The sequence below is a fragment of the Lagenorhynchus albirostris genome, chromosome 17 (assembly GCF_949774975.1).
Source record: "Lagenorhynchus albirostris chromosome 17, mLagAlb1.1, whole genome shotgun sequence".
NCBI classification, from domain to species: domain Eukaryota; kingdom Metazoa; phylum Chordata; class Mammalia; order Artiodactyla; family Delphinidae; genus Lagenorhynchus; species Lagenorhynchus albirostris.
Genome location: NC_083111.1, coordinates 560359 through 632447, shown reverse-complemented (window position 1 = coordinate 632447; position 72089 = coordinate 560359). Strand labels below are relative to the sequence as shown.

The following is a 72089-nucleotide window of genomic DNA, read 5'->3' as shown; positions in this document are numbered from 1 at the left end:
AAAATCAATTGATGTAATTTACCACATCAGCCAATAACAGAATGGTATATGATCATCTCTACAAATGCTGGGGAAACTTTCGTAAAAACAACATCTATTCATGATTTTAAAACAAAATAAAATTCTGAACATGCTAGAAACTTCTTGATCCAATAAAGGGTCTCTTCAAAAAACCTACAGCATACAAGACACTTAATTGATACTTAATTGAAGATGGGAAATAAGATCTGCCCGCTCTACCACACCAAACTAGAAATCTTAGCACAGCACAGCTGGAAAAAGAGAAAGGTAAGAGAAGTAGAAAGGAAGGACAAAACGATGATTATTCATATGTACAAATGATAAGAGTTGTCTACATAGAAAATTCCAAAGAATCTACAGGTAAATAATCATAATTAATTGCAGAGATTAGTAAGACTTTTGGGTACAAATTCAGTTTTTAAAAATCCTTTTCTAAGACTTCCTCTTTCAGAAAGAAGGAGTAGACATACTTTTTCCTATCCCTCCCATTAAGGAAAGCCCCAAATCCTGGGCGTTATCTGTAAAACAAACAAAAGACTCTGAAAGGTGTAGAAAGGAAGCAACTCCCTGGGACACCTGGACCCACACAACAGTGGTTCGGGTTCTTTCTCAGCCTCCTTCCCCAGGCTGGGTGCTGGGGAAGATGGTGGGCACAGAGCAGAAAGCACCCAGAAGGGCCTGCTGCCCCCGGTGAGGGGACCAGGAATGGGGCAGCACCCCGAGACAGAACACGTCGGGTGAGGACCACCCTCCTCCGGTGCCCTCCACCGCTGTGGGCAGCTGACCGCGAGGCTCCATCTCCAGCCCCCCCACTGGCTCTTCGCCAGCTCGAGGGGCTGGAGGTGACAAGGCTGCAGCGGGGAAGAGGCCTACAGTTAGTTTACGGCCCAGAAGTCTGTTTCTGGTCACCCCCCACTGCCCCCCACCTCACTCTTCGCTGCCGGGCCTTTCCCAGCTGAGGGCGGGGGACCCCCCCGGGGCTGTGGGTCCTAAAGCCTTGCCCTCCTAACGGCCCGGCTGCGTCTCCAACGGGAAAGTTCCCCTCTTAGGTCCGGGCCCCCCCAGGCCTCCCTGATCTGCTCTGCGTGGGCACAGGGGTCCGGGGTCTGTCAGGTGGCCTTTCTCAGCCATTTGCCCTCCGACCTCTCGTGAAAGTAGCTGCTGGCGCCTCTCCTGTCTGGTGGGGACCGCAGGCAGCACGTAAACAGACAGGCTGTGAATTCGCTGTGCGTCCGGGCCAGACCCTCATAGCGCCTGGCAGCAGCCCTGGAAAAGAAGGAGCCCAGTACCTTCTCAGGACAGCAGCCCCGGGTCCTCGAGTCTTCCTCTCTCCTCTCCCACTTCTCTCTTAAGAGAAGAACGGAGGACGGGACCGAGTAAATCCGCCAGTACGAGTGCATCCGAGAGGTTCCAATTCTCTCCCAAGAAACAATCGTCCGTAAATATGTGAAAGAGCGTCTGTAACAGTTGTTTCTATTCTGCCTTGGTGGCCTCCAAGCTGACCAAACAGGAAACCAAGGGAGCTTCTGAAACTTGAAACTCAGTGTCCGAATAGTCACCAGATTTGTTGAGCCACCTTTTTTTTCATTGCTTAGAAGAACAATAAGGTCAAGTTACCAGAAGAAAGCAAGACAGGGTGTCCAAAGCTTGGAGGGACTGAGGTCTGTGTGCCCAACACTCTGGCCAGAGTAACTTAGGTGGTGTCACTGTCTTTAAACAGTTCCGAACGAGACTAGAAATGTGAGGCATTTGGGGGAAATACATCAGCTAAGAGGAGCGCTTCTACAAGACAGCAAATTTGGTAACTGGAAACACAAAAGGATCCTTCCAGGAAGGACCAATGAAGTAGTGAGACCGAGGCAGATGGATTAAAGAGCGCGCACCAAGCAAGTGGAGAAGGGCGTGTCCTGCGCTGGGCGACGCACCCGGCAAAATGGGCAGGTGCCTCCCTCAAGGGACTCACTGGCAAACTGCAGTTCCGATGCCCCCAAAGAACTGGAAACGGGCAGACACTCCTGTGCACACGTGTTCACAGCAGCACTCTCAGTAATCCAAAGATGGAAGCAGCCCAGATGCCCCTCGATGGACGGACGGATAACAAACGTGGTCCGTCCATACGGTGGAGTATCACTCAGCCACAAAGGGAATAACGGGCTGACACAGCACAGCACGGATGAACCCTGAACATGGTGCCAGGGGAAGGAAGTCAGACACAGAAGGCCTCATACAGCATGACCCCAGTTATACGGAACATCCAGAGCCGGTGAAGGAAGGCACAGGGGCAGAAAGTGCTCGGGTGGTTGCCAGGGCAACGGACAGTGCCTGCAGGTGGGCCGGGTTTTCTCTGGGGTGATTGAAGTATTTGGGGACTAAGTAGGGGTGGTGGCTACACAACACTGTGAATGTACTAAATGCCGCTGAATGTCCATTTTTAAATGGTTAATGATGTGGTACAGAACTTCACCTCAGTTTTTTAAGAAAGCATTTTAATTGCATGTTGATACAATGTCAGAAACCACCTAGTCACTTTCCTTCCTCCAGGGAAACATCTTGGATGCTCAAGTGTGAAGAGGCAAACGCGGGATTTCTCTGGGCCCTGGGCGCTCAGCCCTGCTCCCCACAGCCCTTCCAGGGAGGTACTGAACCCCTGGGTCCCGAGAAGATCTGAGGCCCATCTCCTCACTTTGCACATAAAAGCACGGAGGCCCAAAGTGTGTGTCAGTTGCTTAAGCAGCTCGGGCATTTTTGAAAGATCGGAGACAAATTCATTATTTTTTCTATGTGAAAAGATACCAATGAAAACCTCGCTCCGTGCTCAGCAGGCAGTGTGGACGACACGCAGAGGTGTGCGGACAGCTGTGGGGGGAGGCTGGGCGCCTGGGGCCGTGTCACCCGGGCGGGGCTGCGCCCTGCCTGTCGCGTCTGGGAACTGAATTAACACAGGGGAGCGTGTGCAGGAGACGGAGGGAACTAGTCCGGTTTATAAAATGCTGTGAGAGCCTCGGGCACACTTGGGCTTCAGATAAAAAGACATAAACGTCCTCTCAGGGAAAAACCAGATACGTCCGTGTCCATGTGGGTGACTGATGATGTCACACGACTGGCTGACTCTCGGCCTCGCGGCGTGTCCGCCACGTGGGAAGCCAGGCCTGTCCCCATGGGCGGTGCTCAGCCCGGCTCAGGGGCAGGGACACAGCAGGCAGGGCGGCTCCCAGACCCCGGAGCCACTCCCGATGGGGAACGCGGTGCGGCCAGGCTGGTACCCGAAGGGCTCCCGCGAGGCCCACCCGAGCGCTGGCCATTCAGACCTGCGGGCCGGGCCCCTGCAGCGCGGCTAAAGGGGCAGGAAGGCAGTGCCCCCGGTTTCCACGCCGACGACAGCTCAGTTGCAGAGCTGAGATGCCCAGCGGGTCAGGGACCCTCCCCTCCCCCCGCTCTGGGCCTCTTTCACACGTGGAAGGAAGAGAACTGAGAGCCAGGTGAGACGTGTTACTGGAACGGAGGCGAGGGTGAAGGCCGACGGGTCAGGGCCCCCATGGGCGGTCCTGTCCCCTCCCAGCCACCGGGACCAGCGTCCGGACAGGAGGGCACGCGTCGTCCTAAGCGTGGAGAAGGCAGAGCGACCGGCACATTGCCTGCTTAGTCCCCATGGCGGCTGGTGTCCCCCCATCACCCCAGCCGATCCCACTCCGACCTCAGAGCCTGGCCACCAGCAGGCTGGGCGGGCGGCCCCCGGGTCTCTACTTGTCTGAGCCACCCTTTAGAGAGAGTCAGAGTCTTCACTTACCAGGACCCTCCTGCTGCACCTCAGGACCACCTTCAGCCACCCTGGTGTGATCCCTCTGCGCTTCACCCATGTTTCTATGTGGAGACACTGCGGCGTCCCTCCAGAGCTGCAGACAGGGTTAGCGAGGAGAGGCCCACGTCCGCAGGTTAGCGTAGTGAGTGTAACCGCACGGTGTTTTCTGAGCAGGTGAGACCAGCAACACCCCAGCTCCATCTGGATGCATCTGTCCACGTGGAATGGGCGGCCTTTCCTGCAGAACTGGGTCCTTCATTCTTTACGAGGGTAGGTACTGCCCTCTGCTGATGACTCAAAGCCAGGGGAGGACAGCGGCCTGGTGCAGGCAGTGCAGACGTCTCCCTCCAACTTGCTCCCGGGGCGGGGCGGGGGGGGGCAGGCAGGCCCACAAGGTGGAGTCCAGCCTGCAACACCCCTGACAAACCAGACCTTGGTCCCTGCAAAGTTTAGGGTCACGAGGGAGGCACCTAATCACAGATGCGTCGGGGACCCGAGTCCTCAAAGGGAACGGGGAGTCCAGGGGCAAACCACCCCCCAAGGTCACGGCCACGCACATGGTCCCCCTGCAAGCGCTGCTGGCACCGGAGAGGAACCCGTCCCACACGGGGGAGCTCGCCACCCGACTCCTCTACAGGAGTGAGAGCCCTCTCCACGGCCCGAGGAGGGGCAGGGCTGCCAGCTCCGAGCCCCCCCAACGTGGCCTTGTGCCGAGGGACTCCCACCCAAGAGCTACACCGACAGGACCGGAGCTTAAACCGAACAGCTATTCCTGGGCAGAAACAGCTCAATAAACTTTACAGGGTGACTTCTGTAAAAAGATGACAAAGCAGAGAAAAGGTCCCTGATTTCACTGTAGTGACAGCATTCGCTGAAATCTCCCTTTGACTCAAGTAAGCACCTTGAAGCTTTCTAAAAACACAACCGAGAACACGTGACTCTGAACACTGAAATCAGCCAACCGCGTAAACAAACACAGAACTCAACCCCCTTTCGACGCCTGGTTCTGTTTCCACCAGGTCCTGTGGGCTGACAGCCCCACCCAGGACAGGGTGGCGGTTCTCCAGGGGCAGAGACTCCATAGCAAAACTGAAAACGACAAACACTTTCCCGGAACCACCCACGGGCCTCCCATGTGTTCACTCGATGCAACACGCTCGGTCAGCGTCCCTGCACGGGAAAGGGGTCCATCCCGGAGCCTGAGCATAACTGCCAGGGAGACGCTCCTGTGGGCAGAAGTGCCGCGGCTGGTTAGTCCGGAGGCTCTGTCCCCCGGCGGCCTCAGAGCCCTCCGCAGACGCCGTGTGCGCCACGCTGCTTCCACAGGGCGGGCCTGAGGGCGTCGCCCGGGGTCACCGCTCTCAGACCCGACTGCCAACGCTAAACGACCACCCAGCCCCTCAGGCCAACGGGCGTCCGGGGGTGGCGTCGGCCCGGGCCTCCACGGGTGGCCTGACCCCCACTGGCCCTGCCTGGGGGTCACTGCCCGTGGGCCCACCCCGGGGCTGGTGGCTGCACAGCCCAGGGCACCGCAAGCTGCCAGCAGAAGCCCTGGAGCCCAGGCTGTGCTGGGAAGCAGAGACCACGATGGGAGTGTGTCTGATACAGTGAGTATCTTGGAGGAATACCCACTCCAGCAACAGCAAAATACGTCAGGGCTGAGGCAAACACCCAAGGCATCTTCCCGAACCCTCTGGTCTTGGGCGAGGTTGAGCCCAGGTCCTAAGAATGCTTCCTGGGGACTGAAAGTTGGGACTTAGAGAAGAATCGAAAGTTCTCTAACGTGGCTCTGGACTCTTTCCCAGTCTCAATCCAGGGCACAGAACTGGGCCTACGAGGGGTCCCCGGGGGTCGTGGGCACTTCCCAGCGGTGCCTGCAGCCTTGGGGACCAAGTCCACAGACTAGAACTGCTCACAGGACCCTTGGTGTCCAGAGGACGCTTGCTCTGTGAGAACTCGACTGTCAACACCCTGCTGTTCTAGAAAAGCTGTCTCCCTAGACGGAGGGTCGGAATCCAGACGCAGAGGCCTTCGCAAGGAGAGGAGCCGGACAGGGAGGCCTGTTCCTTGAGGCCCGGGGGTGAGGAGGGCGGGGTGTCGGCAGAGGGGCCCATGGCCTTGTTTAAGGGCAAAGGGCTCCAGTCACCCGACATTCCCCTAAAAGGGAATAATTCATTTAAAACACTGTTATCTGCGAAACGCAGGACTGTCCTTCCTCATCCGAGAAACGGGAGTGCTGTTCGCGATGTCTAAGCTGCTCCCCCTTCACGTGACCCAGTGAAGGATGAAGAGGATCCCAACTCCTGCGCTGTCGCTGCTGCTGCCGCTGACGTGTAGACACGCTTTCCTGGCGGACAGTCTCCATCATTTTTACCCAGGAATTTAACACTCAACCTCAGAATCTTCAGACAGACAAAGACTAGCTTCTATTCCACTTACATCGAGGCCATAGGGGAGCCTCCTTCAGCCAAGGGCACTGGTGGGCGGAAAGGGCTGCAGAGTCTGAGGGTCCACATCGCCCCCACTGCCCAGCAGTGCTCTGCGTGTCCCCGCTTTCTTTCCTGGTCCAGTGGACACAGGACAGAGCTGGACGTGCGTCCAGGCACAGGATTCTATCCTGCACTGACTCCCAGACAGCCCTGTGGAGCCAGGGAGGCTGTAGGTATCACAGAGAAAAGCCTCACGTTCAGGAATAAAACAATGAAGAAAATCATTCCTCGATATAAAATGTCCTCTGCTCATCCCCTCCCACGTATTCGCATGCTGGGAAGTGGGAACATTCTGGTAAAACCCTTTGGGGAAATTGGGTGTTTGCAGAGGATGGATAACTTTACAATGTATGAGTTTGTCAAATACAGTAAAATATTTCAAAGAAATGTCCACGTCAACAAAACACAAATACCTCTCCTCCAACTCAAAAAAAGTTCCTGAAATCCAAGCATTGACTGACTGAGTCCGATCACAAAGTGTTCTTTCCTGTGGTAATTTGGAAAATAATGAGTTCGATTTTTAAAATCATATATAAAGTATTTTAAAAGCACATCAATACTGTCACTTTTCTGATACAAAAATGAATCTGTCAGTTAACACAATGTCATACAAGCCTTAAGGCCATCATCAAAAAATCTAGAAACAATAAATGCTGGAGAGGGTGTGGAGAAAAGGGAACCCTCTTACACTGTTGGTGGGAATGTAAATTGATACAGCCACTGTGGAGAACAGTATGGAGGTTCCTTAAAAAGCTACAAATAGAACTACCATATGACCCAGCAATCCCACTACTGGGCATATACCCTGAGAAAACCATAATTCAAAAAGAGTCATGTACCAAAATGTTCATTGCAGCTCTATTTACAATAGCCCGGAGATGGAAACAACCTAAGTGTCCATCATCGGATGAATGGATAAAGAAGATGTGGCACATATGTACAATGGAATATTACTCAGCCATAAAAAGAGACGAAATTGAGCTATTTGTAATGAGGTGGATAGACCTAGAGTGAAGTAAGTCAGAAAGAGAGAGACAAATACCGTATGCTAACACATATATATGGAATTTAAAAAAAAATGTCATGAAAAACCTAGGGGTGAAACAGGAATAAAGACAGACTTACTAGAGAATGGACTTGAGGCTATGGGGAGGGGGAAGGGTAAACGGTGACAAAGCGATAAAGAGGCATGGACATATATACACTACCAAAAGTAAGGTAGTTAGCTAGTGGGAAGCAGCCGCATAGCACAGGGAGATCAGCTCGGTGCTTTGTGACCGCCTGGAGGGGTGGGATAGGGAGGGTGGGAGGGAGGGAGACGCAAGCGGGAAGAGATATGGGAATATATGTATATACATAACTGATTCATTTTGTTGTGAAGCTGAAACTAACATACAATTGTAAAGCAATTATACTCCAATAAAGATGTTAAAAAAAAAAAAAAAAAAGAAAAGGGTTAGGGGCTTCCCTGGTGGCGCAGTGGTTGAGAATCTGCCTGCTGATGCAGGGGACACGGGTTCAAGCCCTGGTCTGGGAGGATCCCACATGCCGCGTAGCAACTTGGCCCGTGAGGCACAACTACTGAGCCTGCGCGTCTGGAGCCTGTGCTCCGCAACAAGAGAGGCCGCGATAGTGAGGCCCGCGCACCGCAATGAAGAGTGGCCCCCGCTTGCCACAACTAGAGAAACAAACACAGAAACGAAGACCCAACAAAGCAAAAATAAATAAATATCCTTCTTTAAAAAAAGAAAAAAGGGTTAAATTATTGCTGAAAATCCTACCCCCTCTATGGAATACATTCCAGTACAGCACAACTTCATATTAAGAGACAAACAGAACTTAACAAACATTAATACTAAATGTAACCTGAGAGAAAAAGTCTCAAGGTACTTGTTATGCGATGAAAGTGACATTTTTCTATTTAGATATATTTTGTTAAGTATTAAATAAAAATGTTACAGATGATGTGGAGCATGGGGGTTAGGGAGACTATGGGGGATGATCTACATTCTCACCTGATACAGCCAAGACAAAGCGCTTGCCTTTAAAACAGAAGAAAAACGCAATTTCTCAAGCCGTCAGTCTTATTAGTCCTGCCCTAATAAAACCAACATGAATGACAGTAACTTTCAACTCACCATCCCACCACTCCAGCAGATCACCTTTCTCCTCCACATTCTCAAAGTAGCTTGATCCTAAGAGCCCCCTAACACACAGAAGAAATCCGCTTCCAGATGTGATGAAACTCAGTTTGAAAAAAGTTCCCTCAAGTATTTACAATGACAAGAACTAAGAGAGTTGTTAAAACAAGGCATGTTTCATTCACGTCATACTTTGAAGCCTGTTCCTGAGACCTCGTGTTTCTGTCGGCTCCACACAAGCCTGAGAGTAAACGCAGAAACAGTCTGGATGTGCGAACAGGTGCCCTGAGAGCTTCGGAAACCCTCGCCCCCATTGCAGCTGGTTCCTAGTCACCGCCCTCCCCGCGGGGCCATCCTCGTGACCTCGGCCCGACCTTCAGCCCAGGGACCGGTCACCAGGACGGGAAATCTGGGCCCAAGACCTCCCCCAGCTCAGATTCCAACTCCTGAGCCCCAGGGGCGGTGGTGAAGACAGCGTGACCTTGCCGTGTCCTTGCTCCTCCCCGGGACGCCGGGGGATGAGTCAGGCTCTCCAAGTCACAGCACTAAACGGGACCCCCTGCCCGAGAGCTGTCACCCCCCGGGCTCAGGTGGCAGGTGCGTGAGCGGGAAGGCCCCTCCCGGTCCCCAGGGCCCAGTGTCCACAGGGACCGGGATCCCTGCGCCAGGCCTAACCCTGCGGCACTCCCAGCTTTACGCCATATTTCTTGTAACCCCCATTAAAAAGCAAAAAGAGACCAAAATGGTGTTTATGAATTCTAAAAAGGACAACATTTTCCTCAGAAGGTACAGTGTGGGGCCGGGGGGGGGGGGGGGTCTCGGGCCTCAGGCGGCGGCATCACCGGTGCCCCAGGCGCCCAGCGGGCGGGGACAGGTGTCTGCGGAGAGCACGGGCATGCGGGTTAATCCTGAACTCAGAGGCTGCGTGGAGAGGGAGAAAGGGCCGCTGGTGAGTCTGTGGATCCACCCTCGACGGCCCGAGTCCTGCTCTGCTTCCAGGCCCAGGGACCCTGGTCCTCAAGGAGATGAAACCCGATCCTGGACAGAGTTCAGGGGCTGGGGTTCCTCCTGGACGGGACCCCCGCGGAAAGCGAAGACAACACGCATCACCTGACCCATCTTCCCCGGCTCGCGGAGCCTGAGACACGTCAGACACAGGCCTCCCACAAAGGAGTCCGCATTCAAGTCAAAGCAGGATTTATTCCTCACCCCAACATTTAGCCACAATGTGACCAAACTAACCGTGTGAGAACAGAGCTCCTTGGCTGGAAGGGCCAGCCCTGGGAAGTGGGAACCGGAGAGCTACCACCCGCTCCATCCTCCGTGTGAGGGGAAACCTGGGCGACAGTGGGACCAAGAGGTCAGAGAAAAATGCTGGGCTGGACAGACAGCTAAGGTCTGGTGGACAACCAGATGCCAGCAGAGGGAGGGCCGTCAAACCAGTGGATTAGCAGCCATACGTTTATAAACAGTTCCTACAAATCACTATGAAAAAAAGACACACACACAAGCAAAGGATTAAAAAAGAAAAACACAGGGGAATACCCAGAAGAAACCCCCAAGGTGACGGCCATGAAGAGGAGCCCAAAGCCCCCACTCGTGAGGGACTCAGGTCCATCCTGAGACATGAACTTCCACGGGAGCCCCTTCCACAGCCACACACGCGTGTGAAGGTACCTGCACGGATTTACTCTTTACAGCTTTGCCAGCAATGGACAGAATGAAAACTCGACCTGAATGTGTGTTGAGAGCATCGAGCCCCTTACATTTACAGAACGGGCTGCACCAGTACGGTCTGACATGGAAAAGCAAATAACGCACGATAGTAGGCTTTTAAATACACTTATGTGGCTTTAAAGTATGTAAACACAACAAGAAAGGATCTTCTCTGCGTCTCTAAGGAGCCCGTGTTTTGTTTTTATTTTCTAAGTATAGAATGGTGTTTAGAAACCACGTACTAATATTTAATAAATGGATCTGTTAAAATGAGTTTGATGTCTGATGAGTGGGCTCAAATTAACATTTCAGAACATGATTAAATTACTACAAATTCTTTCCTTGGAAGAACAGTACCAAAAAACCCTTTTATTTCTTGAGCTCCCCTTAAGCCGTGGCAGTTAATCCACGTAGCGATCCCTGTTTTGCATTTAATTATCTGTGTCCTCCTTACCCCCATACCCAAAAGCACTGACTTCACTTCGTGTTTGTCCCTATTTGGAAGAAATAAAACTTCTCGGCAGGCCACCTGACTGCAAAGCATCTGCGGAAGCAGCTCAAGACCTTTAGGTCGCACAAGCCTGGAGAACACCGGCAGAGCCGGCTCTCAGCACGACGCTTCCTCTAGGCCCTGGTCTAAGCCACGGGGAGTCACCCTGATCAGCGTCCCCTCAATCAAACTTCAGGTCACGGGCACCGGAGCAGCCGGCCCCCACCTCCTGGCCACTCTTCTGGAGCATCGGCTGGGCCTGGACCCGACGTGTACCTCCCCTCCCAGCCTGGGCTGCGCTGAGGCACAGCGGCCGACCCGGCCGGGGACAGGGTCAGGAAATGCCCAAAACCCTCTGCCGCACCTGCCCGCCCCTCGCTCGGCGCCACGGCACCATCTGTATCCGCAGCCTCTCGTGAACACCTGCTGAATACATGCAGGCGGCAGTGAGGGCTCGGCCTCGCACCTGCACGCCCTCGAGCTCCCAGCGACGACCCCTGCTCAGCCTCCGTGGCCTCCTAGGGAAAACCGTCCCATGACAGTGACCACACACCATCCCTCGCCCACCAGGACAGGTGGCACGCTTGCCGTCGCAGACGCAGCACTCAACTACGTTTGCACCTGTGCAGAATTAAGTAAATTCTTAATTGAGTAAAACCCTTTGGAGGCTTTTTCAAAAAGGCTTTTCTATCGTGAAACATCAAAATCATAGAAAGTACACAGAACAAACATTACAGCTCAGTGAATTATCACTTCTCCGTTCACAATGACCGTCTCTTGACCTACATGACAACCAGATTCATGCTTTTCTTTAGAGTTTTACCACATAATCACGAGTCAAACAATACAGGTCAGCTTTGGTTTTGTTTTTTTTTTTTGAACAACATAAATAGAATCACACAGTATGTGAACTCCTGGCCTGCTTCTCTCATTCGACACTTTTGTATCTTCATCCACGTTCTTGTGTGTGCCGAGCACAGTTTGGAGGAAAGCACCACAGGGTGTTTTCTGCCCAGGGCTCAGCCGCCATGCACGCCTCCCCCCCTTCCTGTTCCCCGGCTGTTGGGTTTATATTTAGGAATGAGTGACTGGGACTTGGGGTAGGTGTAGCCTTGACTTCAACAGATGATGCCAAGCAGTTTCCAGTGGGACTGTTCACGCTTCTGCCCTCAGCGGGTTCCCGCCCTCAGCAGGTAAGACTTCTGGGAGCTTTGCAACCTCACCCTTTTTAATTCTGACCACTCTGGAAGTATCAGTGATAACTCGTTAAGCACATTTTCATAACTCTCTTGGCCATTTGGATGTCCTCATTTGTGACTTATTGATTAATACCCATTTTTCTATTGGGTTGTCTTTTTCTTACTGATTTGATAGGATTTTTACTTATAGATTTGAGTTCTTTTTCTAAGTATTTGCAATGCAAACATCTACTCAGTTTGCCTTTTTTTTTTAATTGAAGTATAGTTCATTTACAATATTGTGTTTCAGGTGTACAACACAGTACACTCGGTTATATATATATTTTTTGATTCTTTTCCATTACAGGCTATTAAAAGATACTGAATATAGTTCCCTGCTATACGGTAAATCCTTTTTATCTATTTTATATAGTAGTGTGTATCTGTTGATCCCAAACTCCTAATTTATCCCTCTCCTGCCCTTCTCCTTTGGTAACCATAAATTTGATTTTTATGTCTGTGAGTCTGTTTCTGTTTTGTAAATAAATTCATTTGTATTGTTTTTTAGATTCCACATATATTTGTCTTTCTCTGACTTCACTTGGTATGATAATCTCTAGGTCCATCCATGTTGCCGCAAATGGCAATAATTCATTCTTTTTTATGGCAGTTATATTCTATTTATTTATTTAGCTACATCTCCTTTGTCCGTTCATCTGTCGAAGGACACCTGGGTTGCTTCAATGTCTTGGCTATTTATTTAGTGCTGCTATGAACACTGGGGTGCCTGTATCTTTTCAAATTAGCATTTTCGTCTTTTCTAGATATATGCCCAGGAGTGGGGACTGCTGGTTCATATGGTAGTTCTGTTTTTAGTTTTTGAGGAACCTCCATGGTGTTTTCCATAGTGGCATTTACATTCCCACCAACATTGTAGGAGGGTTCCCGTTACTCCACACCCCCTCCAGCATTTATTATTTGTGGACTTTTTGATGATGGCCAGGCTTTTCATTTTCTTAATGGTATCTTTTAATAAACCAGAATCATAATAGATAAAATTTATCAATCTCTTACCTTAAGGATGGTGTTTTTTTGTGTAACGTTTAAGAAATCATTTCCTATCCCAAGATTTGCGTGGCTTTCATATTTAAATCTTCCGTAATGTGAGGTAGATATCAAGGTTTTTTTAAAGAAATTTTTTGTTTTCAAATTTCTTGGCATAAAGTTGTTCATAAATCCCTTATCATCTTCTTTATCCACATGATCTCTGGTGATTTCTTCTTTTTGATTTCTAATATTATTTGTGCCTTCCCTTTTATGTCTTTATGAGGACTTGCCAATTTTAGACATCTTAACAATGAACCAAACTTAGATTTGTTGGTTCTATTTTCTCATTTATTGACATCTATTTTATCTTTATTTCCTCCCTTCTGCTTTCCTTGAGTTTAATTTTGCTTTCTATGACTTCTTGAGATGAATGCTGAGATGATCAAATTTCACCTGTTCATAATTTACATGTTTTAAATCTATATTTTCTTCTTAGCAATGTTTTGCTTCATCCCTCAGATTTTAACTTGTAGTATTTTAGTCATCACTCAACTCAAAATATTTCCACTTTCCATTGTGATTTTTCCATTCACCCATCAGTTATTTACACAAGTGTTACCTAGTGTCTAATCTCATCATTCTCTGGCTATCATTCTGTTATGATTTCCACGGTGCTCGAAGAGCACACTCAGTGGCAAAGAGGTGCTTCCAAGGAGTGTTTATCCTGCAGTTGGTGGGTGCACTTTTCTACATTTGCCCTTTAGGTCATTTGCTAGTCATGTTCAAATCTTCCATAAACTTAATGGCCTGTGCTATCGGTTGCAGGGAGAGATATATGTTAGCGTGAATGTCTTTTGTTTTCGTAAAGAGCTATAATTTTCTGTAATTTTTTTCTGTGCCTATTTCAAGGCTATGCTTAACTGGGTATAAACGTAGGATGTTGATGTTTCCCAGTGATCAGGTTGCTTTACCTTCAGCAAGTTGTCTTTGTATACTGTTTGCATTGTCTTCCTCCTTTTATTTTCAACCTTTCTGCATCTTTTCACAGCTTTATTGAGGATAAAGTTAAACAGCACACATCTGAGTTGTTCGAGTTGGTAAATCTCACATGTACGTACATGAAACCACCCCACAATCAAGACAATATGTCTATTATCCCCAAGTTCCTTCATGCTCCCGTCACGAGGCAACCGTCGGTCTGTAGTCAAGATAGATTAGTGCATTTTCTAGAACCTCATATAATAAAATCATATGATATGTACTCTGTCTTCTTTCACTCAGCCTAATTATTTTGAAATTCCTTTTTATTGCTGAATAGCATTCCACCATATGGGTGTTACACACAGTTGGTTCACCCATTCACTTGATGATACACATTTGGGTGTTTCCAGCTTTTGACTCTTACAAATATTCTGAGTATTCATGTCTTTGTACGGACATATGCTTTTCATTGTCTTGAGTACATACCTAGGGATGGGAACGCTAGGTCAGATAGCAGATGTGTGTTTAACTTTTAAAGAAACCGCCAAGCTATTTTCAGAAGTAGATGCACCATTTTAGACCCACCAGCAACGTATGAGAACTCCAGTTCACTGACGTCTGCCCCAACACCTGGGGCATCTTAATTCAAGACGTTCACAGGTGTACAGCGGTATCTCAATTTGGTTTTTATTTGCATTTCCCTAATGATTAATGATGTTGACCATCTTATCATGTGCTTATTTTCCATCTGTATTTCTTTGTTACTGAAGTGTCTGTTCAGTTTTTGCCTTTTTATTGGGTTGTTTGTTTTCTTACTGGCAAGTTTTGAGTTCTATATATTTTCTGGACTAACGTCTTATATGTGTATTAGTTCCCAATTGTTGTCAAAACCACCACAAACTTAGGGGCTTAAAACAACACAAATTTATTACCTTACAGTTCTGAAGGTCAGAAGCCTGAAATGTCTCACTGTTTGGCTAAAATTAAGGTTTCGGGAGGGCTTGATCAAGGTTTCCTGCAGGCTCTAAGGGAGCCGTCTTCTTACTTTTTCCAGCTTCTAGAGGCCGCTCGCTCTCCTTGGCCTCGGGCCCCTTCTCCATCCTCAAAGCCAGCCTCTCCTGTCACAGGGACTGTGTTGCCTCCCTCACCCACGTTTCAGTACCTTTGTGATCATAATGGGCCCACCAGGATAACCTCATCTCACAGTCAGCTGATGAGCAACCTTCATCCCGTCTTCAACCTGACTCCCCTTTGCCTTGTAACATTACATCTTCACAAGTTTGGGGGATGAGGACAGACATCTTTGGGGGACCACAATTAGATGTGTGACTTGCAAATATTTTCTTCTAGTCTATGGCTGGTCTTTTCATTCTCTAACAGAGTCTTCCAAAAAGCATAAGTTATTCATTTCAGTGAAGTTCAGTTCTTAACTTCTGTTCTATGGATCCTGCTTTTGGTTTGTTATCTAAGAAAACTTTGCCTAGTCCACCCAAAAGTTAAAGATTTTCTCCTACTTTTTCTTCTGAAAGTTTGATAGGTTTCACGTTCTATGATCCATTTTGAATTAACTTTCTTCTAGGTGTGAGGTATGGGTTGAAGTTTTGCATAAGGGTAACCAATCGTTCCAGAATCTTCTGTTGAAAAGATTATGGGAAGTGACAAAGGGCCCCGCTGGCCGGTGACGAGCCTGGCAGGAGCACAACGGGAGGTCACAGACAAGGGGTCAGGAGAGGCGTGTAGATGGACCTCTGGGAGCGGGCACAAGGCGTGAAGATCACTGATCACAGGTTAATGCCCAGCAGAGAACATTGCCCAAACACCCAAGCAGACAGAATGGTCAGCTAGCCTGCCATCACCACCTCAGTGCAGACAGTGGGTGTGTGCAGGCAGCATCCACTGTAGTGGGTGAGGACTGTACGTGGGCCCAGCAACGTGGGCTTCTGCTCAGCAAGGTCAGTCTTCCAGCTGCAACACCACCCTTGACAAGGTCAACCAGACACTTTGGGCGCCCACTGGGCCCATTCCACTCTGGAGAAGGCTGGCTTCACCTTTCATATTCCCACCCCGCTCCCCTGTTGAATCCACCTCGATCTTCCGCCAGCAAACTTAGAGCTAGGAAGGAAGTGAGCCGGGCTCTAGGTACCTAGGTTGGTACCCGTGCTCCTTCAGAGTCAAAAAGGGAATGCCTCTAAATGCTCTGAGGATGTGAATTTGGCCTGTAATTAATCTTTCAGGACACTTGTTTCTTACACACACACTGGCTTTGCCCAGTCTGGACTCCCTTCCCTGGTTTCTACTGTGCTACATGACGACAGACAATTGTAATAAAACACGTCTGCACATTTTTACAACTATAAAGTATCTGATACGAAACAACTTTGCTGTTTGCAAATTGTCAGCTTTTATTTAGCTAAACTAACAGTAAAACAAATAAACAAATGTCCTATTTCTCTTAGAAAACTGCCTACTAGCAAAACTCCTCTGGTCAAGTGAACGAATTTTTGCTCCCAGAGGGCCAAGATAGCACATGTGCCTGTAAACAGCAGAGCAGCTTTTCTGGAAAGTAACACATGAAGATGGGTTATGTCAAGATGATTTCTCTCTGGGAGCCTTGCGTCAGCCTTATTGTCAAGTCAGTGTGGTCACTGTCAGCTGTTACAAACTCCACCAGGACAGAGAAAACAGGTTTTCTCTAAGTGGCCCTTCACCCTGAGCACTGCCAATTCACTCCCCACTAAGGTCAACAGTACACAGTGCCCAGGCTATTAACCGTGACAAGCAGTATAGCGTGCTATCTGCCTCTATATTCTTACTGTCTCTGCCACTTCCCGATTCCAGAACCCAGTCAGCTCTGGCTTCAGCAGTAACCTCACGCCTTCCTCTGCAGCCTGACACCCAAGGGGCAGGGTTCGTACAGGACTCCTGCCTTGGGCTCTGGGGACATGCAGCTGGGGGACCCCACACCCCTGGCTGTGGCCTCGGACTGTGCGAGCCTGACTGGCTCCCTGCCAAGGAGCTACTGTGGTGGCCAAGGGTGCAGCTCTGCTGCACTCGGTGACTCAGAAAATCCACACCTTCACATACAAATTAAAACACACCCACAAAATACGTATGTCTCTACCACTGCTGACTTCACCTGCGAAGTTCCCAGACATCAATCTCACGTACATTACAAGGATCTCAAAAAATTACTCTCTAAAAGTTTGGTTTTATTATTTATATCTTGCTATAATAAACACTTGATATTTTTCCCTGCAATCTCTCTTCTCTAATTTTAGGACTTTTATGTACAGACAATACCCATGTACTTCCTCTCTCCCTGCAGTTTCTCCTTTTTTTTTTTTTTTTTTTTTTTTTTTTTTTTGTGATACGCAGGCCTCTCCCATTGCGGAGCACAGGCTCTGGATGTGCAGGCTCAGTGGCCATGGCTCACGGGCCCAGCCGCTCCACGGCATGCGGGATCTTCCCGGACTGGGGCACGACCCCGCGTCCCCTGCATCGGCAGATGGACTCTCAACCACTGCGCCACCAGGGAAGCCCAGTTTCTCCTATTACTAGCATCTTGCCTTAGGTAGTGTGGCACATCTGCTACAACTGATGAACCACTCCTAATTATTACTTACTAAAGTCCAAAGTTTACATGAGGGTTCACTCTGTGTTGTACATTTCATGGCCTGTGACAAACACACAATGACGTGGCTCCACCATTACGGACAGTATGACTGCCGTAAAAACCTCCTGTGCTCCGCCTAGGCGTCCCTCTACCACCCCGCCACTCCCCAGTCCCTTGGCAACCACTCACCTTTTTACTGTTTGCCTTTACCAGAAAGCCATACAGTTGGGATCATACAGTATGTAGCTTTTTCAGACTGACTGGACTCTTAGAAACAACTGGATCTCCACAGTTTATTAGCTCCACCAAGTTCATGGAAAGTTAGTATGCACTGCTCAGAAGTATACTGAGGACTGAAGGAACAAAATCCCATGGACCAGTTCTGGATAACACAGCATTTCAAGAATATTCCCCCTTGGATTAGTTAAAACATAAATACAAACTGGTCTTTTATCCAATTCTTAATGAATTGTTACTGCTAGAAATAATTGGTACAAAACCTGACAATCGCTATAACTGCTCACAGTAAAATCTAGATCTCCAAAAAAATATTTTTTTTAATAAGAAAAGGAAGAGAGACTTCCCTGGTGGTCCAGTGGTTCAGAATCCACCTTACAATGCAGGGGACATGGGTTCCATCCCTGGTCCGGGAACTAAGATCCCACATGCTGCAGGGCAACTAAGCCCAAGCGCCACAACTAGAGGGAAGCCCGTGCGCCGCAACAAAAGATTTCGCATGCCACGATGAAGATCCCGCGTGCCGCGGCTAAGACCTGACCCAGCCAAATAAATAAAATTAAATAAAAATTTTTAAAAAAAGGATGAAAATGGGAATGTAAGTTGATACAGCCACTATGGAGAACAGTATGGAGGTTCCTTCAAAAACTCAAAATAGAACTACCATACGACCCAGCCATCCCACTACTGGGCATATAACCAAAGAAAACCATACATAATTCAAAGACACATGCAACCCCAATGTTTACTGCAGCACTATTTACAATAGCCAGGACAGCAACCTAAATGTCCATCAACAGAGGAATGGATAAAGATGTGGTACATACATACAATGGAATATTAACCAGCCACAAAAAGAAATGAAATTGGGCCATTTGCAGAGACGTGGATGGACCTACAGACTGTCATACAGAGTGAAGTAAGTCAGAAAGAGAAAGACAAATACCGTATGCTAACACATATATATGGAATTTAAGAAAAAAAAATGTCATGAAGAACCTAGGGGTAAAACAGGAATAAAGACACAGACTTACTGGAGAATGGACTTGAGGATATGGGGAAGGGGAAGGATGAGCTGTGACAAAGCGAGAGAGAGGCATGGACATATATACACTAACAAACATAAGGTAGGTAGATAGTGGGAAGCGGCTGCATAGCACAGGGATATCAGCTCGGTGCTTTGTGACCGCCTGGAGGGGTGGGATAGGGAGGGTGGGAGGGAGGGAGATGCAACAGGAAAGAGATATGGGAACATATGTATAACTGATTTCACTTAGTTATAAAGCAGAAACTAACACACCATTGTAAAGCAATTATACCCCAATAAAGATGTTAAAAAAAAAACCCATATATAAATATGGTCAACTGATTTTTGACAAGCATACAAGACCATTCAACAAATGGTGCTGAGATGACTGGATATATATACGTGCAAAATTTATACATACAAAAATACAAAAATTAACTCAAAACAGATCAAAGGCCTAAATGTAAAAGCTAAAAGTATAAATTCTTAGAAGAAAACACAGATGTAAATTTTTGTCACTGTATCAGAACGAACCAACAGGAGATCATAGATAAATGATAGGCAGATAAAGAAAGAATAGGACACAGAGATAGATATTTATTTTAAGGAATTGGCTTAAGTAATTGTGGGGACAGGCCAGCAGGCGGGAAATTCAGGCAGGACTTGACTGCAGTCTTGAAGCAGGACTTGACTGCAGTCTTGAAGCAGAACTTACTTTCCTCCAGGAAACCTCAGTTTTTGCTCTTGAGGCCTTCAATTGACTGGATCAGGTCTCGTCACATTATTGAGGGCAAGCTCCTCTACTTAACGTCAACGATCGTAGATGTTAATCACATCTACAAAATATCTTGAAAGGACCCAGATTAGTATTTGATTTAGTAACTGGTTACTACAGCCTAGCCCAGCTAACACAACTAACCATCACAATGACCTTGGACAAGGCAATGATTTCTTAGACATAATATCAAAATTACAAGTAACCAAAGAAAAAAACAGAAAAATTACGTTGCATAAAAATTTAAAAATCTGTGCATCAAAGAAATAGTATCAAAAAAAGTGAAAAGAGGGGCTTCCCCAGTGGCGCAGTGGTTAAGAATCCGCCTGCCAAACGCAGGGGACACGGGTTCGAGCCCTGGTCTGGGAAGATCCCACATGCCATGGAGCAGCTAAGCCCGTGTGCCACAACTACTGAGTCTGCACTCTAGAGGCCACGAGGCACAACTACTGAGCCCGTGCGCCACAACTACTGAGCCTGCGCTCTGGAGCCCGTGAGCCACAACTACTGAAGCCTGCGAGCCTAGAGCCCGTGCTCCGCAACAAGAGAAGCCACCGCAACGAGAAGCCCGCGCACTGCAACAAAGAGTAACCCCCACTCGCTGCAACAAGAGAAAGGCCGCGCGCAGCAACGAAGACCAAAAATGCAGCCAAAAGTAAGTAAATAAATAAATTTTTTAAAAACGTGAAAAGACAGACCAGAGAACAGGAGAAAATATTTGCAAACCATATATCTGATACAGGTCTAATATCCAGAATATATAAGACCTCTTACAACTCAACAATAAAACTACAAATAAACCAATTTTTTATATGGGCAAAGGACCTGAGTAGACATTTCTCTAAATACACAAATAGCCAGTGATCTTGGAAAAAGATGCTCAGCATCATTAGTGACTGGGGAAAACCGCAGCGAAATACCACTTTACACCTACTAGGATGGCTAGAATCACAGCCAAACAACAATGTGCTGGTGAGGATGTGGAGAACTGCTGGTAGAGATGTAAAATGGCACAACTACTTTGGAAAACAGCCAGGTAGCTCCTCAAATGACTAAACACAGCTACCTTATGACTTGGCAATTCCAAGAGAAATGAAAACATATGTCCTCATAAAAACATATACAAATGTTTGTAACAGCATTACTTATCACAGCCAAAATACGGAAACAGCCCAAATAGCCATCATTCTGGAATGTTCTAGAATTAGTGGTGATGTTTGCACAATCTTGTGGATATGGTAAAAACCACTGGGCTGAACAGTTTAAAAGGTGAATTTTATGGTATGTCATTTACATCTCGACTTAACAAGGAACGTGTAGGTATGACAGAACCTCCTCTCCTGGCTCTGCTGGCCTTGGGCCCCACACCTCCAGGCTAGGATACAGCGGGCCACTGGGAGCAGCAGAGCTTCGGCTCCAGGAAGCACCCTCCCCGGGGGCACGAGAGGATGCAACTGAGGTGTTGGTCACCACCTCCCCCGTAAGGAGCCCGGCAGCGTTTCACACCAAGTCAGCTCAAAGGGGGACTGTCCAGCCTCCGCAGGGCTACTCTGAGATTCAGGTCAAGGTGTGTGTTTCTGGTGGGCCAGCGAGGTGTATGCCCCACCTGTGTGAGATGAGTGCGTGAATGAACTACACCAACACCACCTCCAGGACCACCTGTAACGTGCACTGGTCAGAACAACAATGCAAACAATCGTAAATGCACTGATAACACTCATGACTGTGGGAGGGCAGGAGTGGTGCCCATCCAGGGGTGGATCCACCAGGGCCACTGCACCCAGCTGGACAGGGGAGGGATGACAGGCATGCCAGGTCTCACTAGCACCCAGAAGCCCATCTGTCTGCCTTCAACCAGGAGCAGAAATTAATTTCGTCCAGAAAGCACAAGCGGCTTAATGAAGCCTCCTATATGACCTCACGTAACCTCTTGGAAAGTTAGCCCACCCTTTACACAGGAGGACAGACCTGATGCAAATGCATATCTTGACATAATTTAAGTGAATGTTCTTCGATTAATAACATTTTTAAAAGCTACCACTTACTGATTAATCATTCTGATTGTGATTAAAACCATTCATATTGTTTCATGACACCACAACTCTATGGGGTAAGCATGACCTTCTCAGAAGGAACTGAAGGGTACAGGGCTAAGTGGTCCAAAGCCACGGGGTGGAGGGCCCTAGGATTTCCATCAGCTTCCTCCCTGCTGCTCTTTGTTGATCAATTTACAGACCCGGTTCGGCTTAGAACCTCATTGCTAACGGCGCTTGGGTTCTGCCAGTGAGGAGCCCCAGAGGAGGACCACAGACTCTGTCACCCACTCGATCACCAAGGCTGACAGAACTGGCGCCTACCTATCACCTCCATGGTATTGTCTACCTTTATGTCCTAAAGCAGCAGTCTCACAAGGACTTAACACAGGGAGGGTTGAAAAAAACACTCCAACCTGCCTGCTGAGCAGAACTCAGTAGATTCTGCATCGCATAAAAAGTCACCTAGTTTCTGGCAGTCATTTTAACAATTTTTAATACAAATAAATGATTCTAACACTTCTTCGTAGACAAATACATTGTTTTCAAAAATGGTATTTCTCATAATCTTAAATATCTCAAATAAGAAAACATCCAAATTCTGATGTTTAGCTTCAAAAAATATACTCTGGGGATATTTTTAAATTCAAAGAATATTAAATGCTTAGAATACATTTATAAATAATATTAAAATTTTATTACTGTGATGGGCAGCTTGGACATCAACTCTCAGAGGCAAATGAAGCAAAAATATCACACACAAGGACACTGTGTCAAGGAGGACAACGGTGACAGGTGAGGAGAAGATCTGCAAATCAGGCATAGAGAAGGTTGGAGAGGACCCAGGTAGTGAGGGCACAGGTGGTAAACAAAGGGCACAGGCAGGAAGGAGCCAGAGCACAGCAAACGGGCGAGCTACCTCTCATAAGCAGTCTTCAAATTCATGGTTGCGGCTGATGTGAGGGGACCACATCCAGAATGATGGGGAAAAGGGGTTTAAAGGGATCCACTCAAAGAGCAACAGAACGCAAGAACAGCAGTGGCCATAGGCTGATAGAAGGGAGCTAGAGAGATGACAGGTGCGGGAGATTCACCAGGGGACGATGGACAGTACAGAGGCACAAACAGAGAAAGGAGCCACTTTCAACCGCAGTTTATTTTCTAAACCAATAAATGTATCCAGCACCTCTTAGCACTAAGCTTTAAAACCTAACGGATTAAAATGTGTCACCCAAATTTAAAATGATCTTACTATATCAGTTTACCTACCATCACCAATCATAAATCATTTTTATTTCTATACAGGGCCACAAACACAGCAAAGTGAGTAGCACAGTAATTCTCAAGAATCAAGGGTTTAAGACAACTGTGGTCTCAAAGTTGAATCAAGACTCAGGAATTTTAGTTCTCTGGTGAACAGAACAGAGGGGGACCTAATGCGGGAACTGTATTTATACCAAATGAAGGTCAGATAACACAACAAAGGTTTTTTGTACCAGTTTGTCAAGAGAGAAAAGGTAAGAAAAATCTGAGGTCCAGCCGCACACTCTAATATAGACATGGCAACAACAAAAAGCCAAGAAGAGACGAAAATATTTACATTGCAAGTAGAGAGTAATTCAATAAAACATCCTCAATATTAAAGTCTTTTACATTTTAATTACTATGTAATTGTGTTAATTTGCTTTATAATTTTATAGGACTAAGAAGTTTATACATTTGCATTGATACAATTTTATGCATTAAACAATGTTTTAACAAAAATAATTCAAGACAATACTGAGTCCAAAAGAATTACTGTTCTCCTTAAAGAAGTCCGTATGTTACTCAAGATTAAGAAACCCAGGCAATTAGATATTTTACTTTTCTTGTGAACTCAATTACTTTTACTTGAGTATTAAGATGATTTTTTAAATTACAGCAATAAAAAGATAATTTATGATAGTGGATATAATCTGGACATCTGGCAATCACTACTTATTTGGACAATGTGGCTTGAGAAGCAGTAAAACAATACATTTCTCTTTGTCAGTTATCCACTGTGGAGAAAATCTACCTTTTTCCCTCAAATTAAGGGCTGACAAACTACAAAGGCTATAAAGTCTCACCCTGTGTAATAAGCACTCACAATTACCATGCTTGTTGATTGGAAGAGTCTTTGGACCCAAAAAACATGACATTAAGTATTATAACTAATCTTACTACATTTTAATGTACGTGTCCTGTCGAAACCTCACTTTACATTACACTGTTAATTTTCCAGATTACTCTGTAAAATTATCTATTGTTAAAAGCCTGTTTAAAAAAAAAAAGCTATTATATCAGATGAAGGAAGAATACACACACTCCATTGTTTAATGTTTCCCCATAATCTCTGAACAATATTTTAATTACTCAACTGCACTGAACAAACAAGGAACAGTTTTCACTCTCAATGAATTCAAAGATTTGCTTCTTTACTGACCACGGGGTTTCTCACTTCATTGGTTTCTCAGTGCCAGAGATTAGTCTTCCTTTGGAGGTGGAATATTACCTTTACTTTTGTATAATCTTTTGGCTGCCAAAATCTCAGACAGATGTAAGCAGCTGCTCAGTACTCAACTAAGACAAGATAAAAGAATTCACATGGTAAGTCTACATCTGGAGCAGAGGGGCCACTGCACAATCCTTACATGGTATCTGGTCAGCTACCCACTGGAGAAAGGATGATTCCTGGAATGTTTCTAAGTTAAGAAAGTGAAATCTATCTGGATTTTATCACTGATTTCATAAATGAAGTTGCAGAAAAAATTCTGTACTGATCTTTAGATTACATGTAAAAATGAAATGCAGAGGACCTTTAGGAATTTTTTAGGTGAGAATGTCCCATTAGAGATGTACGTAAACACAATGGGCAACCTCTTCACATCCAGTGATTCTTTAAAATCACGTACTCACTCCATGATTCCCTCAAACTCCCTTATTTCACAGGATGACAGTTTTGACTTGTCATTTATTTTCTGTGTCAGCAAATACGTCGATAATTTTCCCTTCAGAAAATACTTATGGTGTATCTTTTCAGTATTCCACTATACTTTTAAAATAGCCAACATTTTCAGTATGACCTATGATAAGATTTCCATCTACTGTTTAGTAACTTCAAAGAGGCATATTAATTTTAGCATAAAAGATATTCTATTTCCATACATTTTGCTTGTCAATAAACACAGTACTGGGTAGGAATTAACTGCTAACGCTCCTATCAAGCCTGTAATACGCTGCATCCACTGCTTTTCATAACGTTTCTGTTTTATATACAAAATACAAATGCTTTCCAAAATCTTCGGAGCTGCAATCTTTTTGTGAACACAACCAAAAGCCAATCAAGTTGTTACTGGAAAATCATACTGTTACTTCTCAGAAAAGTGAAATCAGTGCCTTTTAGATCCTTCCCAGCAATTAATTATACTATAATGCTTCACATATATGTCTAAAAAATATACTTACCGAGAAAATCTGGGGGAAAAAATTCCTTAAATAACTCCCCAAATTGTTATTCATGACACTAGACAGCATCATCTGCATTTACACTCTTTAACGTGTACATGCAAGCACGGCTGTGTACCCATGAGAAGAGTGAGCACAGCTTTGGCCGAAGTCTATACCTCACGATGCGTCTTCCAGAGCCGCCCACATGGTCTCACACCAAATCCAGGGTGGGAAACACATTGATATTTTCCAGCCATGTACTCTAAATTTTCAAAACAATATGAATTTCATGCATATTCATCAATAACAATATATACTTAGTGGGAAGAAGCTAAATTAATGAATTGGTATTAAGTAATCCAGACTAATAAACCATATGCAAGTCAAACTAATTCACTCCCCAGGCACTTACTCAAATTTGAAGTGTGATAAATTATTTTAAAAAGATAATTTAAAATTATAATTTTTAAAAAAATTTTACACCCAAAAAACTCAAATACCATTGACCACCTCTTATAAATGTTTATGTTCCAAAATCCTGAAAAGTCACACATAAACCTGTAACAACAAATGCCATTACTTTAAAATACTAGAAAAAATATTTTTAAATGAGGGATTCTGAAAATTAGTAATTAAAACCATTAAAGCATAACACTGACCTAACAGGACAAATATTTTACTTTGCAATCTTTATTAACACATGATCATCCCCTACAGTCTCACCTGCTAGCCTTTCAACCAAATTTCGAAGGCAACACACACCTGTGGGGGGGAGTCCTTCACAACAGCGGGTGCGGGGAAAGGAGAGTGGACCAGAGGTCAAGGTGTCCAGGCTCTCAGCCCACCACTGTAGAAACAATGTACAGCACTCAGATGGTTATCAGCGCCCACATATGACAGGACACGCTCTCCCAGTGGGGAAGGGGTCACTAGAGACCGATTTAGACTGTCAGGAACCACCACTCTCACATAGGATATCAGTGTAATTCCACTTAATCTCAACCACTTAAAATTTTTAAGAATGTATGCCAAGGTAATAGTTCATTTCAAACCTATTTTAATAAATTACACATGCACTAATTTGTATGTATACATTCTCTATGTGTCACTTTAAACATCTTTGATAATTAAAGCCATATTGAGGGCTTCCCTGGTGGCGCAGTGGTTGAGAGTCCGCCTGCCGGTGCAGGGGACACGGGTTCGTGCCCCGGTCCGGAAGGATCCCACATGCCGCAGAGCGGCTAGGCCCGTGAGCCATGGCCGCTGAGCCTGCACATCCAGAGCCTGTGCTCCGCGACGGGAGAGGCCACAACAGTGAGAGGCCCGCATACCGCCAAAAAAAAAAAAAAGCCATATTGAAATTAGCAAATTTAGATAAACTGCCACTGACTTTAAAGTATTACTGGCCAAGAAAAGGTAGCTCAGAGCTTTAACTTTGAATGCACTTGATAAAAACATGTCAGGGTTGAGAAATCTGTCCTTGTTACATGACCACCTTACTATTTTCTTCAGAAAACAGAACCCATAAGAGAGAAGTATTTTCAACAAAGTAGTACGCCCCAGCGCTGTGAGATGAAAAACGGCATCCGAAAGCCTCGTCACTCTGGTAAAGCAGAGCACAGGTGGACTTTCAATTCAGAATTATGTAGCTGCCAAGGCAAAGGATAAGTGAACAAAACTAACCCCAGTTAGTGCGAAGAGCACTGGGGGCAGATATTATGAAGAAAAACTGGAACGTATGTTTGGATAATTTGCGATCTCTAATTCTATAAAAACTGCTAGAACTCAAACATCTTTCTTAACAATATTTCTGGTGAAATCAACTTCAAAACATAATACCTGGGATTCCTCCTTCTCCTAACAAGAAATTAAACTTATTAGGTAATCTGTACTGTTAAATACTCCACAAATTCCAATTTGCAAGAAGTATACAATATAGGATAAATAATAAAAGGTGTGTATAGGGGAAGGCTACAATAATTCCGATTTCTGCTACCTCAGCAAGTTACTGTATACATACCACATCAATATAACAGAAATGGCACAGTTTCTGAGGACACATTCCACATTTTATTTACAATTTAAGACTAACGTTAATCTCAAAATCACATATCCATATATCTATTTCCTTTTCGTTGATTTCATTTAAATGTAAATGCATGGTTTGTCCAACAAAGACTGTAAACAACTCTTCACCGCGTCTGGTACATGGAACACCCAGGAACAGCTTGTAACGGAAATCCGTCCACCTCCCCACAACAATTTTATTATAAATACAGGTATCAAAACAATCCTGAACGTATTTTTGATACTACTAGTAGTCAGCACCTATACCGCTTCGAAAATGAACACGTTTTGTGACAATATTCATTGTACCTGCCACTTTAGACCATTTCAACGGAAGCTCTTTCACTAAGCGAGAGCACGCCATTCTGGGTTTTCCTTCTTGGGCTTTCTCTTCAGAAACACATCTGCTTGCACAGCCATCTGACACTTCTTGCTGTTCTTCCACCTGGAAACCTGAGTTCCACTCTGAGTACTCCAGGTTCATGCTTAAATGACGGTGCCTTAACAAGAAAAAAAACTGTGCTGAATTTTCCTCCTGTTACCTGAAAACATAATGGGTGTACATATATTAAATATACTCTTACAGATGTCCAGGTCATGTTTACCAGCTGGAATTATCTTACTTAATGTGTGGGTATTTTGCATTGTGATATTTAATCAAGACATTAACATGAATAGAAGGTTGTTGATTTAAGACAAGTTTTAAATCCACTAAAATTAATTGTTGTATGTTTGTCCTTCTGGTGGCTGTGGAAGCTTCATATTTTCTTTGGACATCATTAGACGTCTTAGCTCTTGAAGTACAACTTTAATGCTGTATGAGTTCTGCCATTTTGCTAACACTGGTATGCTCCGTGCATCCACCTGAAAGGAGGGGAAGAAGAGGAAAGTCAGCTGCCGAGTGTAGCGGGGTCGGCCACCAACTCACTAGACGCACTTTGATAAGAAGTACTTCTAAAAATTCATAGCTTGGCTCTATTTTCACAAAGCGAACATTATGAAACTACTGGTTCATATAATACTTAGGGAAAATATTCCTTCTTCAACAGGTGTTTCCTAAAAAATTGTGTCCTTTTCGTGTGGAGCTTTTCTGTAAACGTGTAGGGAACTTCGGTCATCAGAAATAAACAAATGTTATATAAAATAGCTACACGTAAACATATTTACCAATTCCTTCTTGATAAGGTCTTGATAAGGTTTCTCTCCATTCCCAATGCCACGACCCAAAGTCTGGGCAATGACCTCCACCAGGATTAAGGAAAGAACTGCGAACCCTGACCTCTGCTTTCAGAGCTCTCTCTCCCGTGTGTTCTCCACACTGTGCTAAATTCATCTTCCACTGCAGGAAACTGGCAGGATGGGGCTGGAGCTCCTTCAAAGCCTCACCCCCAGGTACCTGCCATCTCTCGGCCTGCCTGAAAGTTCCCTGGAAAACCCCTCCCATGGGGTTTCTCTTTGTCTGACCTCAGAACTCACCCACGGAGGACCACCTAGTCCCCGGCCCACCCCTCCACCTGGTGTTTGCCAAAAATAACCAGTGTCAATTGTGTGACACCTCGGAGACACAAGCTACTATGTACAAAGTAGGCAACAAGGATGTACTGTACAACACAGGGAAAGAGAACCATTATATTGTAATAACTTTAAATGTAGTATAATTTATAAATACACTGAATCACTATGTTATACATCTGAAACAAATATAATACTGTAAATCAACTATATACTTCAATAAAAAATAAAAAATTTTTTAAATTAAAGAAATTGCTTAAACTGTTTACACCTCTGCTGGGCGAGGAGGTGGTAAGAGGAAAGCAGGAAGGTGACCAAATACTTCACAGGAAAGCTGGGAAATGAGATGTCCAGTGAGGCTTTGAAAAGTTCCAACACACACCTGTGAATCTAGAAGACACACATGTGCAGGGCTGTACAGGCTCAAAAGACCTGAGAAGGCCATAAACTCTCACCTATGGCTGACCTTGAGCAACATATAAAGAATTTGATTATGCACCACAACCAAGTGGGATTTATCCCAGTAGGGCAAGGTTGGTTCAATATATAAAAATCAATCAATGTAATACACCATATTAACAGAACAGAGAGCAAAAACCATGATTATCTCAACAGACACAAAATAGCTTTGACAAAATCCAACAACCTTTCATGATAAAAACACTCAACAAACTAGGTATATCAACCCAATACAGAGCACCTACAAAAAATATACAGCTAACAGCACACTCAATGGTGAAGGACTGAAAGCTTTCCTCCTGAGATAAGACAAGACAAGGACATCTGCTGCCATCACTGCTACTCAACACTGAACTGGAGGCTCTGGCCAGGCAACTAGGCAAGAAGATGAAATTAAAGGTTTTGAAAAGAAAGAAGTGAAACCATCTCTATGCGCAGATGCCGTGGCCTTGTACACAGATCCTAAGGCAGCCATTAAAGGAACTGCAACTGCTGGAGGGAATAAACGAGTAGAGCAAGGCTGCAGGGTACAGGATCCACAAACAAAACCTCATCTGTGTGCTTGCAATGAATGATCTGAAAAGCAACTCAAGGAAACAATGCCATTTACAACAGGATAAGAAACAGAAGTGTAGGCCATGTACACTGAATACTGTAAAAAAAACTGTTGACAAAAATATCCCATGTACATGGATCAGAACGCTTAAAGTCGTTGACAATCCTCCTCAAATTGATCTACAGATTTCACACAATCCCTATCAAAATTTCAACTGCCCTTTCTTTTCTTTTCTTTTTTGCAGAGCTGGACAAGCTGATCCTTTAATTCATATGGAAATGCAAGGAACCCAGAATAGCCGAAACAATATGAAAAAGAACACTTACTACAAAGCTACAGTAATCAAGAAGGGTGTGGGACTTCCCTGGCGGTCCAGTGGTTAAGACACTGCACTTCCATTGCAGGGGGCACGGGTTCGATCCCTGGTCAGTGAACTAAGATCCCGCATGCCGCGCAGGTGGCCAAAACAAACAAACAAACCAAACCAAACAAAAACAAAGGGTGGTGTTCACACAAGGATGGACATACAGATCAATGGAATGGAAAACGACTGAGAATGCAGATCAATGGAATGGAATACAACTGAGAACCCAGAAGTAAATCCATGCACGTACAGTCAAAAGATCTCTGACAAGTGTGTCAACCATGGGGAAAGGACAGTCCCTTCAATAGATGGTGTTGGGACAACTGGACATTCACATGCAAAGGAATGAAGCTGGACCCTTAACTCAAAATGGATCAAAGGCCTAAATTAACAGCTGAAACAATAAAACTCTTAGAAAAAAACAGGAGTAAATCTCTGTGATGTTGGATTTGACAATGGTTTCTTAGATATAACAACTAAATACTTTCAATGAAAGAAAAAGTAGACAAATTGGCTATATAAATTTTTTAATTTTTGTGTTGAAAACATCAAGAAAACAAAGAGACAACCCACAGAATGAAACAAAATTCATGCAAATCATATACCTGACAAGGGGCTCTTGTTCAGTACACTAAGAACTCTTAGAACTTAATAATAAAGGCTCAATATCTCAATTAAAATGTGGGCAAAGTAGATCGTGGTAGACAGCTGTTATGGACTGCATGTTTGTGTCCCCCAAAACTCATGCGCTGAAACCCTAACCACCACGGGAAGGTACCAGGAGCTGAGGACCTTGGGAAGTAATTATCAATAGGTTTAGGTGAGGACCCAAGGGTGGAGCCACCACGATGGGATTAGGAGAGAACGAGACTGGAACTTGCTCTGTCCTCCCCGTGAAGACCCAGCAAGAAGTCAGTCATCTGCAGCCCAGAATGAGGGTCCTCACCAGAACCCAACCACGTGGGAACCCTGATCTCAGACTTCCCAGCCTCCAGCTTGTGAGAAATAATCTCTGCTGTCCAAACTAGCCCCAGTTTATGGTCTTTTTGTGACAGCAGTCAAACTAAGACAGCAGCTTTTGTGATGGTTCCCGAAGATCTTCAACTCCTGACATTCACGTCCTATGTGACCCCTCCCTGGAGTGTGGGCTGGACAGAACGCTGGGATATGACTTCTGACGTTAAGCTACAAAAATACTCCAGCTTCCATCCTGCTCTTTCTTGCTTTCACTCCCCTGCTTTGCAGACAGAAACCAGCTGCTGTGCTGTGAACTGCTCTGTGGCCTCTGGCTATAGTGTATAAGGAACTGAAGGCTGACTGAGAACCTGACTACTGCCAACACCTACGTGAGTGAGGCCGGAGCTGCATCCTTCCTCAGTCGAGCTTTCAGCAGAGACCACAGCACAGGCTGGCATGTGGGCTGCAGCCCTGTGAAAGGCCCTGGGCCACAGTCCCAGCCCACAAAGACTGTGAGACAATAAATCCTTGTCGTTTTAGACGGTTCTGAATAGACATTTCTCCAAAGAGGGTAAAAAAAAATGGCCAATAAGCAGGTGAAAAGGTGCCTAACTAGGGGAATGCAAATCAAACCACAATGAATATCAATCAAAAGAAAACCTGATGCCTAATCCAGTCACTCTATACAAACACCTACGCTCCAATAATTAAACCAGGACTTAATTTCTCTGCTTCCAGGTCCCCACTCCAGCCTGACTATATGAAGCGTTGGTAGGGATGGACAGTCCTGGCACTTACACACAGTGAGCATGACAGACATGGACAACCCTGGAAGAGCCCGGGCGGAAGTCAGTCAAGCTGAAGACAAGCCTCACCCAGACCCCACCTCAGCAGACATCCTACTTGTACGTGAACGTCCTAGAGCAGGGCCACTGAAATCACCTTTCACGGAACAGCCCAAGGCCTTGCACTGATTTTTACTGGTCCACCACAAGATAAACACAGAAATTCAGAGTAGCCTTTAGAGAGTTCTACAGCAATTTAACGGAGAAACTTTTATCTTAAAAAATCTGAGCTTGGGCCTCCCTGGTGGCGCAGTGGTTGAGGGTCCGCCTGCCGATGCAGGGGACGCGGGTTCGTGCCCCAGTCCGGGAAGATTCCACATGCCGCGGAATGGCTGGGCCCGTGAGCCGCGGCCGCTGAGCCTGCACGTCCGGAGCCTGTGCTCCGCAGCGGGAGAGGCCACAACGGTGAGAGGCCCGCGTACCGCAAAAAAAAAAAAAAAAAAAAAAAAAGTCACTGACATATGAGTGCACACAAAAGGGGTACAACATAGAAGCATACACAAACGTGCACAGTAAAAGTACAACCATGCATGAAACGATAAATGCCAAATCTGAGATGGAACCACCTCTGAGGAAAGAGAAAGGGGAAACCGGGAAAGGCACAAAGTTAACTCTGTATAATGCAGTCTTTCTTTAAAAAAAGACCTGTTACAAATAAGACAAAAAGGTTAAGATTTGAGGAGGGTAAGTGGAGGATGTTGGTTACATCATTCTCTAAAACCTGCCTGTGTGTTAGAAACAATTCTTTTAAAAACGCCAAAAATAAAAACAAAGAGAAAAATGATAATTTATAGTAACTGCTACAAAGGGGAAGAATAAAAGAGTGACTGTAGCAGAGTAACAAAACAGACACAGTTCAGACTGGGAGTCAGGACAGAACTCTCTGAGAGTGACACTTACACAGCGAAGTGAAGAAAGAGTCCGTAAGGATGTCCACCCTGGAAGCACAGAAAGTGCAACGGTCTTGAGGCGAAAGGAAAGGTGTGCAGGGCCGCGAGCACCGTGAGCCCCCAGGGAGCCAGGGCAGAGAGGGTGCACGTGTGGCTGAAGCCACTGCAGGATTTTAAAGCACAGAAGCGACAGGACACAACCTGTGCCTCAGAAAGATCCCTCTGCTGCTTTCTTTGTAAAGACTGGGGGAGGTAAAGCAGGAGAATCAGAGAGGCTGTGCAGGGCCCAGACAAGAGATGATGGCTAACATTTACTCGGTGGCAACGTAAGGAGAAAAGTAAAATCGGACTCGAGTTACATTTTCAACAAAGACTAACAGACCTTAATGCTAGAGGGTTTAAGGAGGAGAGGCAGAGAAGGACGCATAATGTCCAAAATGAGATCAGATGAGCTCGTAAGGCAGGTCTGAAATTTAATCCTGAATTTCCTAGTTCCCACAACAATGTAGAACTCACTATGAATTACCTAATTTGCAGAGTCTATAATATGAAAACAAACCAGCAGTTGTGAAGAACAGCTATTCCTGGTAAAGAAATTTCACAAAAATGTCTTCCTCATAAAGGCAAAGTTGTATGTCATAAAAGAAATTCCCTAAACAATATCCCTTCTGTAAATTCAAACTGTTTCGTAATCCTCCTTCCATCACATCTCCTAATATTACTGACACAGAAATAGTTAAGCATGCATGGTGTAATTTCTAGAATAACCACTGGAAGAACAGAAACAATGAAAAGAATCGAGAATGGCCATTTCAAAAGTAGGCAAGAAACAAGAAACACGTGTAAAGATAGAAACCACAAGATAAGATGATTATACACCTGAACACATCAACACATTGTACAATGTCCATGGACTGATGCCCTAGCAGGCAGGGCAGGGAGGACTCTCAGGGCCCAGCACCGGCTGGCGCACCGCACGCAGGGAGGTATGGGAGTGGCCCAGCAGGTCCAGGGCTGAGATGCCCAATAGCGCTCCTCCAGTCAGGGTCATGCTTTTGTCCGGTGCACCCAGCAGGGAGGAGCCAGCCCACCTGGAGCCCTGGGGTGCGGTGAGGGCCGGACGGCCAGCTGTGTGTCCAGGACCCAGCCTGCTGCTGGAAGTGTGCTTTCACACAGGGGGACTGAGCACATGCAGGTAAACACACTGGGCAACAGAAAGCAGGTTTCTCACTGCTGAAGGCAAGAACTACAAGCATAGAAAGGATGAAATCTGAAAAACACCCTGCAGTGTTGGAACAGAACTGGAGATGATGGTATAAACTCATGGTGTGGGATGGATGATGGACGGAAGAGAAGGAAAGAGGGAGAGAGGAAGGAAGGCTAGCTGTACAGATGTGACACCTGGGCTAAAACTATAAAGAAAAAGTGATAGAACACAAAAGAAATGCTCCAGGTGTTAATTACCATTGCTGGGGAAAGGGAACACAGGGACGGGATGAGTAGGCGCACACAGAAGTTAAGGTAGCGTTTTGTTCCTATGACAGATGATGTTCATGCTACTATCATCACGTTATCATGCTTCCTAACACGTATTCTGCATGTGAGGGTGCTCTCAACACAGCACCTCAAGAGCCTTCGCTTCAAGTTCTAGTACTCGTATGAACCTAAGACTCGTACTGGAAATTATTTCCGCTCACTTCCTTCTGTGAGTCAGGCAGAGCACATCATTTTGATTTATTTGCTTTAAACAACCATGCTCAACCACGACTGTCTGTTCCCGTACAGACATACTTGTTCCTCAAAGAAAAACCTCCTCTTCATGAATATCCATCCTTTTAATCTCACCAATGTACCTTAACCCTAAAGAAAAATGTTAATTCAAACAGAAATAATGACTTTCTTATCACCAAACAAGGATTCAGCTGAAATATGACTACTGAAGCAATTAATAAAACCCTCACCTCTATCTAGGCTAGTACATAAAGGTTCTTAAGGAAAGGTCCATTCAAAAGAGAAAAACAACATGAGATAAACTGTTTTAGACTTTCCGCTAAACAAAGGTCCTTTTGTTGTTGTTGTTTTAACATTCTCCTGACTATATATTTATAGGTTATGTAAGAATAAAATGACTACTTTAACTTACCATTCCACTGGAATTATTTACTCCATTCATATTAATTTTGGTTACAAATCTAACTGATGGAGGTGCTTCTGGGTATTTAGGTCCACATTCTACTTTCAGGCTATATATTCTGTTTTCATAATTTGTCTGGAAGGCAAAAATAATAATAATAATATTGAAGTGCTAATCAAGAGGGAAAGTACAATATAAATGTACTTAATATTACCACTTGTATGATCAAGAATTTACTTTTCTACGCATTTATTTGATCTATATGGCTAGAAAAAAGGCAGCAAGCACACTTAAAAGTAGAGATTTTACAAAATTAAGTAATTCTACAAAGTAATATCAAAATGATCAGAACTTGCTTTTGTGGCACAGACAATGCCTATAACAAATTAAAAGGAAAAAACAGACCACTTAAATTCAGATTTTACTAAAAAGTCCATATTGTGGCTTGACCTGGGTCACACATATATAAAGGTTCCCATTTTTCCAGGACAATTCTGTTTATTCTTACTGCTCCTGTATTAATTATTAATAATACTTCATTTCATTCTCAAAAGGGTCTGGCTGGACAATAAATTATATGGTTACCCCATTTATACAGCAATCAATATATCTTCTGGTATAAACACCATATTATACCATTGTCCAGCACTAGAACAATTAATTCATGCCTCTTGTTAGTTACATTTACATTACTACTTCATTAATTTTGTTGTCCATTAAATTCCATTATCTAAATTCAGAGATACAATACCCAACTTTTATTTTTCCACATCATTTAAAAACAGGGTTTCTTAATCGAGAAGTTGAACATTACCATATTATAAAACAGCCATTTTAAAGCTACCAGACTTAATGCTTTTAGATTTTTCAAGGCTTACTTTCATGCCTATAATTAACTCTTCTTTATCCTTATGGCTTCTGTTCACTAGGTAAACTTATTAGCGTTCAATTAAAACAAGAAAGTAAAAAAATAAATGGAAGTGACAAATTTCATACCTGTTGATTCCTGTATAAACATGGGAAAAAAGAAGTTAACCATCTATAGATTTCACTTACCCCAACTGATCCACAGCTTCCTCTCCCTTAAGTAAGAGTTCTCCCAAGTGGAGGTCAGGTCTGGGTTATTAAACTACCGTAATTTAAAATGTATACAACAATCTTATACATATATTATTATATATTTCAATATTTTAAAAAAGAAACAGCTGGATAAAACTCATCCAAGTTTAACAGCAAACATATATTAATAATATGCCCAGGACCTGGAGAGGTTTAAACAGGACTAAAGGTCAAGGAAATCATCTGGTCTGTCGTTCTCCAATCACATGCACAGCAGCCTCTCTAGAAAACTTGCGTTAAAAATAATTTTTTTAAATGATACAAAACAGAAACAGACTCACAGACATAAAAAGCAAACTTATGGTCACCAAAGGGGAAAGTGGCAGGGGGAGGGGTAAATTAGGAGTTTGGGGTTAACAGATACACACTACTATACATAAAATAGATAACCAACAAGGACCTACTGTAGAGCACAGGGAAAACGATACTCAATATTTTGTAATAACCTACCAGGGAAAAGAATCTGAAAAAAAATAGATATGTATGTATAACTGAATCACTTTGCTGTGCACCTGAAACTAACACAACATTGTAAATAAACTATACTTCAATAAAAAAAGAAATAAAAGGAAAAAAAATTTTTCTTAAATAGCCCCTGAGAAATTCCATACTGTTAAAAATACTCAAAGTACATGGAAACAACTAGAACTCTCATACTTTGCTGGTTGTAGGGAATGGTACAATCATTTTGGAAACAATATGGCATTTTCTTATAAAGATAAATAAGCACACACCTCCCCTACCAAGTAGGCATGCCATTCCTAGGCATTTTATCCAAGAGAAATGGAAACAAACCTATGTTCACAAGAAGACTTGTAATCACAGCAGCTTTACTTGTAATGGGCAGGGAGTACTGTGATCAGGAGAAGCGATAAGCACACTGTGGCATCTCTGTGAAACACACCACTACCCACTTCTTGGAACAACACAGCTGATCCCGAGACATTATATGCCAAGTCAAAAGAAGCGGGCCTCTAAGCACACACACTGCACGACTCCACTGGCACGAAGTCCTACGCACACAAGACTACTCTAGGTAGGGAGTAGAGACTGGGGCAGGGCGGGGAGGGGCACAGGGAATTGCTGGCGGCACAGACATGTTCTGTATCTTGACATGGGTGCGGGTAACAGGCTCCATTTGTCGAAAATCATGCTAATATCTATGCATTTCACTATATGCAAATTATACCTCAATCTAAGCTAGCCTACAATGATTAAACATCCTAACTTTTGGTACCTTTGATTAATTTCATCACCCTTGAATTTTAAATTAACAGCCAAGTCTTTCTGTTGTCTAAGAAAAGAGTGACAGAAAAGAGAGTAGTAAAAGGAACTAATGTTTATTAATTATGTACTACACATACTCTCTTATTGTCTAATTATTAATTCATTTAATTCTCAAAACTTCTAAAGTAAGTATACATATAAGGAAACTTGGAAATGTTACTAAACATCTAATGCTAAAAAATACTGCTTAGAAAATTTAATACACAAACATATATGGAAAAACAAAATCGCTAATTATATAAATCCAAATAAATAGTGGAAAAACATAAAAAACCAGGGATCTTAGTAACATATAAAAACCATATACAAAACCGAGAAACAACTAACCAAGTAACAGAATGCTGAGGCAGGAATTCTCCTGTTACCCTAAAGCTGGGGACAAAATTGTTCTGAATCTGGCACCTTCCAAAGAAAAACCAACTAAGCCGAGATGCCGCCCCTGCAGGTTTTATTAAAAGGCAGCTGAGCAGCTGAATGAGTGCTGGGACCGCCCACTCTCACCCAGCCCCCCAGGCCTCAGCAGGCGGGGAAGCCTGGCTGGAAAGCCTGGCTGGAAGGACAGGGCCTCTCAGGGGTGCCTCCCGCTCCACAGAAAGGGGAAGGGGCTCCAAGACAACCCCCACCAGCAGAAAGCGGCAGGGGGCAGCATCCTGTCTCTGCGCCCCCTGCAAGCAGGCCTAGCCCCATCCGACCCTACAGCAGCCTTGGCTCCCACTGGGCACAGCAACCCAGCGAGCTTCCTGTGGTTCAGTGACACCAGGAAACAGCTAGTTCGGGGGTCCTGCTGATGACCCCAACCGGGTGAGAGAGACTTGTGAACTAGGTTACAGGGCAGCCCACAGAATCATGGGGGGTCTTATGCACAAACTCCAAAACACTCTTAAAGTCTCTTAGAAGTAGCGACTGGAGAAAAACCAAATGTAAATCATTTCGAATGTATACTCCACCCAGTTCAGACTGTCCAATCTTCAAGCTGTTCATTAGATAAGAATGCTCATTATTATAAGCACTTACTTTTACCAAAAAGACCATATGGTGATACTGTTCACAGGCAGTGAAAATCAAGGTTTTCATTACAAATACCAAGTTATAAAACATCAAGAATTCTAACCATCAGGATTTTATTTCCTTCCTCACATGTCTTATGGAAAAATCAGAGCACTGGAGGGAAGAGGGAACTTGTTAGTTTAGCAGAGTGCACAAATTCTGCAAAGGAATACCAGAAAATGCAAAACATACATTAATTCATTCTCTAAAGTTAACATTGCTAATTACCTGACCATTTTCCTTTTAGAAAAAATAAAGAGGAAATCTAAACTCTACCTAACAGCAAAACAGTTGAAATGCTCCCATCACAGGCAGCAAACAATATACAAAACCAAAGACTAAGAAAACCTTCATATTTGTGTTCTTTCCAACAAGTCAAAAAACATACAATACATATTTCCAAGAGTCACTGCAGGGTGCGCAGTAAATGGGGCCTTTGAGTAAGGAATGCAACGCAGAAAAAAATTTCCCAGAGTCTGAAAAAGATTTTGAGTAAAAATAGAAAGTCATAAACTTGAGAAAGACCTAAGAATAAAACAACAGGTCTGTTGCCAGCAATGCTAGAAAACATGCAAGAATCAGCCTCGTCTACATATTTTATAGATGAAAACATGGAGGCCAGAACATTTCCATGGCGAGTCAACTGTCACTGGCCAACAGCAATGTGCACTCAACACAAACCAATTTAGAAACCCTGATGACACACACAGCAGGTTAGTAACATGTTACATCAAAATACACTCTTTGCTCTTCCCAAATACCCCTCCATTTCCTCACCTTTTCTCCTCTCTATCTGGAATGTTCTCCATCCCCATCACCACCTTCTGAAATCCTACCAGCCAGTCCTTTAAGGCTCATTCCAAAGGCAACTTCCTCCACTGTTCAGCTTTCCTCAATTATTCCAGCTAGAAGAAACATATTCTAAAGTCCCGCAGTGAACTTTCTCTGCCATATTCAGAATCTATCATTTGTGTTCATTTCTTCTCCTCTACTCAACTGCAAACACTTTGGCAGCAATAATTGTATCGGTCTTTTCCCCCCAATCCTCCAGAAAATCAAGCATCAATAAATGTATACAAAATAAGTAAAAGGTGAGGAAGTGTTTCAGTTAAAGTTATCATAATTATTTATTTTAATATCAATATAATAAAATAAAATGCTTACTCTAAAGTGACAATAAATATTAATAGAAAAAAATATGTAATTTATAGCACTGACCCTTGGTGGCCCAATAATCATGCCTGTCCACCTTGTAAGTGTCATATCTTCATCATCTTCCAGGCCCCAGCTAACCGTACCATCGCCTACTCCTTTTTGTCCTTCTTCAAGTTCTTCCAACAAGCGAAAATTACGAGGAACTTTAACGCCTATACAAAAGAATGTCAATGTAAATGTAAAAAGCTCATAATTATAAGGGCTACACATATTCAAATTCAGCTTTTCCCAAATTAACCTTTAAAAATTATTTCCCAAAAAGACAAAATTCCCTTTAAAAAGCATTCTGCCCCCAAAAATGCTGAATCTAAAAACCCTTCAAAATGAAAACGCTAAAGAAAGCACTGTTCCAAACATTAACAGCAGTACAGAACATGTATATAAATTCCTAAGCAATCAGTTTTAAACTGACATAAATCAATCATAAGGGAATCATCGTAAGTGATTATTTTTCCATAACTGAGACTCCTGTTCCTCAGCCAAGAAACGACATCGAATAAACAGGCGTGACCAGGAAGTCCATAAAAGCTCCATTTCATTAGCATATACTCTCCAGTAATCTTCAAAGAAGAGAATTATGTTCCATCTGTAAAAACACACTAAGAGGTACTATTTTGAGAATGCTGACCCCACCCTCGGTCTTGAGCCAGTCTGCTGGCTGCCTAATAACCAGGGGGCCCCGTCTCCCCCGTCAGCAGGCTGGAGGCTGGAAAGTCAGCCTCCTGGATGTTTCCTAAGACACGTCCTTCTCATCTGGGCCCAACCCAGCAACAGTTTCACAATCCAACAGCCTTTCTCACACTTCCACTTCTTTAGACCTCCTCATTCTACTTATTTCTAAAGTCTTACCACAGAAATGTTCCTCTCTGCCTAGAACCCCCAGCCTTTCACGGTCCCTACTCCCTCACTCTCACTGAACCTGGTCTTTGCCACCATTCTGACCTCCAACCCCTGGAACCAACCATGATTTGTGCACTTTATCACAACCTATCCTAGGATCACTGGCCTGGCCTCTCTAGAGGATGGACCCTGTGGTTTTCTGTGTTCTCAATAGCATCTAGCATGAAACACCCTCCAGGCCCACTGCACAAGTCTTGAAAAAAATCAGGACCCTCTCCTTCTGGCTCTGGAGCACCGCCTCTCTCCCTCCCTCCCTCCCTCTCACATGCAAGCACACAGACAATCATGAGGCAGGAAAAAAAGTGACGTCTCTTTTAAGGCGACTGTCATTTTGTATAACTTATCTCTCTTGCTGAAACTAAAACATCTCTTTCAGTTACTAATTTGTAGTAATGCTTCTGGACAAATAATGGAAAGCCAATAAGTACTGTAACTTAAAAACACTAGCCACGGGGCTTCCCTGGTGGTGCAGTGGTTATGAATCCGCCTGCCAATGCAGGGGACACGGGTTCGATCCCTGGTCCGGGAAGATCCCACATGCCACAGAGCAACTAAGCCCGCCACAACTACTGAGCCTGCGAGCCACAACTACTGAAGCCCGTGCGCCTAGAGCCTGTGTTCCGCAACAAGAGAAGCCACCGCAATGAGAAGCCTGCGCACCGCAATGAAGACCCAACGCAGCCAAAAATAAAATAAATTATATTAAAAAAAAAACTAGCCACTTAATGTACTGTGCTTCATAAAAAAGGCTTGAAAATCTTGGGCCACAGAAATATGGGGCTGTTATAAATCACAAAAACAAGAGTACTCATTATCACAACTACAATAATTAGTAATAACCATTTGTTCAGGGTACACTGTGTGCTATTTTAAATAAATTATCCCATTTGATCCTAAAAGCACTCATTTTACAGTTATAGAAACTGAAGTTTGGAAGAGTAAGTGACCTACCCAAGGTCACACAGTTACAAGCGGCAGATCCAGTATTAAAACCCAGTTTCTAGACCAAAGTCACTCTCTTAACCGGTGGGTTATACAGCGAGCCATCCCGGCAGCATCGTGGGTGCTGCCCAAGGCCAGCTCCCAGTGCCGCTGCCTCCCAGACAGGGGCCCCGGCCCTGTTTTCTCATCTATAAAAGGGAGACCACGGTGGCTTCTGCTCCAAAGAACCACTGTGAAAATTAAACAAGGTATCTATCTTAAACAGAATAAATGTTGACTATGACCAGTTTAGTGTCCATATTAAATAAAATTACAAAAAACTTCCATTCACCTCCATCTACGTTTTGGGAGAATTCAAGCTCTCTGTACAGTCCTGAAGGTTGGCCCCCAGGAAACAGTCCCCTGAGCGCTAAGTTTCTATGCACATAACACTGGGACAACTGCTCTTCCCTGCAGCTGCACAGTCAGAATCTCCACCATCTATTGCTACTGACTTGCTTTTTAAAGGCTTCTTAAAGGACCCTGATTACCCTTACCATCATGAAGTCATTCCCAAAGAAAAATTCTAAATTTGTGTTGAATTTTGTTGCCTCCTTTTTATTAACAATTCAGTCAGGTGAGCTTTATGCGCATCCAAAACTACAAAGTAAACAATGTAAAAGTAATGTTTCTTTTTACATAAGTGCCATAAAAGTGATAAACCTAGTGACTGCTAAACTTTTCACCATTTCTCTATGCTGCATTTTGGGGAAACAGTTCTAAGATTAATGGATCAGTTATTGGCAGTGTTAACATTTAAAAGATTATAGCAGCTAAGATTATTTTGTTTTTAAAGTATAAGACTCAAAACAAACACCAGTGAGCTATATTTTTAAATTCAGGGCTAGAGTACTCTGGTTTTATTTCAACCAAGCACTAATGTCTGTGAAGAGAAAACACCACGAGATGGGGATGTTGGTCTGTGAGTGTTGCAGTGTGTACATAAGCTGCCCTCTGGATCTCTTGCCATGTCTGAGTCGCCTTCTATTAGTTCTGCTTGCCTTTTTCCTATGTGTGTATATGTGTGCACGTTGTTATTACTGTTGTTGTTTAATAGTTTTAAATACTTTAATCCCTTAGTCTGGGATCTTCATTAAAAGAAAAAAATCCTCAGAGACCATCCAGTCCAAAACCTAACTCTTTAGAGAAAAGAAAATTCTCACCAGGAAAAGTTAGGTGATAATCCTAAAGTCACTTAACTACCAGTTAGTTACCAAACCAAGTCAAAAACCCAAGTCTCCAGGCATCCACTAATCTAGTCTCCTCCTTACTACATTACAATGAACCTCCATTCATAAGACGTAAGACCCAAAATAATATTATTCAAAAGCAAAATGCTGAATGCAAACAACCTAGAAAACATGCTTCCAGTTTTTAATCTCAAGGCTATCCGATTCCTAATAATGTAACTTTAATTCCCACAATACCAAAAGTAAAGGCATAAACACTGCCAAATAAAAACTAGAATGAGTCTTGAAATGCTGTTTATTAGGAACATGGATTTCCCAATTATAACTCATAAATATTTTTACTTTTTTCAGTTATAAGGAAAAAAGCCCAAATAAAACCTTAAACAGTAATAAATCTGTCAATCTATCCACACAAACATAAGAAATGACAGCAAAGCAAATTTAACATCACTTTGCAACCAACCATCTAAATTAAGAAAGCTCTGATAACACTAAAAAAAAAAAAAAAAAAAAGATGAGGTGGTATAGTTTTGAAGAGGGCCAGGTGAATTCCAGTTCTACACTCTGGGATGTAGAAAACCCAAAAATAAATAACTATGAACATTTCAGTGTTCTTTCTTTCCAGATTACTTTCGATATATAGTAATATATGGTTTCTGTGTTTTTTCCCAAATGATATCATGACTCATAATTTTGTAACTTGCTCTTTTCCTCACTTACAAACATGTTTCTATATAAGCATAATCAAGTACCATTTTTAAATGTCCTGGCGAATAATATTAGTCATGTTGGGGAACGGGGTGGGCAGGACTTCACTGGGCACCCTTTCACACTATTTGACCAGGTGAATCATCATCACCTACAGAAATGAAAGGAAAACCCCCATACAAACAGAATGAATTTCTTCCATCTTATCTGCTTTCCAGCCCTAGGTAGCTGGTCCTCAGGAACACCCCGGCTCCCCGCACTACACGCCCAGAGTGGCGGTGGTAGGTTAGGGGAGGGAGTGTCGGGGCATCCAGCTTATGGGTCGGCCAGGCTGCGTAACTGCCCCTGCAGAGTTCTCTTAGGCGCTTGGGCTTCTGTCACCCTTCGACACACCTGAGGAGGCACGCTGCTAAGATGGAACTCCTGAACAGTCCCACTTGTAATCTGAGTGCTTGCTTCCCATCCCACTCTGGGAGTTCGGAGTCCCCGCAAACTCCCAGCAGGCTGACTTAGTTAAAATGGACATATTTATTGAGCACCTCCTATGTGACAGACATTTGCTAAAAGCTTTACAGGCAGAAGCATTAAATTTTACCTTATGTTGTTTTAACATCACCATTTCACTAAGTAAGAAAATTAAGGCTTAAACTACTAGGTTGGGCCACATGAGTGAAACTGCTGATGTTCAGGCATCTCTGTGATCAACAGAAAGTGATTTTGCAAGGTTCACCCTGAAAACATGGAGAGCGAGTGGGGGAGGCGAGGAGGGAACAAGTCTCAAAGCCCAAGCTGCCCGCCATTACTCTCACTCCCTCCCCTCAGTCCTGGATGGCACGCACATCCCTGGCCCTGCAAATCTGATGGGAGGAGGAACACGTCATGACCAGCTGTGGGGGCAACTGCCAAAAATAAATCCTGCTCTGAACGCTGGTAGAAAGAGCCTTTCCATGTATCACACACCTGGGTGTGCGCGAAGGCAAATATTTCCCTACCCAGGGAAATAATATAACTGTCATTTTATATTTTTCAAAGTACTTTCCCATACAGTCATCTAACTGAATAAGGGAAATATCTTTTGAGGTATGATGGGCAGATATATCCAATTTTCACAAAGATCAAAGACATGAAGTAACTCACTCAGGATCATGGCAAGCCAGTAGCTGAGTCAAAAGTGAAATTCACATCTCTCAGCATGAGTACAACTGTTTCCATTACTGTATACTGCATACTTCAGAAAATAAAAAAGCAGGGAAACTTCAGAATGTGTACGACTTAAAACACATATTTTTCAAAATATACACATTGTTGAAATTCACTATATAAACAAAAACATCATAAAGAGAGTTTTAAAATTCAAGTCTAAGAAATAGGGACTTACCTTCTGATTTTGCATTGCTTAAAATTATGTATTAACAGAAGCATTTATAAAAGCTCTCTGTGAATAATATTTTCTAATTTTTCAGAAATTTAAGACTCAAATTATTTGTTTGGTTTTAACATTCTTTTCTTCCTTAATGGGATGAAACAAAATTAGGAAAACACCACATGTAGAGGAACATGCATTAGGCATCAAAGCACTGGGAAACCTTTTTGATCATATCCATTACTTCTACATTAATTCATGCCTTCACTCAATAAACCTCTGACTAATGGATGTAGTTACTATGCTAGGCACTTGATACCAGGAGGACCAAAACCTTTGTTTGCCCTCAAGAAGTTTACAGTCTATGAGAGGAGGACAGTTAAAGAGATAGAACAACACAAAGTAAAACATCCTCTGGGGACACCTAGGAAGGACAACCAACCCCAAAGAACAGACAAGGAAGGTCTCCTTGAAGAAGAAACTCTCCAGGTACAACATAAAAGAAACCATTCAGGGAGAGAGTAGGTGAAAATATTCAGGACGTCAGTGGGGAAAATTAAAAAACATAAGCAAAGAATGTCAAAAAACTGAATAAACAGAGCCATCTGCCTACATGAGAAACTCACTGCAAATACATAAGTTCTCCTCAAACTAATCCACAGATTCTTACAATTTAAACTGAAATTCCAATAGCACTGTTCTTGGAACAGAACAAAGAGTCCTAATATTCTTATGGAAAACTTAAGGAGCAGGAGTTTGGAGAAAACTTTTAAAGAAAAAGAAAACAGAGGGGATAACTTCCCTAGATATTAAGACTTCCCCATCAGCCAAAGAAAGTAATTAAGATAATGTGAAGTCAGTGCAAGAATCGACAAACTAATGAAAAAGAAAGCCCCCAAACAGATACATGCATGTATGAAAACAGGATATGTAATAAAGGCAGCATTAAGAGTCGGCAGGGGGACTTTCCTGGCAATCCAGAGGTTGAGACTTTGCCTTCCAAAGCAGGGGGTGCAGGTTCGGTCCCTGGTCAGAGCTAGGATCCCACACACCTTGTGGCCAAAAAACCAAAACATAAAACAGAAGCAATACTGCAATAAATTCAATAAAAACTTTAAAAAATGGTCCACATCAAAAAAGAAAGAAAGAAAGAAAGAAAGAGTCAGCAGGAATCCACACTAAAAGAAGACCAATCTTGAATCATGTACCAGAAAAATATATATGTAATTATTTTGCTTTAAAGAACATTAGCGGAAAACTGGCAGTCTGAACAGGGCCCAGAGATAAAAGTTCGGTATCAAAGTTAATTTTTTGATTTTGATAATTATATTGTCAAGTAAGAGAACGTCCTGGACTTCAGTACATACACAGTGAAGTATTTAGCAGCGAAGAGGGGCATGTCTATAACTTATTCTCAAATGGTTCATTAAAAAAAATGTGTCTGTGGCGGGGCGGGGAAAGAGGGAAAGAGAGTACACACGCAAGCACATGCAAAAATCTTAATTAGCATGGGGTAGGATTTCCTCATACTGTTCATGTAACTTTTCTGTAAATCTGAAATTATTTCAAAACAAAAAAATAGGGAAAGAATGGACTGGACTGTTCGGTAAATGATGTTAGAAAATTTTATCCACATGGAAAAATAAATTCGATCCCTATCTCACAGCATACATGAAAATCAATCCTAGGCATATTAAATGCCTAAATGTGAAGAGCAAAACATAAGACTTTAGGAAAATATATGATATCCTCCGACCTTGGGATATAAGAAAGGATTTCTTTTAAAAAAGCACAAACCAGAAGATTGATAAACTTGACTAAAATTTAAAAACCAACTTGACAAAAGAGCCACAAGCTGTTATGAGGAACATAACCAGGAAATGTCAGCATCCAAAATATACAAAGAATTCATCCTATGATTCAACGAGGAAAACAAAACAGTGAATAAGGAGGTTCACAGGAGTGGAAACAGGGATGTACAATAAACATATAAAAAGCGTGCTCAACCTCAACAGTAATCAGGGGAAACATGAATTAAACCATAATGACTCTCCACCAGACTGACAAATATTAAGTCTGGCAATACTTGGTTTGACGAAGATGTAGAAATGGAGGCTCATTCACTGCTGAGGTTGGCATAAACTGGTACAACTCTGGGAGGAAACTGGTAACATTCACGGAGATCCTGGCAGTTGAGGATAAATGAGCAGAGCCAGAAACTGCCTGGAAGGGCAGGTGTGCTTGCAAATTCAGACTTCACCTGCGGCGGTGAAGACCAAGGGAGGGGTTTAAGCACAGACTTCAAGGACAGGAGGGCAGAGGGGAGAACAACATCGGCTGTGATGAAAGAGCAATCAGGGAAAAAAACGTTAAATGCCTCCACTAAGAAAAATGTGGTTCGTTTTATTGTTGTAATTCTGTGATTTTATTTATTTCCAATAACCAAAACTAAACATCAAGCACGAGCTAGAAACTGTGCTAGGCCGTGGGATCTCACACTGACAGTCCCAGCCCTCATGGAGTCGACAGCCTATCAGGGCAGCAAGACACAGAAATCACAGCGTATGAGAGGCATTTAGATGACAAAAGCAACAGGAAAGTTTCCTAAAGCAGTAGTTTTGCTCTATCACAAAACTAGACAGGTGACTTTGGGTAAAGTGTCTTTTTCTTCCACTCTGCGTACTTTGATGTAAAATGCGGGACTAAACTACATGAGCCCACCCCAACCCAGCTCACTGACCCGCACATAGAAGCCTACTTCAGGAGGGGTCCGGCTGGACTGGAGAGAAAGGAGAAATCCTGTCCCCAGGTCTCTGCCCCACCTCCATCCTCAGCTTCAGAACCCTTGCGGAACCACGTTATTCCTAAAGCTCCTCCCAAGTTTAGGATTCCTGAATTCCATTTGGAGGACTGTTTCAGAACATCAGACATGACCCTTTCCTAAGAAGTCAAAAACAAAAAGCAAAAAAAGCAAAAGGGAAAAAGTAATAAACATAAGGTATAAAAATTTTAAGTTGATTTTTAAAATATTAAAACTCTATATCATCAATAACCAGTTACACTGAAGTAGTAAATGGATAATATGTATTTCATAGACAGATATGAAATACAACTGATAATCCAACAAGGAAATGAACCAGAGGGAGGGAGACACAAGAGGGAAAGATATGGGAACATATGTATATGTATAACTGATTCACTTTGTTATACAGCAGAAACTAACACACCATTGTAAAGCAATTATACCCCAATAAAGATGTTAAAAAAAAAAAAAAAGAAAATGAACCAAAAGAGAAAATAAGAAAAACATGCAGCCTTAAAAAAAAAAAATGACATTACTGTACTCCCATCAAAAAATAAAATTAAAAGCACAGTAAACACAATGCCGGCAAGACAGTGGATAGACTACATTTATCCATCCTTACACAACACTGGAAATTGACTACACCTTGCTGAAGAGGGAATTTGACAAAATATAACAAGAATTTTAAAATATTTATACACTTTGATTTATACTCCAGTCTGTGAAATCCACCCTCAAGAACAAAGCACAGGGAGTGTAGCCGGCCTCAGAGCCAGCTGTGAACAACCTGTCTCCTGTCTCCAGGCACGCGCTCTCCTGGTCAGAGGCCAGGGCTACTCCCCTCCCCCCGACTCTGGGCTGGCCTTGCCACTTGTTTCGACAGAACGCAATGCTGGTGCGGTTCTGGGCTGGGACGAGCCTCGTCAGAGCCCTATAGCTTCTGTTTGGTTTTCTTGGAAGCCAACCACCATACAAATTCTGACCTCCCAGACACTACTGGGATGCGAGGAAGTCCAAACAGAGCACCTGGAGTGGCCATGCGGACTAGAACCAAGGCACCTGGGCACAAGGCCCAGCCCACCGTCAGGTGAAGGGAGACTGGCAAAACCACACAGTCAGCCCCCAAATCATAGGAATAAATCACTGTTTGAAGCCATATATCCGTTTCAGATATTAAAATTTGTCTTAGAATTGATGAAATATGGCAGATGAAAATCAATCTGAAAAAAATTTCAAATCAAACGTACATCTGAAGCATCTGTACTATACCTTCAAACACAAATCCTCTGGATTAAAGGATTTGCAAAGTGCCTCGAACCCGTGGTATGGAAGCTGCATTATGTGCAGTAGAATGTGAACCATGCTACTGGTACTCTTTAGGTGACAGCCAAAACCACTCTGTCACCAGCCACTCTCCCAAAATTCTGCAACTCTTCTTACGGCCTATGTGCTGTATACTAACTCAGGTAAGGAGAAAATATGCAGCTTCATGTGTTTATTTAATGAAAGTATTTGAACACAAAATATCCTTTTAGTACCGCTTCACTTCAGAAAAGTAAACTCAAAACAAAATTTAAAAGTAAAACATCATCATACACAAAGGGGGAAAGCTAGATTTTACTTGAGCCATTTGTTTTCTCATTATTAAATCACTCACATAGAAACTGCACCATAAGGAAATGACAACATCGGAGGCACTCAATAAACACGTGGTGCGTTTATGGCAGACGCTTACTTTCAACCTTTCTGTCGACACTTACGGGCCAGTCCTGAAGCAGGTGATGCCGATTCTGAACACTGAATCCTTTCCCCAGCATCTTGGCGGTGGTGATGGGTGAGGACAACCATGTAGGCGGACGCATTCAAATGCAATAAGCTACCTCAAGAGATTTTGCTCAGAACACTACTGCTATCTCAATGAGGCAGACTAACCAGGGAGAACCGAGTTACTTAATATTCTCCAGGAAACCTGCGAGCAATGTTTACTTCAGAACTCAGAAGGAATGCCTCCCTGAGAATAAGCTCGGGAGTGGCAGAAAGCTAGGTGAACCACCACCTACTCTGCTTCCTCTCCAGCAGGAACTTCCAAGTGGAGTGAGGAGTGGCACACCTCCCCCCTCCCTCCCGGAGACCACCTACAGGCTACAGGGGCTCTCCTGTGGCACCAGGGAGCTGCAGTTAGAAGCAAAGGAAGTATCCCGCCACGTCACTGCTGGCAGGGTGAACACTTGAGAAAATTTAAAACTTTTCAATAACTTAAGTATATCCTCTCAGGAAACAACCACTTACATCAATACTGTTTAGTAAGCTGTAACCGATAATTTAGTTAGCAGGTGACACTACCATGAATAACAAACAGTAAACCAAGCTATGCATTGTTGGTACTTTTCAGTAACATTCCAGTCACTAGACTGAAAAAAATCTATGGCATAATTACATACAAAGAATAAACTGCTTGAAGCATGCCTGCTATCTGGCTATATAACTCTGTTAATGTAACATTAAACCTCACACCTGGCAAGGCAGGGCTTAGACTCCTACCCTCTGTCATGTGGTAATCCTGTATAATAATCATAACCAGACCATCACTTAGAACTTACATATATCAACATGATGTTTTTAAAACAAAGAGTCAGGTAGACGATGAAGTACATACCAAAAGCCAGACTTTTCATCTTAATAAAGTAGAAAAAAATAGATAAATTGGACTTTATCAAAATTTAAAACTTTGGGGTTTCAAAGGATACCATCAAAAAACCCAAAAAACCTACAGAGAGAAAATATTTACAAACCGTACATCTAATAAGGAACTTGTATCTAGAATATATAAGAACTCTTACTACTCAACAATAAAGAGACAAATAACGCAAATTTTTTAAGACGGGCAAACCAGAAATGAACCCACACTTATGTGGGCAATTAATCTACAACAAAGGAGACGAGAACATACAATGAAGACAGTGACTTCAATAAATGGTGCTGGGGAAACCGGACAGCTACATGCACAAGAATCAAACCGGACTACTCCCTCACACCACACACAAAAGTAAACTCAAAATCCATCAACGATTTAAATGTAACACCTGAAGCCTTAAAATTTCTAGAAGAAAACTTAGGCAGTATGCTCTTTGACATCAGTCTTAGCAATAATTTTTTGGATGTCTCCTCAGGCAAGGGGAAAAAAAAGCAAAAATAAGCAAATGAGACTACATCAAACTAAAAGCTTGGCACGGTGGAGGAAACTATCAACACAACACAAAGGAAGCCAACAGGATGGGAGAAGACATTGGCAAACACTACGTCTGATAAGGGATTAATATCCAAAATATACAAAGAAATCATACTACTCAACATCCAAAAAAGCAACCTGATTTAAAAAATGGGCAGAGGATCTGAATAAGACATCTTTCCAAAGACACACAGATGGCCAACAGGCACGTGAAAAGACGGTGCTCAACATCACTAATCATCAGGGAAATGCAAATCAAAACCACAATGAGACACCACCTCACACCTGTCAGAACTGCTGTCATCAAAAAGACAACAAAAAACAAGTTGGCAAGAATGTGGAGAAAACGGAACCCTTGTGCACTGTTGGTGGGAATGTAAATTGGTGCAGCCACTATGGAAAACAGTATGGAGGATCCTCAAAAAATTAAAAATAGAGCTACCATACAATTCAGCAATTCTACTCCTGGCTATTTATCCGAAGAGAACAAAAGCACTATTTCAAAAAGATATATGCACCCTTATGTTCACTGCAGCATTATGCACAATAGCCAAGATATGCAAGCAACGTAAGTTCCCATCAATACATGAATGGATAAAGATGATGTGGAAGGTGCACACACGTGCGTACACACACACACACACACACACACACACACACACACAAATACACTGTAATACCATTCAGCCATAAAAAAGAATGAAATCTTGCCATGTGCGACAACACGGATGGACCTAGAGAGTATTATGCTGAGAAATAAGTCACAAAGACAAATGCTGTATGATTCCACTTACATGAAGCAACCAAAAAGTTTATAGAACACAGCGTAATACAGAAGCAGAATCAAAGAACCTGTAATCAAGAAACTAGCTCTGGACTCAGCATCTAGCTAAGTAATCTTGTGAAAGTCATTTCATATCTAGATAGCGCTCATCTATAAAATATACTTTGCCTAGAGCCTAAATGATTCATAATGTACTTTCCATGAGCACTACTATTCCCATATATGTGTAAGGACCTATACAAGCCATAAGGACCTCTCTCCCCTTCTGTAGTTTCAAACTTTGCTGAGTTCCAACTTAAACTGAAAATAACATCTGCTCTTACACAAGTCAGCAAAGACTGTGTAAACAAGAATACACTTCCAAACCCAGTCCTGAAGTCCCATCTTACAATAGTATCTCAAAGATTTACTTATAAATACATCTGCTCTTTTAAAACAGTTAACTACTTTTGAAACAAACTTTTTTATACGCGGGCCTCTCACTGTTGTGGCCTCTCCCGTTGCGGAGCACAGGCTCCGGACGCGCAGGGCATGTGGGATCTTCCTGGACCGGGGCACGAACCCGCGTCCCCTGCATCGGCAGGCGGACTCTCAACCACTGCGCCACCAGGGAAGCCCCTGAAACAAACTTTTGAACACTGGATTTCATTCCATTTGTTCTAGTCTACATACCTCACATCCATTTTGAAGTTTTGCGTCAAACAGCTCCCCAAATACTTGCTAAGTGGATGTTTCCACATACGGGCAATCTCCGCTTTTCATGGTTTCCACACACGTGACTTTCAGTTACCACGGTTTAGCGAGACACCAGTCCCCCAACAACAGGGTTCAGACTCCAGTCTCCATGGTACGCAATGAGTACGCGCACAGAGCTCACACGTGGCTGCTAGCTCCTCAGTCCACAGGTCACCATGTGAGTGACAGACGAGCAGTCCCGACCAGCAGCCAGCACTTCACAGCTTTCAGTGTGTACCTGAGGCTCACTGCGCTTCTCTTACTCAGTTAACAGAGAGCAAAGCATGGAATAGAGTTGCCTCCTTGTCTACCAGTGACAGTCCATAAAAATAGCCAACAAAGGTGAAAGTCCAGCAAAGAAACAAGAACTGGCAACACGGGAAGTGAAATCTGAACAAATGTAAAGAGAGTCACAGAAGAAATTTGACCGTGGGAACATTGGAGAGACTCCGGAAGAGCAGGCAGAGGAATTCTGTGAACATGAGCTTATTGACATAAATGAGGAAAGGAGATGTAGGAAAAGGATGACCGTGTCCCAGAGGAAGTGAAAAACTTCACAATAAAGAAACTCTCAGAGATATTTCCTAACACTGAAAGCACAAATGACAAAATACTGGAAGCAGATCCAAATTTTGGAGTATGACAATTCACCAAAGCACAGAAAAGATACTTGTTCCACATAAGTTATACGGTAAAAAAATAAGGCAAGCATTGTTCAAACTAATCTTGACAAGCGTTTTATAACCAAAAACACTAGTTCTTAATCTCTCACGTTTAAACTACAGTGTACTAAACAAATGTTAGTTTTACTATTTTTTCCATTTTTCCTATATGCTTGTAACCCCAGGAATTTTCAATGTTTCAGCAAACATTTTCAAAGGTCACAGAACAATCATAATTTTTCTTACTTAGTAAGATTGCTCTGAACAGTTTCAGTATGCCACCCAAACTACCATGCAAAGGGAGGACTGCTGATAGGTTGTATTGCCTGACGATATTATCAAGAGCAAACATACGTCAAGAGCACCCAGGTTCCTAACTCACATAGACAAATCTACCAGGCCTGTTATTAAAGTCTCAAGAGGGAAATACCCTGGACTATTACAGTTCAGCTCTTGTATTGTTTAATTTCCAGGTTCTATGATTTACACCTGCAAATCTCTTCTTCTATTACTACTCCCAAGTTCTGCCCATATCCACAAATCTTCATCCCGAAGATGGGGAAAACAAACAAAATCATGTAGTCCAAACTTTTCATAGAAGGGACGGAAAAGCAAGGCTTATGAGACTCACTGCACGCCTAGCATGGCAATCTACCAGGGCAGCAGGGGAATCAAAACACAGCCAACCCAGTTCCTGTTCCAGTAAACATAATGCTTCCCACTTCTGAAAAAGGTAATTAGGCTTCACTGTGGTTGTTTTCCACCTATATGGCTTGCGTAGACTTACCACACTTTTTAATCTAACATTAATACTTCTTTTAGTGCTGAGATGTGATTAAATTTTTGAATCACAGGTACTAAATATACTAACAAATTTCTATCCCAAAGAGTCATGTTTCTTAAGCCGTGTCCTATGAAATCATCTTGACCCCCGAGGTGACTGTCTCTTGGGAAAGAGGAACCTAGCCAGTGGGGTCTCCACCACAGCCCTACTTCTGTCCACGAGAAGCATCTGACAATCTGAAACAAGGATTCTGCTAGGAAGAGAAGTATGAAAGCCACTCTCAAGCCTAAAAGGAAGTAAGATTCCTGATTTCAGGATTATTCCAAATTCATAATTGCTCATGATGGAAAAAGCACTAGACTGAGAGTAAAAAACCTGATTCTGATCTGGACTCTACTGCTAACCAACTATGTAAAACCTTATATTTCCTCAGGCCTCAGTTTACTCAACTGCATAACAAAGAGGACCAAATGGTATGGTCAGCTTAGAGGTCTCAGTCTAGTTAGAATTCTTCCTGCCAATTTTTCTTCCAGCAACAGAAAGACTAAAAGCATATGATTTAGGAAATGCAAGTTAAAATATAATGCTTTAGTTAAAATTTAAAAAAATATCTGTCAGGTGTCTTTTTCTTTTTGGACTATTAAAGAGCTATTTTTATCAAGATTATTTTGGCTTAAATAAAAAATCATGGGACTTCCCTGGTGGCGCAGTGGTTGAGGGTCCGCCTGCCGATGCAGGGGACGCGGGTTTGTGCCCCAGTCAGGGAGGATCCCACATGCCGCGAAGCAGCTGGGCCCGTGAGCCATGGCCGCTGGGCCTGTGCGTCCGGAGCCTGTGCTCCACAACGGGAGAGGCCACGGCAGGGAGAGGCCTGCGTACCGCAAAAACAAAAAACAAAAAAAACATGTACAGTACACCCTAATTTTAAAATTTCAAGCTTTATCACATTTATTTCACAAATACACGGGTACTGTTTCCCTCCCTTGCTACCAAGAGGCAAACAATACAAAAGTAGAACTAAGAGAAAATATAATTTCAAAATAGTTTCGAAACATAGTCCAAAACTGCTTCTGCACTCCCCTCTCCCCAAGCTGGACGATAGTGTCAATGTTGTAAAGCACAGAAAAGGAATAAACGGTATATGAAATTCGCCAAGGCAATTTTTAACAAGTTTCAAAACAAATTTCAGTGATTTAAGAAAACATCAACTAACTGCCTAAAAGATATTCTTTCTGATTATGCTCAGGTTTCAAATCTCATAAATTTAAAAGCAGCGTAAATGTAACAATTAGAATGCTGAAATATAAACTAGAAAATACAGGCTTCCAATGTACAATAAACGTGCTAGTAATCTCTCAGCAACTTCTTTATAATTCATAGTCAACTTCCAAAAATGACTCACTGTGGTTAACAAAGGGCACCTGCCATTAACATAATCTAATCATTGGTCTTTTCAAAATATTTCCACACTCTCTCACAGGTACAACGTTAGAGGGGAGAAAAATTGTATTTAAATAAAAAAGTGAAATCCACAAAATGAAGATTATCAGTCAAACTGAAACACACCACTTTACTACTAAATTTTCAAGAACCTTCAGGTACGAAGCACAACTCTTAAAAAGACATGGAGTTTTAATGCACAAGCACACTCGATTTCAAATAGCAAGGACAGTAAAGTTTTAACACTAAAATGTCACTTTTTAAATCATCCACGCTTTACTAGCTAGCTCTGACCTCAAGTGTACCGAAATAGCTCCCCAACGCTAAAATCGTTAAACAGCTTATCCTGACACCTGTACGTAATAAAGATGTGATACAAAAGACGCAATTCTTCATTAAAATGAAGGGAGAACGGCACTACCTTAAAAATACCCATCACAACATACACCGAAGCCTTCCACCTAAGTACACAAAGACTTGAAAATTCGTGTTATTATGCAATGATGGCATGAAATACAAAACCACACTGTTCCACAGCCACGGTTCAATAATGATTAGAAAAATTAAAGACCATACGTCTTAACGTTTTAAGTAATAAAACTGTCCCCCTTTAACATTTTGTAATGGTCAAATTTCTAAAACCTTAGTGTTAATACCGAATTTCAACGTCTGTGCTCAGAGGAAACTAAAACTGTATTCAGTACGAGAAGAGCGGAACAGCTAATCTAAGAAACCGCTTTTTCTTCAATTAGCGTTCACCTAGCTCCTTGCTTCTATTTAGTCTGCACCTCAGTTTTTCACTCTAGCGAAAGAAAGACCACACGCATTCAGTCGGTAAGAATGGCCCTGTCCTTCGCCCACGTCAGGGCGAGCCGGGGGGGGTCGGACCCGCTCCATCCAGGACCCTCATGCGAGGCCTCGCGCGCCCTAGTGGACGCGGCCCGCCCGGGCTCCCCTCCTCGCTCCCGCACCGCCCGCCAGAGCCCCGGGCCAGCCGGCCCGGCCCAGCCCAGCCCCCAGGCACGCAGCCGACGCGCGGGCACGACCGCCGCCCCGACGACCGCCAGGACCCTCCCTGCTCCGGCTGCGCTCCGCGGAAAGTCCGGCGGCCGGGGGCCCTTACTCCGGCTTCTCCCACACCGCCAGGCCGGCCGCCACCTGTGCGCAGAGGCGCAGCGAGGGCTGGGATGGAAAAGCAGGCGGCCCGGCAGGGTACTGACCTGTGGAGACCGCCATCTTCTCCTGCAGCCCGACGCACCGCCCGGACGCACGCGACGTCCGCGCTACCTCCGGGAGCGCCGCCGCCCGCCCCGCGGCTTCCGGCCCCAGGCTCCCGCCCCGCAGCTTCCGGCGCGTCAACGCGGACCCGCCCCGCGGCTTCCGGCTTCCGGCTTCCGGCTTCCTGGGACGGGCCCGCTAAATCAGAGTGCGAGGGTGCAGGTTAAGCTCAGGGAACAGACTTGAGTCAGTCACAGTGACAGAGAGGAAGAGCGCGAGGCCAGAATGCTCCAGGCGGGGAACGTGCTCCGAGAGCCTGCGCCGGCTCTGACGTCATAGGCGTGCGTCGGAGCAGGTGCGCTAGCGTCGCCCAGAGGGCCGTCCTCGGTCGTGGGGGAGGGTGGCGTCTGTGTGGAGTTCGACGAAGTGCGTGTGGAAATGAGGCCCTGACCAGACAGGGGCGTTGACGGTTCCGTTGAAAATGATTCAAGGAGTGACAAAAAGTTTAAGGAGCCGCTAGAATTAAACCACCTTGTTCGTGCTTTCTTTTGAGATAGGCTCGCGAGAGAAACGTGATAGAAGTCTGTGCCTGAGTCTAGAAAGTTCCTTCCGCTTGTGAGTGATTGGGGAGCATCACTGCGTCCAGAGGGCGGAGCTGCCCACGCGGCTCGGGCGGCCGCGGGGACGACCGGGACGACCCCCGAGGCCGCGACGTCCCCGGGGCGCGCGGACCTCTCCCCGCCCCGGCCCGCATGAGTGGGGCTCGTTCTGTGGCCGGGCGGTCGGCCTGCTGGGTGGGCTGCTGCTCTCCGTCCTGCACCCCTGTTTACCCGTCCCTTGCACTCTGCGGAGGCTTGGGGACGAGACAGACCCTCCGCTCGGTTCTGAACGTGGAGGGGGTGTCAGTGCTTGGTCCCAGCCACACCCCCTAAAATGAAGCGGCTGAGCGGGCGCTGTTTGGTTTGCTCTCTGCGATGGGAAGCCTCTGCCGCGGCTCCCGGTGGCCCTCTCTTGGCCTCATGCCTTGCTCTTTAATATCCCTCTGCCTTTTGTGGGAGCTGTGTTTACTGACCAGCTTCCAGTGAATAAGATAAGGCAGTGTCCACTGCGGCGGCACATACCCTAAGATTGGACCAGAGCAGGGAGGATTAGCGTGGCCCCTGCCAGGATGCACGCAAATTCGTGAAGCAGCCCATGTCTTACAGAAATCTGAGCAAGAGTGGGTATCCGTGTACGTATGACTGACTCACCTTGCTGTGCAGCAAGGAACCAACAACACGGTAAAGTGACTCTACGCCAATAAAAATCAATTTTAAAAGAAAGAATAAAATAAGACAGAAGTGTGGGGTATTGCTTCTGAGATTTTGTTTAAGAAGACTACATTGCAAGGACTTCCCTGGTGATCCAGGGGTTAGGACCCAGCACTTCCACTGCCCAGGGCCCGGGTTGGATCCCGGGTGGGGGAACTAAGATCATCCCACAAGCCGCGTGGTGAGGCCCCCGAAAAAAACAGAAAGTAAAAAACGACTGCTAGCTTGCATACCTTGCTCTCTTGCTCCCTCTGAGGGAAGCCAGCTCTCATCTTGACAGCTACCTTACAGAGAAGCCCACATGGCGAGGAACATCAGCCTCTGGCCAATAACTAACCTTGAGGAAGTGAAGCACTCAGTTCAACAGCCTGAGGAGCTGAATCCTGTCAACAGACATGGCGGGGTGAGCTCGAAAGCAGATCCACCCCACTCAGGTCTTCAGGTGACACTTTGGCCCAGGCAACACCTTAAGGGCCACTCTGCTAGAGTCCTTGAGGCAGAGCACCCCAGGTAAAGGTTGCCTGATTCCTGACCCTCTGAAAATGAGATAACACGTTTGTTGTTTTCGGCCACTACGTTTTGGCATCATTTGTTCTGCAGCAGCGGGAAACTAATACACTCTCTTACAGTCGCCAAGGTGTGGAAGCAGCCTAAGTGCCCATCAGCAGATGAGTGGATAAAGAAGACGTGGAATATATGTACACAATGGAATAGTACTCAGCCGTTAAAAAGAATGAAATTTTAGCGTTGTCAACTACATGGTTGGACTTGGGGGTATTATGCTAAGTGAAGCGAGACAGAGAAAGACAAATATTCTGATGTTTTCACTTGCGTGTGGAATCTAAAATATGAAACAGGGCTTCCCTGGTGGCGCAGTGGTTGAGAGTCTGCCTGCCGATGCAGGGGACATGGGTTCGTGCCCCAGTTCAGGAAGATCCCACATGCCGCGGAGTGGCTGGGCCCGTGAGCCATGGCCGCTGAGCCTGTGCGTCCGGAGCTTGTGCTCCGCAACGGGAGAGGCCACAACAGTGGGGGCTCACATACTATAAATAAAATAAAATAAAATATGAAACAAACGAATTAATGTAACAAAATAGAAACAGACGCTCACATGTAGAGAACAAACTAGTGGTTACCAGTGGTGAGAAGGAGGGAGGAGAGAGAAGATGGAGGGGATTAAGAGGTACAAATATTGTACAGGACAGGGAATACACCCAATGTTTTATAATAACTTTAAATGGCATATAATGTACAAATTTAGAATCACTGTGTTGTACACCTGAAACTAATACAATATTGTAAATCAGCTATACCTCAATTAAAAAAAGAAAACTTTGTAAATTTCTCTTGAGATTTCATCTTTGTCTCTGGTATCATTTAGAAGTGTGTAATTCAGTCTACACATATTTTGGGAGTCAGTGAAGGTTATTGATGCATGGTAATGGTTACTCAGTATTTGTAAGGTTAGCTAATGTACAATTACGGTAATCAGTTATATTCTTACCTTCTTTGTTGTAGATTAATTGACCACAAATGCATGGTTTATTTCTGGGCTCTCCATTCTGTCCCATGGATCTATGTGCGTGTTTTTGTGCTCATTTCATACTGTTTTTGGTGTTTGTTTTGTCAAAAAGTTTATTTGGACTCACTGTTTTGGCAGAAGCATCTGTACATCAGCCTACTGGTAAGCCAGTGGTGTTTGTAAGTGCCTTTACCTTGTGGACCCTGGGTTAGGGACAGAGGAGGAAACCAGAGAGACAGATGACAGTCCAGGAGAAAGGGAAACCTTACTTGCATACACTGGTGTTTCCACACAGCTCATTTAATGGAAATTGTTAGACCTGGACTAATCCTGTCTTCATTATCTAACTGTGCAGCCCTCTGTAGATCTTAGTTGCCTCATCAGCAACTGATGGGTGAGGACTGAATGATAGCATCATACTGTTTTGACTAATGTAGCTCTGTAGTATAGTCTGAAGTCTAGGAGTGTGATGCCTCCAGCTCTGTTCTTCTTTCTCAAGATTGCTTTGGCTATTCAGGGTCTTTTTTTGATTCCATACAAATTTTAGATTTATTCTAGTTCTGTGAAAAATGCCATTGGTATTTTGATAGGGATTGGTATAAAGCTTTTTTTTTTTTTTTTTTTTTTTTTTGGCAATGCTGTGAGGCTTGTGGGATCTCAGTGCCCTGACCAGGGATTGAACCCAGGCCCTGGCAGTGAAAGTACTGAGTCCTAACCACTGTAATGCCAGAGAATTCCTGAGATTGCTATAAAGCTTTTTAAAAAATGAAAACAGAACTTGTCAAAATTTGTGGGATACAGTGAAAGCAGTACTTAGAGGGAAGTTTTGAGCATTGCATGCAATGTTAGAAAAGAAGAGAGAAGTGAAATCAGTCATCTAAGCTTCCACCTTAGGAAACCAGAAAAAGAGCCAATTAAATCCAAAGTAAGCAGAAGTAAAGAAATAATAAAAATTAAGAGTAGAAAGCAATGAAATTGAAAACAGGAAATCCATAGAGAAAATCAACAAAACCAAAATCTGGTTCTTTGAAAAGATCAATAAGCCTCTAGCCAGGCTAACAAGACAGACAGAAGACACATATTACTAATACCAGAAATGAAAGAGGGCACATCACTACAAATCCTATTGACATTAAAAGGATAATAAAGGAAGACTATGAACAAATCTATGCCCCAAATTTGACAACCCAGATGAAATGGACCAATTCCTTGAAAGATACAATTTGCCAAAGCTTACAGACAAAATAGTACGTATAGGTCTCTCTATATATTATAGACCTATACACTAAAGAAGAAAAATCAACAATCGGTAACTTTCCAAAACAGAAAGCACCAGGCCCACCAATTTTACTGGTCAATTCTATCAGACATTTAAGGAAAAAATTATACCAATTCTCTACAAACTCTTTCAGAAGATAGAACAGAGGGAATACTTCCTACCTCATTCTGTGAGGTCAGCATTACCCTACTAGCAAAACCAAAGACATTATAAGAAAAGAAAACTACAAACCAATCTATCTCTTCAACATAGATGCAAAAATCCTCAACAAAATATTAGCAAATAGGGCTTCCCTGGTGGCGCAGTGGTTGAGAGTCCGCCTGCCGATGCAGGGGACACGGGCTCGTGCCCCGGTCTGGGAAGATCCCACATGCCACGGAGCGGCTGGGCCCGTGAGCCATGGCCGCTGAGCCTGCATGTCCAGAGCCTGTGCACCGTAATGGAAGAGGCCACAACAGTGAGAGGCCCGTGTGCCACAAAAACAAACAAACAAAAAACAAAAAAAAAAAATTAGCAAATAGAATTCAACAATGTATAAAAAGAATTACACACCATAACCAAGTGGGATTTATCTCAGGGATGCAAGGCTATTTCAACATTCAAAAATCAATGTAATTCATCATATCAATAGGTTATAAACAAAAGCCACATGATCATATCAATAGATACAGAAAAGCATATGATAAAATCCAACACTCATTCATGACAAAAGTTATCAGTAAAATAGGAATAGAGGGGACTTCCTCAACCTGATGAAGAATATCTGCAAAAAGCCAACAGCTGACATGATAAAGCTAACAAACTAGATTTTCCACTAAGATCAAGAAAAAGACAAGGATGCCCCTTCTCACCACTCCTTTTCAACACTTTTCTGGAGAAGAAAGAAAGAAACTTATTTGTTTGCCAATGACATGATTTCCTATGTAGAATATCTGAAAGAATCAACAAGAAAATCTGGAACTAATAAGCAATTATAGAAAGGTTGCAGGATACAAAGTTATCATACAAAAGTCTATCACTTTTCTATGTATCAGTAATGATCAAGTGGAGTTTGAAATTAAAAACAGTGCTAATATAAGCACCCCCCAAATTACTTAGTTACAAACCTAACTACATATAAGATCTATCTGAGTAAACTTACAAAACTCTGATAAACAAAATCAAAGAAGAAATAAATAAATGGAGAGATATTTCATGTTCTTGGATAGGAAAACTCAATATCATCAGGATGTCAGTTCTTTCCAAATTAATCTATAGATTCAGTGTGATCCCAATCAAAATCCCAGTATGTATCCTGATTCTAAAGTTTATACCAAGAGGCAAAGACCCAGGGTAGCCAACACAATATTAAAGGAAAAGAGCAAAGTTGGAGGACTGACCCTGTTTGAATTCAAGACTTTCTACGAAGCTTCTGTGACGAAGACAAAATCGTATTGGTGAAAGAATTGATAAATGGAACAGAATAGAGAGTCCATAAATAGACCTATATAAATAGAGTCAACTGATCTTTGACAGGCAGCAAAGGCAATACAATGGAGCAAAGGTAGTCTTTTCAACAAATGATACTTGAGCAACTGAACATCCAGGTGCAAAAAAAAAAAAAAAGATTCTAGACACAGACCTTATGCCCTTCACAAATATTAACTTGAAATGGATCACAGACTGAAGTATATAATGCAATACCATAAAATTCCTAGAAGTTAACATAGGAAAAAGCCTAGATGACCTTGGGCTTGGCAATGACTTTTTAGGTAAGACACTGAAGGTACCATCCATGAAAGAACTGATAAGCTGGACTTAAGTTAAAATTTTCTGCTTTGCAAAAAAACACTGTCAAGAGAATGAAAAGACAAGCCACAGACAGGAGAAATATTTATAAAAGACCCATCTCATAAAGGACTCTTATCAAATTATAAGAACTTTTAAAACTCAACAATAAGAAAACAAACAATCTGATTGAAAAGTGAGCTAAAGACCTTAGCAGACACCTCACCAAAGAAGAAATACTGATGGCAGATAGCACATGAAAAGATGCAGAACATATGTCATGAGGGAAAGGCAAACTAAAACAGCGATGAGATATTGCTACACACCTATTAGAATGGCCAAACCCAGAGCACTGATAGCACCAGATGCCAGTGAGGATGTGGAGCCACAGGAATTCTCATTTGTTGCTGGTGAGGATGAAAAATGGTGCATCCGGGGCTTCCCTGGTGGCACAGTGGTTAAGACTCCGTGCTCCCATCGCAGGGGGCCAGGGTTTGATCCCTGGTTGGGGAACTAGATCCCGCATGATGCAACTAAGCGTTTGCATGCCACACCTAAAGATCCTGCATGCAGCAAGGAAGATCCCACACACAGCAACAAAGAGCCCACGTGCCACAACTAGGACCCGATGCAGCCAAGTAAGTAAATAAATAAATAAAAATTTTAAACTGGTGCAGTCACTTTGGAAGCAGTCTGGCAGTTTCTTACAAAACTAAATATACTCTTCCTATATAATCCAGCAGTTTTGCTCCTTGATATTTACCCAAAGGAGTTGAAAACTTATGTTCACTCAAAACGTACACATTAATGTTTATAGTAGCTTTATTCATGATTGCCAAAACTTGGAAGCAGCCAAGATGTTAGTAGGTGAATGGATACATAAACTGTGATGTACAGTATATAGACAGTGGAATATTATTCAGTGCTTTAAAAAATGAGCTATGAAGTCATGAAAAGACAGGGAAGAAACAAATGCATATTACTGTATATTAAGTGAAGGAAGCTAATCTGAAAAAGGCTACATACTGTAGGACATTCTGGAAAAGTCACAACTGTGGAGACAATAAAAAGATCAGTGGTTGCTAGGAGTTACGGGAGAGGGAGGGATGAGTACGCAAAGCACAGAGGACTTTTAGGGCAGTGGAACTACTCTGTATGATGTTATAATGGTGGATACATGTCATTATACATTTGTCCAAGCCCATGGAGTGTACAACACAGAGAGTGAACCATAATATAAACTGTGGGCTTTGGGTGATTACGATGCATCAGTGTAGGTTTATTGTAACAAGTTTACCATCTGGTCAGGGGTGTTGATAATGGGGGACACTATGCATGTGTGGGGGAGGGACATATATGGGAAATCACTCAGTTTTGCTATGAACCTAGACTGTTTTAAAAAAAAAACTATTTAAAATAAAAATTCTCCAGTGGCTTTCGTCATACTCAGCTGAAGTTCTTGCAATGGCCTGGAAGGCTCTACATGGTCTATTCCCATGCCTGCTCCCTTATCTCCCATCTTCACCTCCTACTCCTCTCCTCTTCGCTCTTTCTTACCCAACCCGTGTGCTTCCTCACTATCCCTCCAACAATGAAGATTCACAACCACTCCAGGGTCTTGTCACTGGCCATTGCTTCTACTTGGACCTCTTTCCCTCCCAGTACATCTCAGCTGAACATCATCCCTGCCCGCTTCTTGCAGTCTTTTGCCAGTACCTCTAGAGGTTCCCCTGTTCTCAGTCAGGCTGATCAGATCCCATCACCTGGGATTTGGACAGGGATTATTGCTGGCTATGCTCTGCTAGAGCAACCTCCCAGGGGAAGGACTACAAATTTCTGCTCTCCATTCCAGCCACCCCCAGACATAGTGCATCCTTTCTGAAGTGTCCTGGCAGGCAAAGTGGTAGGGTGAAAGTAGACTCATTATTCACTGTGTACTGAGAGCTGACTGTTCAAACCCAGAACCCCGTAAGTAAGCGTTTTCACGACAGTGCCAAGATTAACGTGTCGGTGCTCTCAATTCTCCTCCTCCTGTTAGAATACTGACTGGTTGTCATGGTGTTAAGTCCACATTCAGTGGGTCCATTCTTCTTCCTCACATTCAGCAGCTGGAGCATTCTTAAATCTAAATAAACAGGAGATAATGAAAACCAAGATAATACAGATGGAATTTGTTGTTACTCCCTTGTTTTTTTTTTTCTATGAAGGGGATTCTGAGGAACATTGGTAATGTTTGAAGTTTTAAGTCCATAGCTGGGAAGAACGGACAACCACTGAAATAATGTGAACTGCATATGCTAAAAGTAGGGAGGTGACTCAGGGTTACATAGAACTCCTTGAGAGGGAGGATCTGACATAAAGTCATAAATTTCCTAGATATGTAAATTCCTTTTTTTTTTTTTCTGTTTTTTTTTTTGTGTGTGTGCTATGCGGGCCTCTCACTGTTGTGGCCTCTCCCATTACGGAGCATAGGCTCCAAATGCGCAGGCTCAGCAGCCATGGCTCATGGGCCCAGCCGCTCCACGGCATGTGGTATCTTCCCGGACTGGGGCACGAACCCACGTCCCCTGCATCGGCAGGCAGACTCTCAACCACTGTGCCATCAGGGAAGCCCTCTTTTTCTTTTTTAAAGAAAAGAGATAGCAACATAAAATATTTTGTTAATAATTCTGTAATAATTTATTCATGACTATTTCTTTAACACATCCACTTTTAGTTTCTTTTTTTTTTTCAATTCGGTTGCACCAGGTCTTAGTTGTGGCAGGCGGGCTCCTTAGTTGTGGCTCGCCAGCTCCTTAGTTGTGGCTTGCGAACTCTTAGCTGCAGCATGCATTCAGGATCTAGTTCCCTGACCAGGGATCAAACCCGGGCCCCCTGCATTGGGAGCGCAGAGTCTTAACCACTGTGCTACCAGGGAAGTCCCTACTTTTAGTTTCTTATACACTTTTCAGATAAACATTTTTATAATTCTTCTTATATTCTATATATTATTTACTACTTTCAGTAAAAAATATTTTTCCACTCAATCTTCATAATTATAATTTTAAAGGCTTTAAAATATTTATCACATTATCAAGCCATTCTCTTAATTTTGGACATTTGTCTGCTTCCAGGACTCTTCCTAGAACAAGTTCCTCTATCTATATCTTTAGGCAGTTAGGGGAAAGGCCAGAGGTTCTTCCTGAGTCTTTTGGGCCTTAAAAATAATCATCCTAGGGACTTCCCTGGTGGTCCAGTGGTAAAGAATCTGCCTCCCAGTACAGGGGACACGGATTTGATCCCTGGTCAGGGAACTAAGATCCCACATGCTACAGGGCAACTAATCCCATGCGCCACAACTACTGAGCTTGCGCACCTCAGTGAGAGAGCCTGCGTGCTGCAAATTACAGAGCCCACGTGCTCTGGAGGCTGCACACCACAACTACGAGCCCATGCGCCCTGGAGCCTGCACACCACGACTAGAGAGAGAAAACCCGCATGCCACAATGAAAGATCTCGCATGCCTCGACAAAGATCCCACGTGCTGCAACTAAGACCCAACACAGCCAAAAAAATATTTTAAAAAAATAATCAGCCTAAATTAATCCTTACGTTACTGAACCGAACTCTGGTTTGCTCACCTGATGTGCAGCAAAGCCAATCTACCTGGTTGTGGTGAAGGAAAGTACAGTGTTTACTCACAGGCGCCAAGCAAGGAGAACAGGCAGCTAGTGCTCAAAGGACCCAAACTCCCTGAGGACTTTCAGGGAAGGGTTTTTAAGGCAACATTAGGGGTGAGGGTCGCAGGGTGTGGGATCAGCTCATGGACATTCTTCTGACTGGTGATGAGGTAACGGTGATGTTGGGGGAATATTAATCATCAGTCTTCTCATTCCAACTGAAACCACACAACTGGTCTCAGGAATTAATGCAGCTCATGTTCTTCATGTCCCAGCACAGAAAGAATTCAGTGAGGGACAGAGTGGGAGGTAAGCAGTGGATCTGATTAGTATAGGACACTTGTGAAGGCTACAAGTGGGCAGGCAAGAGGGCTCCACCCTGAGAACTAAGTGAGCTACATTTTTACCATCAAAGGAAAAGTGGGGAGGGGGAGAAGACCACCTTCTTCCTCATTCTTTGAGTGGGCATCAAGTTCACATCACTAGCTCCTCCTTTGTGTCTTAAAAGCAGAAATAACAGTTCTGTATAACAGTTGGAGTCTTCAGTACACCACTTCTGATAATGGAGACAACCACCAAGCAAAAGATCAGGAAAGAAATAGAAGACTGAACAATACTGTGGACGAGTAGGACACTTCACTCAACAACAGCATCACCCATGGTTTTCTCAAATGCACATGGAACAGTCTGCAGGATAGACTGTCTGTCACAAAATAAGTCAAACAAATTTTTAAAAGATTGGAATCATGCTGAGTATCTTTTCTTATCACAATGAAATGAAACTTAAATCATTAACAGAAGGAAAACTGGATAATTCACAAATATGTAGAAATTAAACAATACACTTTGAAACAACCAGTGTGTCAAAAGAGCAATCACAAGGGAAATTTTTTAATTTCCCGAGAATACAGTATAGCAAAACTTAACGGGATGTGGTGAAAGCGGTGTAAAGAGGGAAATGTATAGCTGTAAACACATACATTAAAAAAGAAGAAAGATCTCAGATTAATAACCCAATTATACAGCTTAAGGGACTAGCAAAGGAAGCGCAAACTAAGCCCAAAGCTAACAGAGGAAAGAAACAGGAACAAAACAATAAAGATTAGAGTGTAGGAAAACAAAATAGAGACTAGGAAGACAATAAAACCAATGAAATCTGAAGATGGCTCTTTGAGAAGATAAACAAAACTGACAAAACTTTAGCTAGACTGACTAAGGAAAAAAGAAGACTCAAATGACTAAAATCAGAAATAAAAGTGGGGATATAACTAATGATTATACAGAGATAAGAAAGGATTGTAAGAGACTGCTATGAACAATTGTACACTAACAAATGAGATAACCTAGAGGAAATGGACAGATTCCTAGAAACACACAATCTCCTGAAACTGAATTATGAAGAAATAGAAACTCTGAATAAACCTGTAACCAGTAAGAAGATTGAATCAGTAATAAAAAAATTTCCTAACAAAGAAAAGCCCTGGATCAGATGGCTTCACTGGTGAATTTTACCAAACATCTAAAGAATTAATGCCGATCCTCTCAAATGCTTCCCAAAAATTAAAGAGGAGGGAACACTTTCTAATGCATTCTGTGATGTCAGCATTACACGATACCAAAGCCAGACAAAGACAGCAAGAATAGGAAACGGCAGACCATTAACCCTTATGGATATTGATGTAAAAATTCTCAACAAAATACCATAAGCTGAAATCAGCAGCATAGTACAAGGATTATACACCATGACTAACTGGGTTATATTCCAGTAATGCAAAGTTTGTTCACATGATACACCACATTAATAGAATGAAGGAAAAAAATCACATTGTAATCCTTATTCATGCAGTGAAAGCATTTGACAAAATTTAACACCCTTCCGTGATAAAAACACTCAAAAAAACTAGAAATAGAAGGAAACTTCCTCAAGATCATAAGGCCACATATGAAAAACTTGTAGCTAACAACATTCTCAGTGGTGAAAGACTGAAAGCTTTTCCCATAAGATCAGCAATAAGGTTGCTCACTTTGCTGCTTCCATTTAATGCATTATTGGAAGTTTTAGAACAGTTAGGCAAGATAAAGGGGTAAAACTTATCCAAATTGGAAAAAAATAAATAAAATTATCTCTGTTTGCTGATGACATGATCTTGTAGAAAATCCTAAAACTTCCACACACAAAAAAACTTTTGGAACTAAGAACCTAATTCAGCAAAGTGGCAGGATACAAAATCAACACACAAAAGTCAGCTGCATTTCTATACACTAACAGTGAACAATTTGTGATGGAAATTATGAAAACCATTTCATTTATAATGGCATAAGAAATAGGAATAAATTTAACCAAGGAGGAGAAAAGCTTGTACGCTGAGCAGTGTTGAAAACATTGCTGAAAGAAACTAAAGAAGACATGCATAAATGGAAAGTCAGCCCATGCTCATGGATTGGAAGACGCAGCCTTAAGATGGAAATACAGTGGTGTCCCTGCAGGTCAGCAGACAGCAGAGCAGCTTGGGCAGACGGGCGTTGCCCGGACCTGCAGGGAAGGCGTTGCCCTTGCCATCAGGGCTGTGCTCACAGCTGCTCCTGGGGGAGGGGCCTTCCTCCGCCAACAGGTGAGCAGGCAGTTCTGGGCCCAGGGGGGAGTGCACCTGCTGACAGAACGGCTGCTCCCTTACTGCCCCTTGGTCTCCGGCAGACGCCTCCTGGGCCAGCCCAGCCCAGACAATCCAGGGAATGGAATTCCACGAAACACAGTTCCAGCTTCACCAGGCTGACAGCAAACACAGCCACCACACGTACAGAATACTTACAACCCGAGAACTAACTGAATAGTCTGTTTGTTGGCAAGTCAGGAGGCTGTGAATGCTCATGTGAGGTCACTGGACTGTGCTCTAATTTTGAGCACAAATGACGTCTCCTGCCTGTTGTCTGTCTAAGAATTCAACGTGCACAGTTGAGGACACTCATCATGTTGGTTTGCACAGAGCCTCTTTTTACCATTCAAACCATAATTTTATGCTTGAAGATATGTCAGCAGGATTTATGAAACATATTTTAGATTATTTCCAGTTCATAAATGGCTTTCATAGGGGTAATGTGTATGTATATATGTCTAATTATTTTAGATACTTCTGAACTTACAGTGACTTCACTCTTTGCTTTCTCTTTTCCACCTTGATCTAAAGTAGAGTACTTTTTTCACATGCTATTTTCAGAACTAAGTGTATCTTCTGATGGTTGAAATAGATGTTTCGATTACTGTCTCTGCTCTTGCCATTTATACAACACTTGAATTTTTTTAAACAACTTTTTAAAAAAATATTAATTCATTTATTTATTTGACTGCACTGGGTCTTATTTGTGGCATGTGGGATCTTTATTGCCGTGTGCGGGATCGTTCTTTTTTTTTTACTTGTGGCATGCGGGCTCATAGTTGTGGCACGTGGGCTTGTAGTTGTGGCATGCAGGCCTGTAGTTGTGGCACACAGGCTCATAGTTGTGGCATGCATGCGAGATCTAGTTCCCTGACCTGGGATCACACCCAGGCCCCCTGCATTGGGAGTGCAGAGTCCTAGCCACTGGACCACCAGGGAAGTCCCAACACTTGAAATTTTTTAATGCTTCTGACAGTTTCAGACTTAAAGAAGTAAAAGGAAAAATTGTAAAAGACTTTGAAATGAACTGAGAAGTGCACTGGGTGTATGGGAAGGAAACGTTGTCTGGGTGACCTGATTCTGCAGGTTCTCTGCTCTTTTTTCTGTCTTTGAGCTATTTTACAACTCATTAATTTGTAAAAAACTGGTAATAATGGCCATGATTTTTGTCCATAGAAATACAAATTGTGTCCAGTGATTCCCATAGATTATTCCCTGTGTATAGTCCCATTTTGCTTCAGTTTATAAATTAATACCAATTTTCTTCCATTTTTTACTTGACCCAGTCGTAATTTCTTATTGATTCTCTGATTAACTAGTAAGTTAAAACCTTTGACACTGTCATTTTATCTGTCTCAGTGTCTTGATTATATCTTTTAAAAAATTTTACCAACAGCAAGGAGCTTTATTTATATTCCATACAGTGAATTTCAGTAAGAGCTCATGGCATTCCAGTCGTATTTATGTATTTATTCCACTTCCATCAAGCACTCAGGCCCTGCACTGGGTCCTGGGGAGGAAAGATGAGACCCACAGCAGCAGGTACAGAAAGCACGGTGCTGCAGAGCAAACGTCCCAGAGAGGAGGATGCAGGGCAGTGGGAGGACCGGAGAAGGTTCCTGATTTTGTAGAACAGGTGGGAGTTGGTCAGAGAAGGCATTTTGTGCAGAAGCACCAAGTGAGGGGGAGCATGACACACCCAGAGGTGAATGGGGGGCGGCTGAAGGAAGGTTGGCACCTTCGTCCACTTGGACTGCTATCACAAAATAAAGTACCAGAGAATGGGTGGCTTATACGCGACAGAAGCTTATCTTTCATGGTTCTGGGGGCTGGCAAGTCCAGGATCGTGGCACCAGCAGGTTCAGGGGCTGGTGAGAGCCCTCTCCCAGGGTTGCAGAAAGCCAACTGCATCCTCTTGGGATGGTCGCTCTCGGGTCTCTGTTATGAGGGCAGTACTCCCATTGTGGGGCTCTGCAATCACCTCCCATATGCCCACCCGCTAATACCATCACTTTGGGCATTAAGCTTCAATGTAGGAATTTTAGGGAGACTCAACATTCAGCCCACAGCAGCTGGGGAGCTGGACACGGGCCCCTGCCAGCCTGAGGAATGAAGGTCCTACTAAGCAGCTTTGGGGGTCATTGAAGGACTGCATGTGGTAGGTCCCACAAACAGGAAGCTGTTTCTGCAGGAAGAGATGCTGCTCTGTCCTTAGAGTCAGGGAAGGAGAGTGCCTTGCTGCCCGCACGGATCAGCTGCTGCTTCTGCGTCTGTAGTATTATCTGAAATTCAGGGGCGAAGAGCTCTGCTCCTAAGTGGCGTTGGAGTTGGACAAAGTGGAAAAAATTCTATTTTGCTCCTCTTTGATGTATATTTCATCTTAAGTTTATCTGAGACATTTTTCCAAAGAAGACACACAGATGGCCAACAGGCACATGAGAAGATGCTCGACATGGTTAATCATCAGGGAAATGCAATCAAAACCACAACGAGACACCACCTCACACCTGTCAGAATGGCTGTCATCAAAAAGACAACAAACGGCCAAGTGCTGGTGAAGATGTGGAGAAAAGAAGCCCCCGTGCACTGTTGGTAGGAGTGCAACTTGGTGCAGCTGCTGTGGAAAACAGCCTGGAGGTGCCTCAAAAAACTAAACATAGAGCTGCCTGCAATTCCACTTCCAGGTACATATCCTGAAAAGAAAACAAAAACACTAATTGAAAAAGATACATGCACCCCAATATTCACTACAGCATTGTTTACAATAGCCAAGATATGGAAGCAACCTAAGTGTCGTTCAACAGACAATTGAGTATTACTCAGCTATGAAAAAGAATGAAACCTTGCCATTTGCAGCAACATGGATGGACCTGGAGGGTTTTATGCTGAGTGAAATAAGTCAGAGATATTTATATGACTCTAAAAAGTAAAACAAACTAGTGAATATAACAAAAAAGAAACAGACTCACAGATGTAGAGAACAAACCAGTGGTTACCAGTGAGGGGGGCATAGTAGGGGTCATGGAAGAGTTAGAGGCATAAACTACTATGTGTAAATAAATAGGCCAACATTATACTGTACAGCACAGGAATATAGCCAGTATTTTATAATAACTATAAATGGAGCATAACCTCTAAAAATTGTGAATCACTATGTTGTGCACCTGAAGGTAAAATGATATTGTAAATCAACTGTACCTCAATAAAAAATTTGATACATCTGTGCAACCTTCATATCTAGTTGTTAATATGCAGAGGGCACAAGATGTAAAAGCAAATTATTATTATTTTAAACACACGGGCTTATCAACAACATGAATCAGTCTTTCCTTGGTGGATGAAGTTCTATTTTCTTTAATAACAGCTACTAATTAAGCAACAGAATAGTTTACCATGACATTAACCTTGTTCTAAAAGAATCATTAATGTGTAAAATCAACAGTTTGGAAAGCACCTGGACCCCACAGTCAAAGCCTATTTCATGGAACTGTCTGTTCTTTATCCATGAGAAGTTGAGTTTATGTAGGATTATCTACAATCTGGAAATCTGATACTGAGAATAAGTGAGCAGAGTGTTTCACACGCTTGATAATTCGCCAACCTGGCATCTTTTCTTCTGAAGGCCCTTCTCACT

At 43.4% G+C, this 72089-nt stretch overlaps 1 protein-coding gene and 1 long non-coding RNA gene across 9 annotated transcripts; one reads left to right on the top strand and one right to left on the bottom strand.

Annotated features, from left to right (window-relative positions):
• Window positions 1-23186: 23186 nt before the first annotated feature.
• On the bottom strand, window positions 23187-56398 carry UBE2V2 (ubiquitin conjugating enzyme E2 V2). 8 transcript variants are annotated; one of them, XR_009536505.1, is made up of 6 exons: window positions 56267-56398; window positions 39471-39619; window positions 34809-34934; window positions 27392-27946; window positions 25739-25862; window positions 23187-24148 (listed from the first exon to the last, which is right to left on the bottom strand). XR_009536505.1 is itself a non-coding variant. In XM_060128295.1 (4 exons), the coding sequence occupies exons 1-4, from the start codon at window positions 56280-56282 to the stop codon at window positions 27800-27802; spliced, it is 438 nt and encodes a 145-aa protein (XP_059984278.1). In that variant the 5' UTR covers window positions 56283-56398; the 3' UTR covers window positions 27073-27799. The 8 variants fall into 8 exon arrangements, 3 of the variants coding, with proteins under 3 accessions (XP_059984278.1, XP_059984280.1, XP_059984279.1); XR_009536507.1 differs by having other exon boundaries at window positions 25778-25862; XR_009536504.1 differs by lacking the exon at window positions 25739-25862 and having other exon boundaries at window positions 23187-25277.
• Window positions 56399-56423: 25 nt separating this feature from the next.
• LOC132508281 (uncharacterized) lies at window positions 56424-58641 on the top strand. Its single transcript, XR_009536509.1, has 2 exons — window positions 56424-56619; window positions 57470-58641. It is a non-coding gene; the product is annotated as an uncharacterized LOC132508281 (long non-coding RNA).
• The last annotated feature ends 13448 nt before the right edge of the window (window positions 58642-72089 follow it).

Bases quoted from the DNA above. Each gene is read 5' to 3' on its own strand.
- UBE2V2 (XM_060128295.1), bottom strand. The intron at 34,935-39,470 runs GTCAGTGCTATA...TTTGCCTTCCAG, and splicing joins TGATTATTGGGCCACCAAGG to ACAAATTATGAAAACAGAAT. The intron at 27,947-34,808 runs GTAAGTTAAAGT...CCCTCCTTTCAG, and splicing joins TAAATAATTCCAGTGGAATG to GTGGATGCACGGAGCATACC.